This window comes from Hydractinia symbiolongicarpus, chromosome 4, assembly GCF_029227915.1.
Source record: "Hydractinia symbiolongicarpus strain clone_291-10 chromosome 4, HSymV2.1, whole genome shotgun sequence".
NCBI lineage: Eukaryota > Metazoa > Cnidaria > Hydrozoa > Anthoathecata > Hydractiniidae > Hydractinia > Hydractinia symbiolongicarpus.
Window position 1 is genome coordinate 12,958,269 of NC_079878.1, and position 50,792 is coordinate 13,009,060.

General features: G+C 33.0%; 2 protein-coding genes and 1 long non-coding RNA gene across 3 annotated transcripts; 2 read left to right on the plus strand and 1 right to left on the minus strand.

Annotated features, from left to right (window-relative positions):
• The first annotated feature begins 1,874 nt into the window (after positions 1-1,874).
• On the plus strand, positions 1,875-20,234 carry LOC130641372 (histone-lysine N-methyltransferase EZH2-like). Its single transcript, XM_057448146.1, has 23 exons — positions 1,875-2,098; positions 5,698-5,889; positions 7,176-7,307; positions 8,393-8,509; positions 10,266-10,392; positions 10,644-10,754; positions 11,024-11,147; positions 11,402-11,467; positions 11,701-11,795; positions 12,071-12,105; positions 12,190-12,246; positions 12,660-12,806; positions 13,169-13,318; positions 13,787-13,884; positions 14,010-14,050; positions 14,448-14,573; positions 14,888-15,001; positions 15,120-15,187; positions 15,261-15,356; positions 15,865-15,946; positions 18,880-18,960; positions 19,031-19,115; positions 19,525-20,234. The coding sequence occupies exons 2-23, from the start codon at positions 5,737-5,739 to the stop codon at positions 19,610-19,612; spliced, it is 2,193 nt and encodes a 730-aa protein (XP_057304129.1). The 5' UTR covers positions 1,875-2,098; positions 5,698-5,736; the 3' UTR covers positions 19,613-20,234.
• Positions 20,235-22,253: 2,019 nt separating this feature from the next.
• On the minus strand, positions 22,254-30,402 carry LOC130641374 (uncharacterized). The gene is made up of 2 exons (XR_008982454.1): positions 30,174-30,402; positions 22,254-24,174 (listed from the first exon to the last, which is right to left on the minus strand). It is a non-coding gene; the product is annotated as an uncharacterized LOC130641374 (long non-coding RNA).
• Positions 30,403-31,698: 1,296 nt separating this feature from the next.
• LOC130641373 (forkhead box protein A2-like) lies at positions 31,699-34,077 on the plus strand. Its single transcript, XM_057448147.1, has one exon. It carries the CDS (start codon positions 32,164-32,166, stop codon positions 33,154-33,156), a length of 993 nt encoding a protein of 330 aa, XP_057304130.1. The 5' UTR covers positions 31,699-32,163; the 3' UTR covers positions 33,157-34,077.
• Positions 34,078-50,792: the final 16,715 nt, after the last annotated feature.

Here is a 50,792-nt window from a genome sequence, read left to right on the forward strand (position 1 = left end):
GGGTACGACGAAACATGCTCTACCCAAGTACCTTGATGCAAGACTCTGTGGGAAGAAAAAGCTGATCAAGGTGACTGCACCAACATCACCCCATAACTCAGAGCTATTAGTGCAAGATGGATCGCACTTTGGCTCTTTATTGAGGTACCTGAAAATCTACGTGACAAATTCGGCGAAATGGCCGCGCTATTTGTGGTAAAAGAAATACCAGACGATCAAATCCCGAGCATATGCACGAGTACTTGAAAACTACGGGGCGCAAGCGTGTTCCAGGTATGCGTAAGCTTTTGAGGTTGCTAAAAACCGAAAAGAACCTACTCCATACACCTCTATTGAAATGGTACCTTGACCATTGGCTGAAAGTAACTGCTTTTCACAAGTCAGGCTGATGATGACCCCGATAAGCGTATTACAGAAGATACGGCGAAGCTGAAAGGAAACTCGTCCTACGGTAAGATGATTGAGGACCTAGCGAGACATGCAAATACTACGTTCACGAGGGATGAAAAGGAGGTTGATGTAGCCCTCCGAAGCCCATACCTCAAGGACCTTGAAGAGGTTGGAGATGCGTATGAGCTCAGAAGGGGCAAACACAAGTGTACTATCGATCGTGCCTACCAGTGTGGTATAGCGGTGTACCAAGTAGCCAAACTTCGTGTGTTGGAATTTTACTACGACTTCCTGGACAAATACGTAAATCGTCGAGATTTCGAATATATTTATATGGATACTGACAGTGCCTATTTTTCCATCTCTGTGGAAGAGTTGCGGGATGTCGTCCGTCCCGAACTACTTGATGACTACGATAAGGACGTTGAAAACTGGCTCGTCACTGATAAGTACTCGAGTCGAGCAGGAGGGCTATTCAAGTTAGAATTTATATGATTTCGGATGGCTGCCCTGACTGCCAAGTGCTACTTCGTTAAAGGAAAAAGGGTACGAAATTTTCGTGTAAGGGCATGTCGAAGAAACAAAATGCGGTGACTTGGTCTAGGTACACGAGCACGTTAAAGGGTGGTTTAGACATGTCCAAAAACGTAGGTTTCAGGGTGCACAACCAGGGTATGGTTACGTACGAACAAAACAAGCTCGGCCTCTGCGTTTTATGATAAGAGAGTTGTACATGATGACGGGGTACATACCTCTCCGCTTGCTGTTTAGGCCTGAATAAACATGGAAGTGTGTCTACTAATCGCTGTAATTTTGCCGTATGCCCTGATCGCGTTTTGTTTTTTCCGTTACAAAAAGCTATTAATAAAGATATCAGAGCTCGCACAAGTATTCGATTCCGAAGAATCTTTTGAACACGTTGAACAGCCCACCGATAAGCGCCAAGCTTTGAAAGAAGTCCTGCATAAGGGCAAAGGGTATCTTTTACCAAAGAAAAATACAGAAGGATTTGTAGACAAGGCCCCTGGTGAGGCCATTGAAAAGGTCCATACCGAGTATGTTCATCGAGAGCTTCAAGAGAAGGGGGAGAAGGCTGCCAAGGCCCTATGTACCCACGTGGTTAACCTGTACGCGAACTTGATTGGAAATTTCGTCAACATCGACAGTGTCGAGGATTTACGTAAGAACATTGAAGAGGACCCCATTATCCGGGACGCTATGGCAGACCTCGGCGTACTCGTGTACTGCACAATTTGCAGGTGTTTAGCACCTATCTTAGTGGCAGGGCATACAACCTGGCATATGAGCAAATCCACAAATAAGCGCCTCCTTCCTGATAGCCGTGTGATGAAACAAGCGCCCTCTGGCTATGAGGGACGGGGGAGGGGGTATTTAAGCAGGGGCGCTTATAAAAAAAAATGTCCCTTGGGGAAAGCGCTTATTCCGGCAGGGGCGGTTATTCGTCAGTGTTCGATTGTTCCGTCATTTACGGTATGCATCTTCTTATCCAAAAGAAGTGATAAGGGGCAGGGGCGGTTATTCTGGCGAGTGTTAAAGATGATCGTCTGAAACGCCACAATTTCCACGGATTCGATCTCCCAGTTCACAGGAAAAGCCGCGAAAACAAGAAGGGAAAAACGAAAGTTTAATGCTTTTTGTCTTTTATTTTTATTACATAGCTTCAACCAGCAGCTTAAGGCTATAACAGGTTAGTCCTCTTTTACCATTATTATTGCTGTTGAATGACATCCCGTCAAATGATTAGTTTGCTACATGCATTGGTTTTTGAAACACTCCATCAGAGGAGTCTGGAGGAAGTTATAATATCGGGGAAATTACAAATATAGGAATAATACTATAGTAATAATGCATACAAATAAGAAATTAGACAGACATAAATTGGCAAAAATATATTTTATAAATGAGGATTATTAACTCAGTTGTTATAAAGCGCTGGACTTTTTGTCCAAGTGGGTGTGCATTTCACCCCCACATAACTGTTGTAGCTATAGTTGGTCAAACATTCCAAGAAAGGTTTCTGTAGCTCAAATGGGAGCCTTAAAGGGGACCTCCCACCCACCCTAAAGAAACTTTTTCTCCTATCATAAACTATTACATACAGAAATTAAAAATTATTTTGCGTAATTTGTTAATATAACTTAGAAATATTGCATTCTTATTCTGCCATTGTTAAGTAATGTGGTACCTTCAGCCTTCCTCTTAGAGATTGTCAAGTTTAGCAGATGCAAGAAGAATGGCAACAAATGATGTAGTATGATCCTCTAACTTCGTACACTTTTTCAGTTTTACCTATCAAAAACCTTATCTAAGCAACTCCTAAAGATGGTTCTGCCATTTATCTTTCGTTCCAAGCTACGCTACAATATTTACAGCAAATTCTCTCCCATGCTAGCACCACAAACTGGAAAAAACGTCCACCAAAGAGCTGCACTGAGTACCCCTAACGTCGAACAACTTCCCCTAACATCGAACAGTTGAGTTTTCAATGTTTTGACCCCTCTGAGTGGTGCACCCTACGGGAGATACAATTTATGGTAACTTCAGCCTAAATACAGGCCTTACAAATATAGTCAGCTGTAACAAATACATTCTCACACACTTCGTGGAACCGCTTCTCACATTTTACTTCTCCCTTTCACCAGAGTGTTTTCTCTACGACAACTAAAGCATTGCTTTTCTTCATCATAGGATTCGTCACTTTCTTCCTCGCTCTCGCTAGTTGTTATAATTTCCTCCTCCTTCTCCACCTCACTGCTGATATCTTCATAAAATGCGTTTTTTATGCTTGCTTCACGATGGTCCATGAAAAGCAACATTGTGGCTTAAAATATTGCATGTCCTCTGCTTTTTGTAAAAAAATACAAAGAAAAAGGAAAAGCAAAGAAAAAGAAAAATAGAAAAGATTGTTAAAACAACACAGACTAACATGTTTTTTTTATAAGAACCCAATCCTCAAATCATTGATTATAAAACTAAAACAACCAACAACAAGAGAAGAATATCTAAAGCTAACAATATTATATTTTAACTTATGGTAATTTTGTTCCATCTATACAACTGAAGTCATATTCACACCATTACAACACTCTTTATAAAAACATTTGTAAGAATTTTCACAAATAAAAATAAATTGTCCTTTTTTTGTACCGGGACGGAGAGACGGACATCTCTCCATTTGGACATAAAAAAGAGTAGAATAGAGGTTAAAGTTATTTTCTTCCTACTGGGCTAAAAAAATTTTCACAAATAAGAAAAACACCTAATAACAGATTTTATTGGCTTTTATTTAAAAAGAGTGCACTAGATTTTTAAGAATATTGTGGCTTAAAATTATAAATTAGAAAATCATTTATATCTTTCTTAAAAGCCTTTTTTATATGCACATTGCTATTTACTAACAAGCCATCAATCAAAAGTGAAAAGGGTTATGGGGGAGACCTCATAACCCTTTTTACTTTTGATTTTGGGACAATTGACAATGTTCTGTCTCTTACACGCTGCCTAATATCAGAAGGTGAAAATCAACCCTTGGAAGGAGGTTGACAAGCTGTTTCTTGACATTTTGTATCCTTCACTTCAATTGTTAACAATTTTTCTTAATAATGAATTCTTTACTGGACTCAACGAGATGCAATCTCAAATCACAACTGATGAAGAGTTCAGAGGTCTATCAGGATTTTCACTGAGTCTATGATTCCGCTACACTGCTATACTAAGCACGTAGAGGTGATGACCATTAGGGTAGAATAATCTAAACTGTTATGATGTCAAGAGTAAAAAATGTTTTGCTTCTGAGGTTCCTCTTGAAAAACGATGACAGGAATAACAATGTGTTGTATTATTGCGCAGAGATTGTACTCATCCCTTGTGTGTGTAATTGCTTTTGTCTGCAGAAAAAACAATGTGGTTCTCAATAATTACTATCTCACTTTGCAAGGATAATATTGCTTTGCAACTTCTAACTCTAACTAACTAAGTCCGAAATGGGTGATTTCTTTTTTTAGAAAAACTGCCTTCAGGGGGATTGGAACACACAACCTCTGCATTCATGTTGTGACGCCTAGTTAACTGAGCCATTACGCTTTAAGTAAAATGTTTAATTCGACAGCTTTTATATTAATGGTTTGTAAAACCGGATTGACGGTGAATTATGCCGCTGAAACCAAAATGATTTATGGATACAAAATACAAAAAAAATTTGATAATGTTGTCATGCAAGATAATTAATGCAGCTTCTGCAAATCGTTTTTTAAAAGCAGAAAACATTACAGTGTTGTTTGGCATATCCTTTTTTGTGTTAATCATAACTCGCATGTTTTGGCTTTTTTTTGGAGTAGATCAGAACGAAACAAATAATTATTGAATTCTTTTTCCACACCATCAATATAAGAAAAGTTTTTTTAAAATGGAAGGCCTCCTTTAAATACTCTAGAACTGCTTTTGTAGTCTCTCCCAAATAAATTAAAAGGGTTTATTGTTAGAAACTGGTGAGACTGGTCACATAAAATATTAAATTAAATATTTATATAATATTTTTACAAAATATTTCAATCATGGCTGCCCCCAAAGACCAGCCAAAAACGATCCTACCTCTCAAATTACAAAATAGGTCAAGTTGCAATTATTCCATCGAAAAATAGCTAGCTAGCTGTTATGTATATAGCATACACAGAGCTAAATATTATATTTTGATATCCTGAGTCATAATTATTTAGCTACTCATTATGCAACAAGCAAGTCTAACTACTTTGAAAAGTGCATTTTCCACACGATTTTGTCATCTGTTACTATAAATGAAAATCACTGATCTGGTCTTGCATCATGATTTGCCAAGTGTTGGTTTTGATGCCTACAACCACCTTGAAATGTATCACTAGTTTTAATCTCAGCTAGTCATACACCAGAATGCGCCATAAAAAGTTGCACGATGACGTGCACAAACAGTATACACACGTGTACCTGCGTCAAAACCAAGGTACATGCTTGTGCACTTAAGCAACCTACAAGGTGCATGGAATGATGTGTTGGTACACATCATTCCGTGCACCAGATTTTGAGTTTTTAAAGAATAAAACACACAATGCTACAGAAAAATTTTTTTATATTTCCTAATAAGTACATTGCATAAATTTGCAAATAGCCTTCATCACATAATGAATTGCTTACACATTAAATTATATGTTTTTGATTCAGCACTACCAGTTTTCCTAATAAAACTGTGATTATTAGTGTGACATGGATCGACTGTTTTGCTCAAGAATTACTAAATTGTTTTTATTGTTTTAGTTTGTTAATATATACAAGATAAAGTTTCACATTTGGAGAATGTCAGAATCTTTGATTGGTAATAAGAAGAAGGACAATGCACAAGTCACACCAGAGTATATGGATCGTATTACCAGTTTAAAAAGGCGTGTAAGATATGAATATATACGTATTTGTCGCAGTAGGAAAAGAAAGAAAGCTGAAGAGGCCAAAGTATGTGTCATGTTTTGTTTCTTTTTGATTTTTGTTGTTTTCTTTGTAAGATGCAATCAAAACTATATCAAGTTTTGGCATACCTTTTCCTCTAAAGCTTTTGCTACCTTTTTCACTAAAAATTAGAGTTTAGAGAGTTTGTGGAGTGCAATACCACTTAAATGTATGAAAAAATCATTAGATAAATCAGGTGGTAAAGATAAAAAAGGAATACAAGGAGTGTAACAATGACACAATAAACAAAAATTCACATTAAAACTTTAAATTATGACTTACTGTAACTGTGTCAAGTTTTATTTCATTGGGGGGGATTTGCGTAGCTATAATGCTGACATTGCTATGAGTCATATTTATAAAATGTGTTGCTACTAAATATACCAAAATAGTAGGGATATTTTATTTAAAACCGCACTATCCTTAAATTTTTCGTTTAGCTAGATAAATAAAAATTGAAAGGCAAATGCAGCTGCTTTTTTATAAGTGTAAAACTGCAATTAGAATAGAATAGTAAAAGTAGTTAGTAATTTTATTGAAGATTTAGCTCTTCAACATAGCATGTTCGCAGGTTGGATCTTGGCTATGCCAATTGACTTTCGCTATGTTGTTGTTTACAACTATTATAAATTAACTAGTCATGTTACTGTACAAAACAAAAGTCAAGGGAACATCAGAAATTTAACCAGCTGTAACTTATTTGTACTCACAGAAAACAACAACAACACATGCAAGCCAGCCTGCCTGTCTGCCAATCATCAATATAGTGTGCCAAATTGAAGCCAGTTTGTTAGAAGCTTGACCCGGAGCTTTGGCTACTGGGGTTCGGTCTATTCAAAACAATTCTGCCTTATTGATTCAGTTAACTGGAATAAACCAACAATAGTACGTTAATACTTTATCAAGTATTAACGTATTATGTCAAATATGTGATTAGTAGACTCTTGACAACATTTCCATAATGCAATTTCACTATCTCTGTGACTTGTGCAAAGGACTGATAAATCAAGGAATCACAGAGCTAAAAGTCCAACTTATAATTCATGATGGCAATTTATTAAAAAAAATTGGTTAAAAAAGGTGGATTTTAACAAAATCTTAGAAGTCAGAAATCCAAAAAACAAAACATCAAAGTGTTTTTACTTCCTAATTATACAATATTAATTATTGTAATGCTTCAAATAAGGGTCTCTTTTTAAGTAGATGTCCCCCTTAATCAAAAGCCCTGATTTTTTAATAGACACCAAACATCCTGTATGTTGTGTTTACTATTAATGCAGTGTTTTTTTAAGGAATTTTACAAGAAAAACCGCAAAAAGACACTGGAAACTCTGGAGAAAAAACAGCATTTACTTGAAGAAAAATCACAGAAAACTCTGACAAAAATTCCTATTGCAATACTCACAGAAGCTACCACACGTAAGGTAAAAGACCCTAATGCCGTTTTTGTAACAAATTTTGTTTAAACTACAACAAAACTTGGATTAAATGTGTGGATGAATTACAGGGTGACCAGTCCTCCTTAAATTCCTTAAATAACCTTAGAAAAAGAAAATCTCCTTGAAAATACTTAAATATGCTTAAAAAAATTGAATATATAGCTATTCTCCTTAATTTCTCATTATTTCTCATTTTTTCTGTTCGTAACTTTTTTTGAAATGTGTTTGTTCATCACCAGTAAAAAAACATATTTCTCTGAAATCCTATATTTTCTATCATTCAGGGCATTATATGTATATTTGTATAATATGTATAATTTTCTTATCATGGAACCTAGTATTAACATTAAAGACAGAGGACTAAAGTTGTTTTCCCCTTTATTTCTTTTTTTTTTATTATTCTCGTTCACAGCAAAATATCCTTAAAAAAATGTCAATTTGTCTCCTTAATTCTCCTTAATATCCTTACTTTTGTTGCCATTTTAATAATGGTCACCTTGAATTTGCTTAAACAAAGTTTAGTTCTATTGTTTTACAGAGTGACCACGCAACCTTGAAAATACTTGAATTAAAAGTTGGTACTTGATTGTACTGGAAAATTTTAAATTTTTGTCATTTTCCAGTATAGTACTAAAGGGAATAATGTATACTTTTTGTGTTTGTCATTACATTATATTTGATTTAATTTGTATTTTTCAAACATTTAGCTAAAGTTCAGGAAGACAGAAAATGTTTTTATTTTTTTAGCAAAAAGAGAAGTTACTATTACTTTTTCACATATATAATAATTTGCATAATTTAGGTTTTATAGCCCAGTATAGAAAATTGATTAAGATATAAAAATAGCTGTTAGTTTGTGGAGAAACCCACAGTGTCACACGTCATATACATATTCAAGTAATCAGATTTTTACCTTTCATACCTATCCTAAGCATCGCTATTTCATACATCACGAAGTAGCAATCTGGCTGCCTTTTTAAACATATAAAATATAGCTAATATTAATTTTTTAAAAAAAATTAAGGAGAATTTGTTTTTTTATGGAACTGTTCTTTATAATGTTTTGTTAGGCAGTGATACAAAGTGGTTTCAGTTATCCTCCTCAATGCGTAAACCTGCAAACCTTATATTCACCTCCTGCGCTGCCAACGATGATTGCTTGGGCACCATTACAACAAAACTTTATTGTAAGTCGTAAACATATTTTTTAAATATTTTTATTTTATGCTTGTTAGATATGTTAATTTTTCTGAGGTTACGGCACAACGTCAACAACACTACTCTAACGTCAATATCCTATATTAAATTAATGAAGCCATTACAGTGCACTTAAAACTTTGAGGCCAAATAACTTGGAAACGAGGCGGTGGTGTCAATGATTTTTCACTGTGTCAGTAACTAGGGACTATTTAGAGCAGATTGGGTAATTTTCCCAAACCTTGGTCCCCAAATCCGTTTCAGAATGAATGGGTTAATGACGTCATCAAAAAGCCTTTGAACCCTAATATCTCTGCAACGGTTTGTCAAAAGTACACGATCCTATACAATTTCTTGATCAGCGTTTCAAGATCTATACGATAAAAGCAACACAATTTTTGTGTTTTGACGAGCCATTGCTTACGTTAACAAAATTTTTAAACCCTTATTGAATTAAGAAATGGGTAATAACGTGGCTACTTAATTTTTATTGATATATTGTAAAAACAAGGACAATTAAGTTATATTAAAATGAAGGAATAATAATTCCACTTCTTAACTTATCATGTTAAATTGTTGTTAAGAAGGCAGTATTTTTTTAGCTGTCCAAATAGCTGCATCATTTACTTAGTGTTTTGTGTATATAAATGTTCTTTAGTATTTCTTGAAAATATGGACCTTAAACCGTATAAAAATCAAGGGCCTTTTCCTCTAAATTTTGTGAGTTTGTGAGTGTGTAATAAATAAGAAAAAATCTTGCTTTCGTGAGCTTTAACTTTTTACTACCATTTTGAAAGGGGTGGAGAGTTTTTTTATTTTTATATTTTTCAAATAATAGTTTTTTTTGAATGATTCTTGAGTAACATCCTCTGCTGCATCCAATGCTGTTTTTTTTTTTAAAAAAAAGGAATTATAACATTTCCACACACCTTTCCATAGTTGCATGATGTCTAAAAATTTAAAAAAAAAGCGATATGAGGAGTTGGAACTCGTGCAGTGGGGTACTATAAGGAGCATCATATATTTTTTTATTCTGCTGTTGTTGTTATTCAGTTTCTCTTTAAAAATTATGTAATCTATATTCAGCAACAATAATCGATTAATTATGACGTTTTGAGTTTAGGAGGAATTGTTAAAACTGAATATTTTTGGTGAAATATAATAGTATTATAGCTATCAAATCGTGTTATAATAAAAAATATATGAATATTTAGAAAATTACCTTTATATAACTAATTATGTGAAAAAACACTTTTTAGATTTCAAAAGGATGACTGCCACATAATAAGAGAAATTTGAGATAAAATATTATCAAAGGAGTAAAGTAAAATTGCACCTAAATGGACCAGATTTATTTAAAATAAAAATCACCTTTGCATGTAGCATAAATGACTAAAAATAAGCTGTAATTTCCAGATGGGTCAGCCTGGTGAATAAATGTTTGTCTTAGAAGTCAAAATATTGTTAAGTGTCCCAGCCAAATAAGCCTCAAAATATATGTAGTGTTTCAGGTACAATGCAGTTAACATTCTTAAAATCATATCCCCCCCCTCCCCTATAGTATATGTTTTTTGTTATGCAGGAAATACTGTGGGGTTTTGCTAGGGCAGGTCTGCTTATTAAAGCAAACATACTCTTAAATGTAGGAAAAATTTAGTGATCTGTTTCATTGTTCTTAAGTTCATCAGATTACCAAAGAAGATTATTGTCAGTTCTTAAATCTTTGTCTTTTTTGGACTTTTTTAGGTTGAAGATGAAACTGTTCTGCATAATATACCATATATGGGTGAAGATGTTATTGATCAGGATGGTCAGTTTATTGAGGAGTTGATAAAAAATTATGATGGAAAAGTCCACACCTCAACCAGTATTGGTAGGTTGTTTTCCATTATAATTTGAAAATAGTTACATCGCTAAAGACCGGCTAACGGTGTATGCATGGTTATAACCGAAGATTTTGCTGGAATGTTTCAGACCTTACACATCCCATTCTAGTGAAGCTTTCTACTTAAACTCCTAATTAGGAGTTAGGTTGAATCAAACTTCTAAATGTCCATCTGCTGTAAAGATGAACTTTCTTTTGTTTTTGTTTGATAAAGCACTCTCTGATCTTATTTGTTACAGACAGTATAATGGATGATGAAATGTTTTTACATTTGCTTTGTTCTGTTGTTCCGTATCAAGAAGACACGATTGATGGAAACCTTCCATCGGATTGTGAAAACTATTCAGACGGTAGGAAAATTTTTCGTTTAAGCTGAACCTAATAGCAGGGTTTTAATCAGCCTTTTGCTTTTTTAACAACATCAAAGTTAAAAAAGTTCAATAGAATTGTGCTTATTTTTTATCTTATATTTATAGTCATATGAGTTCTCTACATTCTTATTCACTTTTCTTTTCTTTTTTGGCTAAAATTTCCTTTTTTTATGTTTTCTGCAGTGGTCAATGCTATGCCCTGATTTTCAGTCAAAGTTGTTTTTGCCTTAACAATCTATTCATTTTAGCGGAATGTGCATCCAGTGAAAGATCGTGTAAACTTCCTTCCAAAGAACCAAACAAATTATTATTTGATACCATTGCACATTACTTTTCTGAACAAGGTGTTACCACTGAGGAAGTGAAACAAAGGTAATTTTCTATTTGAAATATTTTATATCTAATGAACAAATTTCATTGCAGCAAACCCTGTTTGAATACTTCACGTCTTCTACATTTCAACTTTACTTTTTTTAATCTTGTTGCTTACAATGAGGCTTTGTTTTTGTAATGAATTTCAAATGTGCGTTTAGCACGTTTAACACTCATATCATAATAATGTTTTGTACACTAATTGGTATTAAAAGAATGACTTGCTTAGTATGTGCATATGTATTTTGTTTTAGGTACACGCTACTAAAGGAGAAAGAGAGTACTGAACCACCCGCAGAGTGTACACCAAATATTGATGGGTAAGATTAAAAGATTGGAGTAGCGTTCTGTAAATAAAAAGGTTTTTAGATTCCTGTTTTAGATTTCAGCTCCACTTCAAAAAATATTATTATTGCAGAATGTTACAGTCTTTTGGAGATTTTGACTAAATTCTAGGATAACTTGGAATGTATCAAATAATTTTCTAGTATGAGTTTTACAATTGAAGTAAAATGTTGTTTATGTAATACCCTTTTACCTTTGTTCAATATAGGCCTGATGCAATATCTACAACTAAAGAAAGAACAATGCACTCTTTTCACACCTTGTTTTGTAGAAGGTGTTATAAATATGACTGCTTTCTACATGGTAAGCATTATTGGCCATGTTTCTACTCTTAAACATTTTGTTTAAATAAAAGATAACAACCTATGCTTTGCAGAGTAAGCCTAAACATATAGTTTAGCGTATAGTTTATCTGGTCACAGTGGTTGTTTTATTCTACGTGTAACCAATTGCAAATTGCTTGCCATTTTATCTGGTTAAAGGCCAATTTACACCAATATAGTTTTCCTTAAAAATGATAATTTTAAGTACTGCTTGGTTTAACCTCTAAGATAAAACTTTCAAATATTTATATTTAGCTATCAAATCAGGTCCTTTCCGCACAAAACGAAAGGTATGTAAACATGATTTCAGTCCTTGTGTCTGCTGTTGCAGCATAAACATATTGATATTAAAAATGTTGAAAAATAATTTTTAGGCTTTGTTGGATGTTCATGACACTAAACCATGTGGTGATGATTGTTATATGCATCTCGTAAGTTTTAAGTTTTTTATTTAATTGTCTGCTAAAATGGTTGCTTCTGAAATCACCTTTGTAAAGGAAGGCACAAACTAGTTATGCAAGAAATGTATAAGAACTGAATCAGTCATTGCTTCTTTCACTGGCTTATGTGTTGTGCGTAGTGAGTAAAGGCGAGTCTTTCTTAATAATTTTAAATTAGCTCATTAACTTTGTATTTTAATATTTCCAACTTTATCTAAGAGGGAAAAGGTTGGACTGTGTAACTGGGTGTAATTTTATTTGTTGCTGTTCTTTGATCGGTGATAATCTTTAGTATCTTAAACTCGCAAGCGACCAGGAGATTTGTTGGATATAGTGACCGAAAAAATGTATTCAAGCCAAGGAGTACTATTTTTTTTTTAAATAATCTTAGTCTTTCCTTTAAGGAAAAACTTCCAAGTGAATGTATAGGAAAAGACGAAGACAGTAGTTGTACAGAGGCAGAGCGGACAGAAGAAACAATTACAAAAACAAAGAAAAACAAGGGACGAAAATCTGTTGTGAAGATCGAAACAGCTCCTGAATCTCCTGCAGTAAGCTAATTTTTTTGGTTTAAAAGTTCAGATACATCAGCAACTCTTCATAATTAATAAGATTAGTATTTTACAGCAAAAAAAAATCATTTCTCTACACCATTACTGAAATGCCATTAATTTTTCAACCAAATTTCTTGAGCCCTCACCCTTTATAGTTATAACAAAGCAAAAGAAATCTCATTAACCTAACCTGGAGTCTGGAAAAACTGTAAAGAATTATGATTAGTTTTTTGCGTATCGTTCTTAATTCTACCTGATCACTAGGTCAGGGAAGTTACATTTTATGACAAACAAAACAGTAGTAGATGTTGGGACCAGGCCCCCTAAAAGCTTTTTGAAAATTTCTTTTTGCTATTTAGCCGCCCGTCTGTAACTACTCTGCTGATGATGTAGAAGAAGCAATGTGGTCTCCAGCTGATCTTTCTTTATTTCGTGTATTAAGGAGTAATTTTGGTACAAATTATTGCTCCATTACTAAGTTATTAGGCTCGGCATACACTTGTCAACAAGTAAGTGTCATATATATTATTTGTTTTGCTTTGCTAAGTTCTTTTTAGCCCCTTTTGGTAATGCTTTTAGCAGGGTCTTGTAAATGGCGTGCAAGAACGTGTGAAGCCACGAGGTGTGCAAGCATGATTTTGTACAAACAGAGAATCATCACAGGCATTACTCTTTTGGTACTTAATGCTAGGCAAACGCTTGTAATATTTACAGATGAATGAACGTACATCAGTACAAAAGTGCAATGCTTATAATGTAGATAACCCTATATTAGCTGCATAGAGCATTATTTTGCAAAGTTGAAGTTTTGCCTTAAACCCTGTTAAGAGGGATAATTCTATTTAAAATTTCACTCTCCAGTTTTATTTTGTTACGGCTAACTTTACACTAATTTAAATTAACTTAATAATGGTGCATCATAAATATATTCCTACTTGTTTTGAGTTATACCTAATTGCAAGAGTTTGTTTATACAGGTTTATAAACATTCTATTGTTGAACCAATTGGTGAGGATGATCAAATAGAGGATGAAACGACGCCACCGAAGAAAAAGAAGAAAAAACAAACTGTGAGGTAACAAAAAGAAATGTATATACATAATTTTAGGCCAGTACTTTTTTAGGCTATAGTATAGTTGTCCTGTAAGTCACACTTACAGACTTTTTGTGATATATTGAATTTTTTAAATGTTAATTTAGATCTTGGGCTAATCATTGTAAGAAAGTACAGATGAAAAAAGGTAAAGGCTTTCTTTTTGGTCTTTTCACAAGAATATAACCTGAGTCATCTAACTCAGCTTTAAAACAAATAAAACTTTAACGTCTTAGCATTTTTATTGCAAGAAGTAAGACAACCTTTTAACGAATAATTACATTTTTTATGATTTTCTGCTTTTTTTAATGGTATTTTTAAAAAAATTCTATAAGAAAACTTTATCACAAACAAGCTTAGTGTAGAATAAATTATGGATTTTTCGTGTAAGTCACTAAATTCAAGAAACAACAGCTCACTTTGTAAGTCACATTTGTCAACCTAAGGCTTTTTATAACCAAAATTTCAAATGCTATTTTTGTGAAATGACAAAATGCTTTTTATTTTGAGGCTACTTTGTTACAGACTTCTATCTTTTGTTTTAGAGAATTCATCTTCTTTCTTGCACAGTTTTGTACCATGTGATCATCCTGGTCAGCCGTGTAATGACAGTTGCCATTGTATTCAAACTCATAATTTCTGTGAGAAGTACTGTCAGTGCAGTATGGATTGTAAGTTATGGTGTATTTTAAGGGTTTGTTTGTGAAGCTGTGTGCTGGAAACGGATAGGTGCAAACACTGGTCGAATTATGTATAACCCTGGATAATATTTGTGGAAATAACCGTTCTTAGGCTATTTCTCAAAATGATCAAACAACATCACTTGGTCAGTATTAACCTTAACCCTAACAGGCTAGCTGCATAAGTTGTGACTGAAAAAACTGTGGCACTTAAATGAGGAAATACGGCTTTTGTTTTTTTGATACTTGCGTTTTTTAGAATTTGTCTAGTAAATTATTGTTAAAGCCCATTTTAAAAATTCTAGGTCAAAACAGGTTTCCTGGTTGTCGTTGCAAAGGTCAATGTACTACAAAAGTTTGTCCATGCCACCTTGCAGTAAGAGAATGTGACCCAGACCTCTGTAAATCTTGTGGTGCAGGTAGTTATTATATTTTTTTTAATAAGCTCTCCTAAATTAGATTTTAACTTGAACTTGCCAGAAACGCTGTAGAGTATACTAGCCTTAAAATACACGAAGTATGCCAATTGTGTTTTAGATAATTTTGAAGTGGAAAGTCAAAATTCATCTTGTAAAAATGTTGGTTTGCAGAGAGGATGGAGACAAGTAAGTTTCATTATTAAGACAGTTTTTAAAAAAATTTAATTTCACGGCTTCTTTTTTATTGATATTGTTTTAGTATTTATTGCTTGCACCATCGGATATTGCTGGTTGGGGAATATTTGTGAAAGAAGCAGTACCTAAAAATACGTTTATTAGTGAATATTGTGGAGAGGTAAGATTGTAGTGGAGGAGTGGGATTATGTGGCGGAGATAATGCGAAGAGGTCCGATAAAATGACAGTTGTGATTATATGCTGGAGAATCATTGTTTTTTTTTATTTTAATTTTTGACTATTCCCTATTCTCCTTTTGTTCTTTTAAGTAGTAGTTGCAGAAATTATCACGCTTTGATAACGTCAAAACATATCTTTGTCAAATTTTTAATTTTAGTTGACAAATATGTTTTTGGTACAAGGGACAATGCTCTCTTACCATGTTCGTGTTCAAAATTATGTTTGTTTTGCACCTACTTTTCGACTAAACTGCAATGGTTTTTCTTTTTTTTTTTTTTTCTTTTTTACAATAACAGCGACAAAATCTCCGTGTCGCAGTTCCGACGTTTGATTAAAAGCCTAAGGATCTTCAATATTCATCTCGTTTTGTTAAGAAAGTTTTCCGATTAAGATGTCACCAGTTTTGCGGACACTGTCTGACACTTTTGATTGTTTCCTTTGTTCTTAGTTGATATCACAAGACGAAGCTGAAAGACGCGGAAAAGTATACGATAAAACAATGTGCAGTTTTTTATTCAACTTGAATCACGGTATGGCTTTGTTTACGTTCTTGTTAGTAATGTTGCCGCTGAGGTTTATCGGTCGTCGTCTCCCTTTCTCACATCGCTTTGTTTTTTTCATTAATTTGTTTTTTCACAAGCAGTTTCTATTACTAGTTACTGTTAAAATGAGTTTTAACTGCTGTCTGTGTGCTAATTTAAGGTGCATCTTCAATGTGCAAACGACGCCCAGGAGGGCGTTATTTAAGATAACGATACAAATTTTTTCTTTGGCGTTTCAATTTTATATTGTATATGGGACGAGTCATGTATGATATATGACGAATTATTTTTTATTACTAGGCGTTTTTTGTTTTGTTTTGGCATTATTTTAAATGGAACAGTGAAAAGTGGACATTTGATCCTCAAAATTGAATCCACTGTGCCATCGTACGCCAAAAAATTAAAAGGCGTCATCAGCAAATGCTTTAGTATGGCAGATTTGAAGTTTTCTATGAACCTCGTAAATTATTTTTACCGGGTTTTTTTTGTCGATCTAAGTCCTGGAAAACTTTTTATTTATTGTTGTTGCTGTTATTGTTATTGTTTTCTTTTGTTTTCTTTTCAAGTTTAGGCCAGCTAAGCAAGGTTTAAACTATAAAACGCCACAATTCTCTAGGGAGATATTAATAATCTGTTCTCATAAGGAACCGTAGTCTCGTGTTTTTTTTCTTGTGGTTAGGTTGTTTATTATTACTGCGGTGTTAACTAAATATGTGGTTAAGGGTTTTCAATAATACGCTTGCATGTCACATGAATTTCAGTAAACATTCTTTACCCTTGTACCGTTATGTAATCAGTTTGCATACTTTCCTTTTTCCATCAAATTGTATTTATTTATGTGGTGTGTACTTGAGTGTTTTGAAGTTGACGTTGCTGGAATTTCTGTATTGCTTTTCGGTGCTTTGGTTATAAACTACGTTTTGTTTGTTTTTGTAAAGGGATAAATCCTTCTTATGAGTACATATAGTCTATACATAAGTTTATATATAGATTTATAAACAACAACAACGAATTTAATTTTAAAAGCGCTCTATATAATCAACCGTGTCCGTAATCAAGTTGAAGTAAATCTTGAAACATGTTGGGGACGTCAGCTCTGTGATCATTTTGATATTTAAATTATTTTTAAAAAGTTACGTTTCTCTGATCAGGTAAAATATCAGGCAAATTGGTTTGGTTAAAACGAGGCTAATAACCTGTTACCGAAGTTTTAACTCTATGCTATTTTGTAAAGTGAATGTCCCCTGTTTACTCGGTTTTTACGATAAGAAGCTTTTACCGACGAGAATGATTTGTGTTCACCATTTTTTTCAAATATGATTCACTCTTTCCAAAAATGTTTTGCCTATTTTTTTTCCTTTCAAATTTGTATAAACTAATTTTTTTTCCATGTGCCGCGCATTTTTCTTAATTTTTTTAATAAGAATATCTTCACCTAAAACTTATTTAAATCATGCAGCTTCAGCACATAGCAATCTTGCAATAAGACTTTAATGATTTCCTCTGCTTGAAAATAAGACTAGGTGGAGGACTTCACTGTAAAAACAATCCTATCAAAACGGTATTTTTTGTCGAGTTGAGTGGGGAATTTAATGATTTTAAAATGAAAAATAGTAAGAGTCCATCTCTATGATATACAATACCTTTTTATATTTATAATTTTGTCCAACAAATCAAGAAATTAAAACGTGTGCGCGCTTTTTTTTTTTTCAAACTTTGTAACTAATATGACTTTTTTTATTTTGAAATACAAGTTTTGATTTCGTAATTTTATTTTCAGCCAAATTAATTTATTTGATACCCTCAAAAAATAATACCCTTACCCAATTTTACGTGGGTTTTGAAATTTCTTTCACTGTCGTTCCATTATACCGATGACGCATTAGCCCTCGGTAATCAGATCTCTTCAACTAGATAGTTTACATAAGCATGATAATAACCTTGTGTTGTATTTTACCGAACATTCCTGAGACATAACTTTGTTGTTACAACGACTCGTCGTTTTAAAGTGAGGGATTCGCGGTCTTTTTGAACAGGGATTTAAAGGGATTTACAAGGCTGACACAAGTAGCTACAAGATCTTCTCGCTTGCAGTTACTAATAAGGCGACTAATTCCCGTTAAGCGTGTGATGAAATACCTTTACGTGGGTTGCGTGCGATGCGGTTTCTTACTCGTTCTAAAAGTATGAGTGCGTCATGCATCTCTCACTTGCGTTTTGATTTGTTTCCATAAAAGGAACAGCAAAAGTTAGGCAAAACATTTTTTAGGTTTTTAGCATTTTTTATGTATGGCCGTTCACGTGGATATGCTATTTTCTGTCACAGCCTTTCTAATTCAATTTATTTTACTCTAGCAGAAAATTGCGGACTAAAAAATGTCCTTGCGTCACGTCGGCAAATTTTTGATTCATGTCGACAATGTATATTTTGTTGTGCGATCGCACGCTTTAGTACACGAACAACAGTTGATTTGAGAAATAAAATAATAATTTGCATCCATCTAATGAAAAACCACGTCTGCAACATTTGCCGTTATAAATTAAGTACTTTTTAAAAACGTCGGCAATTGCCTTTTGCCGATGTAAAAAGAAAGGCTGCACCATTTGACTATGTGATCGATTAATTTGTCTTTCAATTTTCTACTAGACATTTCTAGTATTCTATACTACTTTCCTTTTCTACCCCCTTGTTTTTATTTTATCCTGTTGTACTATCCCCGGTTCAGTTCAAATTAAAGTACAAATAAAAACTAAGCTAGCGTGCATAGTACTGTTGTGTCTTGTAGTGATCGAGACAGGAGGCTTATTTCTCAGACTTGAAACGCGCGGCTTCTTCATTATTTTCTGATACGTTTTTTACGAACATTTAGAAGCTATCACGGAAGTTTCCGAAGAAAATAAAGAAGTTTTGTTTTTTATAGAACATGTTGTAGATGCTACAAGAAAAGGGAATAAAATCCGATTTGCTAACCACTCAATTAATCCGAATTGCTATGCGAAAGGTATGTCCACACTTGTAAGAAATGTTGCTTTTGAAAATAAAGATTTTCTAACTTTGTATCTCTGTTGTAGTTATGATGGTTAATGGAGATCATAGAATTGGGATATTTGCTAAAAGAAACATACCTGCTGGGGCGGAACTATTTTTCGATTACAGGTGCTTTTTTTTTAACTCAAGCTCCAAAAAGGTATTAAGTGTTGCTTTTTTATGTTCCTTCTCCGCTTTACGCTTCGACCGGTGGCCTTGTGATAGAGCGTTCTTCTCCAGTGTGTAAGATTGTGGGCTCAATGCTCAGCCAAGTCATGCCAGAGACTATAAAATCAATCCTTTCTGCTTAACGCTCAGCATGAGAATAGGATTGATATCTTAGACGGTTGTCTATTAGAGCGGCTGTTGTGCTTGCACACCTCCTGTAGCTCAAATGGGAACTTTAAATGCACTAGGACTCCCTTCGAAAAACCTTGATTTATAACATTACCATTAGGAACTGCAAAGGCTATTCTGGTAAGGAATAGTAATAATAGTTTCAGAAAAGTGTATTTTTTGGGGGGATTTGTTTCTTCAGATACGGACCGACCGATTCATTACGTTACGTAGGCATTGAAAAGGATACGGACACCAGTGTTGGCGTTGCGAAGAAATGGTCAGCGTGAGAAGCAAACAAGTTGCGTCTGTTTTACGCTGGTATGATTTCGTGGAGAAGTATATTGAAGTATTAGAGTATGCTGTAAATACAAATTCGAAGTGAAGAAAAATGTTGCGGTTTTTTTATCTGCATTGACTTTACTAATAAACATGCAAGCTACCGGGGAACTTGTTAAACTTCTGTACCATTCTTTCTTGACGCATGTTTGGAATATGTATGATATTGCTCAATTTTTTTCAAAGAAAATACATGTGAACTTTTAATAGCTGGTACGTAGCAACTATTAGAACGTAAGAAGCTAACTACGGTAAATTTCACATCTTACTGTACTAATCCGCGAAAGTGAACACATTGTGATGTTTCAAAGATCAACGAAAAATGTGTACCAACCAGCAGTTTGTAAAGAGAAAAGAACAAAAAAAACAAAAAAATTAATATTTAATTAACAAATTTATCTTACTCTGCTAATCCGCAATGGCCTTGCAGGCTTTTTTTAAATTAGCTGCGGGGTAGCCTTTTTTCGCAACTATTAAATAGGGTGAGAGCGAACACTGGCGACTATATTGATACTCTGTTTAAAAAGGTATCCATTGTAAGACTTATTTAAAGAAAAACAAGTTTTTATAACAGAGGTAAACGTGATATTTCTCTCTGATCGGATAACTTTCTCAGTCTTCAATGTTAACTATCTTGTTCTTTCTTATTAACGCTAGATTGTATCTAAATAATTTACGTATTCCGCTTTTATGGAAACTCTTGATAAGAATCTCACTGAATTGTAAGTATTTGAAGGTTCAAGCTAAGATTAAAAGTTTTCAGAAGTTATTAGATTTCAACGCAGAAAACGAAAGCATTCAAGTTTGATAGAGTCGGTTAAAACTGGAACTAGAGTTTTTTTGTCTAAATTTATTCATGAAAATCGATATAAAAATGTTTCAACATGTTTCCAAATAATTAAGAAACATTCAAAAAAATAAATGCTTAAATAGATATGATCATTTATATTTATAGAGTATATGTGAAAATCTTACTTTTTCATATAAGGTTGCGCAAAATTTTTTAACAACTTTTCAAAGTCTCAGATAAAAATCTATGGAAAGCATCAATTTTTTTATTAAATCAAATGGATTTCAGTTTTATGCACAACATCAAATCATTTTAATACCAACATTTACTGTTTTTAATTGTTTTGTGGTACAATAATCCTATATTTCCATAACCACGCAGATACTGTCTTTACATCCTAACCTAATGTGTATGCGACTTTTTATCTGAGACATTTCAAGTTCCAATTCAATATTTTGTTCTTAGTAATAGACCTGTGTTGTTGACAAAATATTTACTTATTTAATTTTTAATTTTTTCTACTAATGAACACACTTGTTTTCACAAGCTTCGATGAAAAAATAGAAATTCTCGTCTCCGTCTTTCCACCCAAATACAAGCATTTTTTTCATAGCCAGTACTTTAAAAACAGAAAGTTTCGCGATTTTTGAATTTCGCGAAAGTTTGATTTGGATAAATTTAATTAAAAAAAATTGCGAAAGTTTTCTCGCGAAATTTTAGAACTTTAATCTCAACTCGCAAAAAATTAAACCACCCTTTATTTTTTCTCTCGCACCCGAAAACGCAATGATTTTCACAAATAACCCGCCCCATCACGATGACAGTAGGATCAAGGTACTAAAAGCAATGGATTGACTCTTAAATTGTGTTGGATCTGCTTATAAAAATTAAAAATCTAAAAATGCAGTAAAAATTTTTCGTGGAATTAGGGTTCTTCCTTTCCTCATGAACCTTTTTGCTCCTAAGGTAGCTCTCTTGTTTTTATCTTGGAGAAAGGAAAGAGACAAGACATTCTTTTTTTTTTCATTTAAGCTTGTGAAAACAAGTGTGCTCATTAGTAGATAAAGTTGTAAATAAATAAGTAAATTTCAGTCAACATCCCAGGTCGATTATTAAAAACAAAATAGTAACAATTAAATGCCTAAAATGCCTCAAAACAAAAAACTGCGAAGTCTAATTATTTAAAAAAACATTTACCCCATAGTTTTATAACTTTATTTATCTGTACACAGCTGCCATGTTGCGTTCTTGTAAATTTCATTTCGCGCGTAAGAAAATCATAGCTCAATGGAAATTGACTTAAGGTTAAGAGCAGAGAACACACGAAAGCTTTTTGCGTCATAGTGGAAAATGCAGCCGAATGTAAATGAACATAAAGACTTCGTAGCGGGAGAAAAAATAATTTGCGCTCGTGACGTAGAAACTGTAAAAAATTTGCGTGACAAGAGGTTTTTTAGAAAGTCTCACATGTATTGTTCCACAGACCCCATATGTGGATACTTATTTCCAACATGTGTTTTTTTACTAATGGATAGTCTGGATGTCTATATTATGACGGGATCTCTCGTCTTGATGGTGAGACTTTCGCTTTATTCAGATTGATCAAAACAGAGTTATGACGTCACAACTGCATCGCTAATTCTTTTATGTATCTCTCCGACACTTATATTTACTGGTACAGCGGTTGTAATATTAAGTTGCACTTCGTAGGGTCGTTTGATTGCTTGAAAACTGGCCAGTAGCCATACTAATCTTTCATTTAAAGTTATATTTCTTTGTTTCTTTTGTACTCTCTTTGTTAAAGTTAATCACTTGTTTACGTTTTCTGCTTTGATAAATAATTAATCAGATCGCCTTCCAAACCAAGACAATGGTACGACACCAAAAACAAAAGATGTGATTTCGAGACATTGTGAGAAAAAGATTAGCGAAGCGCCTGTAACCGCTGCCCGTTTCGATATAATTTGATTAAGTGTTGATTATATGATAGGATACAAAGAAATTAAATTCGCGTCTTTTAAAAATAAAAGGGATAAATAATAATGGAGTCGTTCTCTTTTCTCTGCCCTTTTTTTTAATACACCGCTATTCTTTTACACGGTAGAAACTAATTTATTTGTGGATGGAACCAAATTTTACCACTTCCTTGTTCTCTCCACCCAACGCCGAATTGTATACCTTTAGGTCTTCTCTTTTTTTCGTTCTAGTTTCTACTTACTTTCTCAAGACAAACAAGCTACTTAATTTTTTTTTCAAATAAGAAACTGGCTTATAAGAAAATTTTCACTAAGTTATCCAAGTTTAAAGAACTTGAAACAAAACACAAGAGATATTTTCCTTATAAGAAACTTAACAAAAAAGAGAGTTTTTCTAATTTAAGGCTGCTAATTTCTTTGTAATTTCTACAAAGTACAATCTAAAATAAATAAAAAATATTTCGAAACAGTTTTTCCTAAATATTGAAGACTTGCCTTATTTAGACAGATATACTTACCCCCTCCACCTCTCCTTCCTTTCTTCAAAAGTTAATTTAATTGAGAAACTCAAGATGGCGGTCGAAGAAACTTTATGAAGCCAGAAGCAATAGCCCCGAGCATCTTTTTTATACAAGATCATTCGAGTGTAAATGCTTAGTTTTTTCATTCTAAAAGAGTGTTCTTGCAAGCGAAATTCTTTAAAATAACAATCTGAAGAACGATGAGTGGGAAACAGTAAAATGATTTATCTAATAAAATGGAAATCTTAGAGATATCTAACTATATTTTTCCTTAACTATAAAGCCCCACCTAATTGCTTTGTAGATAATCGTACTGTTAATTAATAAATTAATTTTTTTAATTTCTTTAATATTCCACGAGCTTATGGCAACTTAGTAGTGAGGGCTGAGGCTGAGATTTACCCTACAGACTAAACAACCGTTAAACAACTCACCAGGCTGGCAAGCAAACTACAAAAGAACATTAAAACGCAGAACTGCTAGTACAAAGCTGAAACCTTGAAATATGTACGCTTAGCCATTCCTTAAGAATTTCGAGTTTGAAATCAAAATTGTCGCCAAACTAAAATTTAAAGGCTGACATGAAAAGTGGATTTGCTTTTAAAAAAATGAAGCTGTAAACTGAATAAAAGACTTTTTTGTAACCATGTTTCTGTAGAAAGAAAGTCAGGAATAAATAAATGAATGACTAAATGAATGAACAAAGGAAAGCAATGGAATGGTACTAGTGGTGGTATGCAAGTAAATTCTCAGTAGTTAATACAGTGGTTGGTTTCCCGTTCATATTTTGACAGTTCAGTTGGATCCAATTTCCAAGTTAATATAAAAAATTCTAAATATATTCACTGAAGAGTAATTATATCTTTTAAAATTAGCAAATTAACAAGCAAGAATACCAAACTCAATTACCAGTGTTGCATTGTGGTTTTTGTTAACTCCCCCGCTTTAATGTTAGCTAGCTAAAATTAAATGTCTTATGACCAAACTACGTAATTTCTTTGTTCATCATATGATCTTTCAAGAAGATCTTGCCACCGTGCTTTCCATTCATCATCGTTCTTCGTGAGAAAGTATTGTTAATTAAATTGGTATCTCCCAAACACAGGAAATATGACTCAATTCAAAGTGTATTTTTCTTCCATATACAAACATTGCACTTTCAAGTTTCCAGCCAAAGTAGAATAAATAATTATTTTATCAAATTTTCTCAATCATTTCCAGTTATCCTAAATGATAAAAAGAAGAACATCCATTTAAAAAATATAACTTTTCTTGTTTCTCTATCAATTTTTTTTAAAATAGCACTCGTTCGTTACGTCTTGTTTATAGCTGAATGATTTACTGTTGACCTTGATAGCCGAAGAAAAGCTTTTAACATTTATGTAAAATGAAATACCCGAGGGACGAAGAATTTTGTCAACAATATTGTTTACTAACAAATATTATCTACAAATATTTTTTTTAAGTTTTCATTTTTATATCCTAAGCAAGTTTTATTATTTACTTTTGTGTATTTATATTTCATTATATTTATTATAACTTTTTATGCCTCGAAATTTTCAAACAACCTTAGCACTGTCAAAAGCTAAAGTAGTTGTGAAAAAAACTTTGTTGATTCAAATATAAAATGAATACTTTAATGTTTCCATTGAACGCACTTTAACTTAACTTTAACTTAAACGGCTATTGCTTCAATTAAACGCCCTTTTTGACTGGGCGGTAAAACTAGGGCGTGTATATTAAATTTTTAATTTTAGAATGAGAAGGGACTGTATAATTGTAGTATTGCCACATAGAAAAACGTGAAGGGAAAAATTCATTAAAAAATATTTTTTCATTGTGAAAAGCCTAATTTGAGTTACTTAAGGCCTCATGGCAGCGCCAGCAGTTGACATGCCATGGTTTGTCCAACATCGATGACGTTGACGATAAAATTGGCACCATGTGCTCAATTTACGAAATATTTCGTAATGCAATTGAAAACAATGATTTATCTGGGTGTGTTCGTCCACATGAGTAGTGCGAGGGTTGAGATTACCAAAATGTCGAAATGTAATCTCCACGTATCCTTCTGTCGCCGTTATGACGGCGTTTCGTGACGTCAAGGGATTTTAGCGAGGAAACAAAATAACTGTTGCAAAATAACACAAAGGTGGTAAATTTGTAATCGAGATGAAATTCAGCAGTGGACTTGAAGATTTCAATTTAAACATCTCGACTCGAAATAAAAAAAAACCCATTGTCTCTATGTTTACATAACAAATCCAGAATAATTATTTCAACTCCATAACAAGACTGGTGTTATGTCAAAGAAAACGTGCGAAATGTTCGCTCCTTTTTTTGCTAAACAAATCGGAGGTAGTGCAAAGATACGCGTTGCATATACTCTGCTATAAGGCCAGCTGACATTTCTCACCATATGGTCCTGATAATTGACATCCAATTAATACATTTAATTTGAAGATAAAAAACAAAACAAAAAAGCTTAATATGGGTATTGCTAATTTGGAATAAGTTAGATCCGAACTAATATAACAATTTCATCTTGTGTTAAATTAGGGGTTGTCCCCAAAAATGAGTTTAAAGGTATATTTACAGTAAGTTCGTAGGACCCATGTGAAATAGTTTCACGGAAACTTTGTTGATTTTTATTGTATGCTTTTGAAATATTTACAAAACTAAAAACCCTCTTGTGGGTAGCAGAACTTTTCGTAAAACACGAAAATAATTAGCAAACCTTTTAAATTCAAAAAAGTAAATTATGATTATATGACGTTTCATGTGTACGATTGAAACAAAGCTTTTGAAAATTATCTGAAACACAGTGTGATTGTCCAGTTATATTTATTTTTGTAATATTTATTTACTTACGTATTTATAAAAGTATTGTCCACTCAAGAAATGCAAGGCGAACAAACGAAACTAAATTATCACTTTTGAGCTATTGTTGAAATTGTGGCTTGACGAATTTATAATTATAAACATGTGCAAAAAAGAGAAAGCAAAAACAATAAAACAAGTTGTTCCTAAAAACAACTATTGTTAGAAATTCATTAGCTTGGTATATATTGACATTCGCGATACAGGAATAGTTTTCCCGCCATTGTTCGGCTTTTATTCCTTTTTCTCTATTTTTCGTCTCAAATAAACAAACAAACAAACAAATTTCACATGGTGATCAAGCGAGCGCCACCGGAAAAATTCTCTTTTACTTCGGTGTGTATTTAGTTAGCTGAAAACAGAAATGCTGTCGACCCGATTGTCAAAACCTTTCCACGCGCGCCATCTTTGAATTTCTTTCTAAAGCTTTGTTTACATTATAACTCTTTGTTGTTAAGGCGCATCTTGTTTATTATTTCGATAAGGCAATGTACGTTTTTTGTCCATTTTTAGAAATGCAAATATTGAATTCTCTTCAAATCTTTCGGGTCAATTCACCGTTGTTTCTTTCTTAGGTCATATTTTTTTCAAAACCCTTAATTTTACCTGATTTACTTTTCCCTTTTATTTTTCTTCTTCTCTAAAATACTTTTATTCTTCATAATTGAGGTACTAATATGCCCTAAAAAGCCTGAAAAAAAGCCCATTCAATGAAATAGAGTAGAGGGTACTACGTTAACTTAAACAGAAAGTAAAATTTATAATTAGTAGTCAACTGCGATTTGTTCCCCTTTAGTTTTTCTAATATTTTAAGAGAAGGTTAAGAAAGAAGAAAGAAAAAAAATTAGATTGCGTTTGGTAGTTTTAATAAGATGTGAAAAGCTAGTTTCATTCAGCAAAAATGGTGATAAATTATACCATATCCGTTATGTGTTTTGGGTAAGAGAATTTGACAGAGTGGTATAGCTGATTGACATTTAAGATCTGCCAAAAACATTTTTTTTTCTCACCATAATCGCCTGGTTATTTATAGTAATAAATTCTTGGAAGAAGAGATTTTCGTGAGATTTTGTGAGGGTATAACAAAAAAATCTTGTTTATTTGTTTATTTACTTATGTTGAATAATTGAAAAATAAACTGTTTATTTTAACCCTATTCCTACCGGCATTACATTTAGCTTAAAAATATTTAACTATAATATGGGTCGTACCAGTCCTTTTTTCTTAAGTCGTGCATGCATTGCATTTGAAACGTAGTATTAGTACTGTATGAGATTTTATGAGTGAGGAGAAATCTCATTTTATTACAACTTTGAAATATCTTTTGCGAAATCTTAATCATGTACAAATGTTGATATACGCCCTAAAAATGAGTTTTTTTGTCAACAGTAGCTGATTAAAAAGTAGTTACTAGAAAAAATAAAAAACAAATATATAAATAAATAAACAGATAAATAAAAATACTTAGATAGAAAGTGTAAAAAGTGTGAATATATGAATGCTTAGAATAAATATAAAGAGTTGTAAAAATTACGGCGACGAAAAGTAAACATTGTCTGCAAAGTTTTAATTAAATCTTGCCTGACATTCAGATGACAGTTGTAACAAACGAACGCAAAATAAACATCATGAATCTGTGTAAACAGAACACCAATCTTATTTTGATTAGATACAAGTAGTGAAAGTGTTTAAAAAATTTTAAGTTAGAACAGTTAGGTCTTTGAAAGCAATTAGGGAACGTTTTATAAATCTCCTTGCTATGGACACCCTGTGGCGGTAATTCGTTCTGATGATGTCAGCATAAATCCTTAGGTAAACATGTCACTCAAGGAGGATTAAACCATCCAAAACACGTAAATTAAATAACGAAAACAATTCTGAATCATCCATATTTTAGGTTTTGTTGTTGTTATTATTGTTGTTTTAAAAGATTATGTAACTGGTCATGTTCTATAATAACTTGTAATTCCTAGATTAAAAGACACACTCCCTTAGGCTTTTAAAAATCCCTCTACTGCAGGAATATGAACCGATTATCACTTGGTTGGGCTAATTTGGAGGATAATAAGCTTTATGGGAGCTTAAAATAAGAGAAACCTCCTTGCTTCGGTACTCAAGGTGCAGAGTTCATCACTTATTTCGTATATTTGTCACGAGCTTTTCGCATGGTATCCAGCTATGTGCAAGTAGCCACCAACCAGTGTGTTACATTTATTTAGAACAAAAAGTTATTTGTTTTCTGGAATGTTTATTTACTAGTATAAGCTAATCCTTACCATTCTAACCCCCTATCTACATGTCAATATTTGTGAACAAGAATATCTTGAAATAACGCAAGATAAATAGACTACAGTGATATATTAGTAATTTCTGTAATCATTAGAATCTATCTGTCAAAAAATTACTTTTAAGGTTTTCGGTGCCAATTTTTTTTCAGACGAGAAGAATCTTATTGACTCTGTGTCGCATTTTACTGAATTTTTGATTCTCAACAAATAAATAAAAAAAATAAAAAAATAAAGAAGATTTGTCTTGTGTATTCATGTTGCTGGAAGTTGTTAAATGCATTTTTTAAATGTTACAAAACTTCATTTGCATTTTCGCACTTTGATGTCATCATTTATTGTATAAAAAAAGACTTGCCCTTCTTGTTAAGAACAGTTAGGTTATTCAGCTTTGAGCCTCAGTTGCTGAACTTCCCAAACATTAAGCCTGAACAGTTTGATTAGCGGTTTCTTAGTTTTTGAGCGGGCTATATTTTTGCCCTTAGGAACTCGGTTGCTCATAAGAAAATAGGTATTTTATATTTAACTACCATTTTGCGTGACAGACAGACGGACGGACGGACGGACGGACAGACGTATACGGGCATTATAATATAGATACATTATAGCAAGGTTTGACGTAATCAGATCCACGTGAAGTATATCAAGTGAAAAGCTTCAAAACGTTATTAGGAAAGTAGCACATCATTTCACCATTAGTCAATTGTCCACACGATAATTTTTCAGTCACATATAGATTATATTTTTATACTTTTTATTTTCCAACTATTATTATTTTGAGTGCTCAAAAAAATTGGGTAAATTCCCCCTTATGGTATATACCCGTATTTGGTAAATCGATTTGATTATTTTTTATTGTTTCTAAGATATTTCATTAGTTTTTGTGAACTATTTCTTTTTATACATTTGAAGAGAAACGTTGAGCGAGTACATATTTGCATAGCTCTGTCTCCGTCTCTTCACTTTCACATGTGTATTGATAGAAATGCTAGCAAAAACTGTTGTCAAAAAAGCAAATGAAAAAAAAAAATACACTTAAGATAATAATAAAAACTAATTTCTTCGTTAAACACGAAAATGTAAATAAAAATAATAAAGAAATAGAACATGTAGAAATTACAATCGGATATTGATTCAGTTGACTGGCTGTGTTTACCTAGAGTAGTGATGAAAGTTTTTTGCTTTATTGAAAAACACTTCGCAAAAGACATCTGTTTTCAATCAAAAAAGCACATGCTATGGTTAAAACTGAATTCAGAAATACGTATTTACCTTTCCCCTCGTTTTTACTTGAAATGTAAAAAACAGTATGTTTATTTATTTCGTAATCATCATAATTTAACAATAATTTTTCAAACCTTTCTGAAGGGATAAGTCACCGCATTTCACTGTATTGCTGTTTACATCTGCAAATTGCTCAATGTTGAAATGACGTAAGGTGTCTTCCCCTATTCTAAATGTGGGTGGTGCCTTTCCCTGTACGTTTCTAATTATAATCGGAGTTTCTAAAATTAGCTTTTTGTTTTTGTTACTAAGATTTTTAGATCCATCTGTGATTTTTCCTGGTAGCTGGTAAAGATGGATCAAACAAAACACAATCTAGCACACAAACAAGTAAGAAATCGCTTGCAAACAAAACGCTATTTAATTTCCATAGTTTTTTCTGCTAAAAGATCCTAGTTCTTACGATTTTTAGTTTCATTTTTATTTAACTTTCTTTAATTCTTTTATATATTGTTAAAAAAGAACTCGAGGGAGGGAAAATAGCTTTTAGGCGTTGACACGAATTATTATAAAGGCAAATTTGATTCGCTGAGAAAAACTAAACTAAAGAAACATGGTTTTTTTGTTTCACAAAATATAAGTGACCTGTAAAATTACTAAACAGAATTTGTAGCTTATTGCATCTTAAAAAAGCAAAGGTTGCAAAATATTTGATCGGAAATATAGAACAAAACTCTATCTATCGGGTGTTCGTGTAAGGTCAAAATATAAATCGAAATATTCGCTTAGAAAAATATAAAAATGGCCTCATGTGACAGTGTAACGAAATAACTTACCTTTTTTAGTATTTATTCAATTCCTGTCCAATTCCCCTACGTTTAAGATTACTTTAAAAATGGTGTATATTTAATGTATGTAGAAATAAGTATAATAAAGATTTAAGCATGTTTATATGTTTGTTTACTTCAAAATAATTTTACACTTAAAATAACTTGTAACATTCACAAATCTTTATTTCTTTCTGTCTCGTATTTACAAAGTTCAAGTTGTATTATTTGTTTTCGTTTTTACCTTGTATGAACTTTCTTTTTTTGCTAATCACTTTGTAGATGTCTTAAAGAAAAGAACAGGTTTTGACCAAATATATACTTAACATTAAGTAGAGAATGTCAATTTTAAGATGAATTAATATATACTATTTCATGTTGCTCTGTTCAGTGTACTATTTGTCAAATCACTTTGGACGCAAACGAAAGATAAAACAATAAATCGCCAAGTGTACACATTGGCTTGGTATTTAGTTAGTTTTTCGTATATTTTTTATTTAAGTGTTATATATGTATATTTTTTCACAATGTAGTTTTTATTTACTTGCATATTTTTATTTATTTTAAGCTGTTTAAATTGCTGTGGAGAAATTTTTGGATGTTAGATAACGAAAACAAGGAGTGTTTACAGGCGCGGGCTGCCATGTTGAATTTCAGTGCATTGCTCTTTTCCGATTTATGTGTTTTTTTATTTTTAGTTTAAACTTTTTTTTAATATGATATTTGTATTAAAGTTGCAAATAAAAAAGATTTAAAAGAAGAAAAAAACATGTAGTACTGAAAGTGAAAAAATACAAGGACAAAAATAAGGCAAAATTCAAAAGGGAAAAACATAGATAAGTAAAAATAAACAAAAAAATAATATATTAAACTATAAATTTCTTTTACAAATTATGTTCATGTATGTTCATTTGGCGTTGTGTTGGCGCCTATTTTAGTTGTTTGGCGTGTGTGTGTAATCAGTTTCAAGCAAACTTCTTCCAATTGAAATCGAAGACAGCGCTTATAAAATGGAGACTAGGTTGTTTGAGGGTAAAGAAGTAAAAAAGGTAATTATCCCTCATCTAACTGTTTCGGCTGCTTTAACTTTTGTTAGAGTACCTTGACAAAATCGACATAACGGTCAGCACACAAAATAAATATTATTTGAGGAAGATAATCTTGAAGTTTGCTCCTTTGATCTAACCGAGTTCTCAAATTATACCACTTCACCCAAACAGTGGAAAATAAAATAAATAAATAAATAAATGATAAAAAACAAAAAAACAACAACGCTTGAAAGTTTTCGCGACATACCATAGTCGAGACAGTTATTACAAAATAGGATTAATCATTTTTTGTTTCGTAACCACCTAAAAAAAATTCTTTCTCTCAAACCAAGTAGGACTTTAAACCATAATATTTAAGTATTTCTTGGAATAGTCATCACTTCAGGGAACCTAAAATTTGGGCTAATTGAAAAGTAGCTTATTTTGTTGAAATAGACGTAGTTTTTAAACTCGGGGTTATTTACTGTGGGTGGATCTGTTACGTTAACTGAATAGTGCTTTAGATTCAGTAAAACACACAGGAGTACTTCTCTCCTCGGTCATTCTTTATGTGGTTGTACTTCAAACAAATTCCCGCTAAAAAACTAATGACGCCACAAATTTATCTTATTTGCAATTTTATTTTTTGACAACTTTTAATTTTTTTTGTGTGTAACATCAGCAATTGTTTTTTTGAGCGCGAAACAAAAGATTTTCGAATTATCTGCAACGCAGTGCATATTTACAAATACGCTACGTTAGTTCAATATACTTAGTTGAATCGAAGTGTTATTCGAGGAAGGTCAACAAATAAGAGTACATAAAAACTCAAAAAACAAAAATACATACAAAGAAAGAATTAGTGTTTTTTAACTAAATAAATATCAGAGAAAACAAACTTTTATAGTGCTGTTAAGAATAAAACATATATACACATCAAATTTCAAGTGAATCTCAAGAAGACGTTATATATGTTAGAAAACTATTACACAGCTACTACCAAGATGATGGATACGGTTATTCCAAGCAACACGACGCCACTAAGTCACGACATGATGGTTCATCACGGCGGAGTACGTCATACGACACCTGGGGAGTATGACATAAAACCTATCGTAACGGCGCCGCCGACTATTGGGGAATACACGTCAGTAAACCATATGACGAGTAACCAACAACCACAACAGACAAATATTGATTCAGTTCCAGACGATTCACCAAAGCAAGCAAACTCACCTATGAAACCTCGAAGTTACCAACATGCTAAACCTCCATACAGTTACATTTCCTTAATAACTATGTCGATACAAAATTCACCGACCAAAATGGTAACGTTAAGCGAAATATATCAATTTATTATGGACTTGTTTCCTTATTATCGTCAAAACCAACAACGCTGGCAAAACTCTATACGTCATAGTCTGTCATTCAACGATTGTTTTATTAAAGTTCCAAGATCACCCGACAAGCCTGGTAAAGGTAGTTTTTGGACTCTTCATCCCGACGCTGGAAACATGTTCGAAAATGGATGCTATTTGAGAAGACAGAAAAGGTTTAAATCCGATCGTAAAGCAAACTTAAACGTTTTACATCACTCGAGAGCGAATGATATGTATAACCCCAATAACATGCAAAAACTTCAAATGAACTCTTCTCCACGAGGGGCAGCGCCCGTGGGCGTGCCTGCGTTTTTACCTAGCCCCTACGGACCTTACAGAGGCTTGCACTCCTTTAACCATCCTTTTGCTATTAAAAACATTATTGCTCCTGAACATGAAGCAGATTTCCGGTATGCTGACCCGATGCATTTTCCATACCACCCATCAACTTTTACACCACCGCCCATGTATGGAAAAGACGGTTTACCGCCCGCCACGAGTGGGGATAATTTTATGAGTAGTTCTTTAGCTTTGAATCAATATTATCAAAATTCTTGTTTAATGCAATCAACGGGTATGGCATAACTTATATTATTTTATCATATCTATATTATTATTATTTCAGAATTTTTTTATGGGACCAAGCAGTTATACAATCAAGTCTGGAAACGTTTTAGGATTTTCTTTTGTCTTTTCTTTTTCTCTTGATGAGTTTTAGATTTTAAAGTTTACTGAGATGTTAGAAAAAAGGAAAGTGAACGATTTTTAAACCTCTTTGCACTGCGGGACAAACAGCGTCTTAGAAAAGATAATTACCCTGAGTTATCTCTGAATCATTCACAAACTTTTCTCAAGGAAAAAATTAAAATTCACAGTTTCAATAAAATTCTGTTTTCAAATGATTTACAACATAATGAAAATTTTTTTTTTGAAAACAAAAATTTTTTTGAAACAATTTTTAATGCTTACGTCAATTTTTCTCATTTAACCAAAACAACCTTGTAACCATACCTCTTAAATTATAATTAGAGGTTTTTAAATACACGTGTTCAGTTTAACGGTTTGTAGATATGTAGTGTAAAATTTATTTATTGATTAGAGAAGATCACGTGATCACATTTCTAAGATAACACATCAAACTCAAACAACTCGATTTTTCAAACGATTTCCATATTCTTTTTCTTATATGCTTTTACTTTATAATCAGACAATTTTTCGGAGTTGAGTTGTTTGAAAATATTTATAGCTGATTTTATGTCTTCGGTTTATTCGAAGAAAATTTTATGGAGAATTTACTTGGTTGTTTTTATAAATATGATGAAGAAGCCAAGCTTGTACCTAGTGGTTTTTATTTTGTAGAATTATTAGGGTACATAAAAACTGGGTACGAGTTTGGTATATATAAACAAATATTTTATTATAAACTGAAGAGAAAATGAAACGCTGTAAATAATTTATAAACTCAGAAATATTTTATCTTTTAAAAATACAAACTTGAAACAAAAATTATTAGTTTTGTGCTGGATAGTCATAATGTCGCCCATTGCTTATTATGATCTGCCTATGAGACATGGTAGGCCTGAGTGACAGGATCACATAATTGTATATTTCCCTATGCGCATGAGTGAATATTTTACACTGCAAACTTTCTTTGTGGTTAATTAAAGAAATCAGAAAATCGAAAATAGCGAAACGAAACTAAAACCTTCAGGTGAAAAAACGCACGAAAAATATCTTTTAAAAAATCTTGAAACGAATAGAAAAGATCTCACAAAAAAAAAATCAAAAGTTGACTGGAGACATTTTTCCCAGCGGTTAAGGGATTAACACGTTACAAAAGAAAACCGCGAGCGTAACGAATATGACAAAACTACCTGGATACAGGTAGTTCTTGACAAAAATATATATTTTCAACCATGTTCCCAGAGTGTAAATCCTTTTTTCTTTGCAAGTTTAAATGTACAAAAAAGCTTGGAGACGAGTTGGATCTTTGTTTCTACAGAGAAAAATTCAATCAGATCTTTCGTGCGTTCAAAAGGAAAAATATGCTGACTCAGTAACTGATTATCTTTCGCACAAAAAAGTTTGATTTTTTTATTGTCAATTTTAACCTTCATCAAACCATAAGACACGAAGGAACCCCGCATGAATCAACTGACATTTTATCAAGTTTAAAAACAATTCTACAATGCATAATTTCTTCAAAAATTTTATGTTTTTTTATAGCTAATTGTTCTATTATCCACTTTGTTTCAAGATCAAATTTTTTAAATTTTTATTAGTCTGAAGGTTAAAAAAACGTAAAATGTAAAAAAATTATTTTGCTAGTAAAATCGTCTGGTTTTGATTTCATTATGCTTCTATTTTCTTCATTTCGAAACAGTAGTAAAAAGAAGATTACGTCGAAAGTCTTGCTTTTTTTCTTCGTTCTTTTCTTTTCTTTCATTAACAAAAAAATGATCTTTCCAAAAGGTCAAAAACCCTAGGAGTGACGTATAATTTTTTTTCGTTTTAAAAATATTTTTGAATGTTCTTTTGAATGAAAAAATCATTTTGATGAGCAGTATAAGAACCGACTCTTTGACGGATCACAAAGATTAATATATAACAATAGCTTCAGAGAGGAAGTGCAAAGGCTCTTCATCGTTTGAGGAAGTAAGTGTTGTAAGTGTAGAAACCGATCCCGAGTGAATCTGAAACTTTCCCGCCTACTTTTAATATTTTCTTTTTTTTCTTTTGACTTTGCTGTTTACATAAACTTTCGTTCTTGTTTTATAACGAGTTTTTCGTTTCGCTCTCTTATACTCTTTGTCGCAAGGATTCACTCTCGAATCAAAAGAATATTTTCTTTAGCTTCAAAAAAGAATACAGAAGACGAAAGAGAACACAAAAGAATCTGATAACCCCAGTTTCATAATCCTACCACTTTCGCTTCTGTCAGCTTTCTTTTTGGTCAAAATAATATTTCAAAGTTTAAATAATGTGTGACATGATTTTTTTTGGTACAAAGTTCTTTATAGAATGTCTCCTATATGCATTTTGAAAGTGAAGTTCTTAAAGAAAGCAAATTCCCAAAAAAGAGACTGTTACGTAACATATTTGATGTAATCAGCACCCCATAAAATTTAGGTTAGGAAGGCGCTTAATTGGTTATAGTCCTTATAAAACATTTGACCCGGCGTTTTTTGTTAACCGGACGCTTTGTGCGTATCGGAAGAATTGCAGTATTCCAAGCATACATAAGATAAAAATAAAAAAGCGCATCTTTGCGTCTGGATTTTTGTTTGTTGTGCTGGAATTTTAACATTTGGGTGGTTTTAACATAATGTCAGTATTGCAAAAGTGACAAGAGACGTAATGTGAGCTTTTATATGATGAATGTTCGATAGATGTGAAAACAGGAATAAAAATGTTCTAGGTTAATGAATTGTGTTGACATTAGCATTGCCATGACTACATATTTACATTTATTTTCTCACTAAATTCTTCATATTTTTTTTGCAGGTAAGTGGAAAAAATAGGTTCGGACTATTTTTGTTAAGATCTCGGAATCATATCTTTAGATCCTATGCGCAGTTTTTTAGACGATGAAAGATTTTTCAAAAGATCATTTGTACTTTGGTATTTGGTGTGAAATTGGTACTTGGACCAAATTTGAGGACAGTAGCTAGGTTAAATAGTATATATACAAAGTGCATGTTTTATATCATAGGAAACCTGGAAAAAAGCCTAGTTACAAATATCATTTTATGGATTTTATTGGGTTTTTTAAATAAATTAATTTTTTGGTGGGAAAAGTTGATGTATTAGACGAACTTAGCTTGTATAATTTACAGCCAACTTACGAAAGCGATTTTTCTTATCTGCGTAGGTACTTATCAAAAATTGTTTTCCTGGTTCCAAATATCTCTTAAATTTAGGTGGTCTAGTACCAAGTTTCTTGTGAATTGATTTCTTATAGGAGTATCGACAATATTGCGATGCAAAAGAATCTATAACCCTTCGATTTGATTAGAAACATACGCTATCAGAAAAACAATCGAGACAAATGTAAACATTAAAATTATATATACGTATGGTTAAACGAGACGTTTTGAGTGGACGGTATTGTTTAAAACCCAAAGTAAAGTGATAAAAAAATAAACAAAATAAAGCCACAAGAAATGTTTGAAAATTAAAAGTCAAATAAATATAAAAAATAAATACTGGTTATAAGCAGATGTAAAAATTATGTTAAATTATATTATATATATTTTGCATCTATATTTATAGTACTAATTTAATTTTAAATAGATTGCAATTAATGCCCTATAATTGAAGGGCGGTTTTATTATGTGGGCGGATCTCAGGGTGTAGTGTAGGTCACCTACAAATAAAATATTAAAAAAGGTCATTTTCAAAAACGATAAGGTAGTTAAGGTCCGCTTTTGAAAAGTAAATAAATGGTAATTTGAATATAAGCAAACAAACAAGCGATTAAATAAAAAAACAAATAAATAAACAAATTAAACATATGATATATCATAGGTAGGTAGGCATGAGTCATGTATGAGTGGGAGAAGGCCGTGTATTTCGCCATCGGCTTATCTTGTGGGGGAGAGACAGGCGTTTGTCACGATCTTCCCAACCAGTACGTAAAAGCAAAATGGTGGCACGTCTTTCTGTAAAACTGGATCGTGAAAAGCTCACAGTCATCTTTTTTTTAAAAGAGACGAGGCTGGCTGACAGTCTTTTTGTTGCAAAGATTTTAGTTAATCACTGTTTTGTTAAGCTCCCACTTTGAATCTACTGAAACTAGAAACAAAATATTTGTGTTTGTTATTGTATGTATTTGCTTATTGTTTGTTTTGTTTACATTTGTCCTAAAGGAGGTTTAGAGCGCGCCATTATGTCTAGTTGTATTGTCACGAATCGAGATGAAAATGGGCACAACGATCAAAATCGTGGGAAATGGCGGAATAATCAGAGAAATATTTAAAATTTTCCCAAAATAGTTTTTGAATGAAGTTTTGGCAACACTGGCCCTGACTAGCTGTTCACGAATTTATTTTTTAGAATTTTATCACGCTGATTTGTTTCCTTTGACGGGTGTCACGTGTGTTGATAGCGGTATTTTATTTATCTAATGCATTCACTCTCTTTAATCAATAATAAGCTGGGTCGGATCTTTTGTGTTTTTTATAGTATTTCTTTTATCTTTGAGTTTAGAGTAATACATGTTGCCGTAGAGGCACGGTATCTATTAGAAGAGCGCATGCATTGCTGGATATCACGATGTAAAAGAGTGCCAGACTCAGATGCATTTCAACTTCTTCCCCAGGGTTTTTAGGTTCTGTTTCAACACAAAGAACTTAAGGAGCCCTGGAGACAAGGTTGATGTATATCCACGACAGTTTGACTATGGAAAATAAATAAAAAGGCTAATATAGGTCAGCACAAGGACCAAGAAGATTTTGGGTTTGTATTTTACAGATTTTACGTGTCCCCTTGATGTTACTATGTTAGAATATCTAACTTCTGTTATTTCGAATCAGAAATTACAATTCTTAGTCCTTTGGTGCTACACAAAGTTTTAATACATCGCAAGATACGTAGATCGATAAACTTGATGAGATATTATGGCATTTAAACGATTAGTGAATTTTAACAATCCTTGAAAAAAAACGAGCTGGTCTTACTGGTGAGATAATCTCAGTTTATCTCTCTTGAAAACTTGACATCATTAAGGCCGATAACCACCGTGATCTTCCGCCCTAAGGATTGCTCACACGGAAAAAAATTTAAGTGCGCTTACATGGGAAAAGTTTCTCGTATCCTCTTGTGATATACATTTCACATTCTTTTTCCATTACAGAAAGTGAAATCGACAAGTGTGGATTAATCAGTCATCCATGATTATCAAAGAATTGACATTGTGGATGATTTTCTATTCTGTTGTTGCATTAAAAGTTTGTTGTTATTGTTGTTGGTTTTTGTTGTCCTTCATGTCGGTGTCGTTGTTGTCAACAAGTTCTGACTAATGAAATAATTGTGTCCTTAGCGCAAACATACAGTTATCTCGTTTCTAGGTTTGTTTCTTAGGCCCAAAACCTGGGAAAGATACTCTACTGTTTTTATATGTATAGACTAGTCAATAACCCATGAAAAAAACATCTTATTTTTTCTGTCTGTCCCCGAAAACCACGTCCTGTTACAGAAACACGAAATGCGATATATAAAGGACGGGCGACCCCGTGGATTTTTCCACGGGTTAACGGCTATCTTTTTAATAATAGCCGTATTTTGTCTGTCTGTCCGTGATAGGCGAGTCCCGTGGATTTTTCCACGGGTTAACGGCTATCTATATTATAATACCCGTAAAAGTCTGTCCGTCTGTCAAGCAAAATGGTAACCACAGTAGGGAGACGCACGCTATGCGGTTTAAAAAAAACGGGCAAACCTGTGGATTTTCCACGGGCCACCGACTAGTTTGACATGTTTTGTTCATCAGATTTTTGCCCGTTGTGGAGACCCTTACCACAAAGTACTGATTTGGGTATTTTTTTAAAGAGAATGTGAAAAATTGTTGTTGTTGTTGTTATTATTTTTTTGTGTGGAGCAATGTATTTGTTCTTAATCAAGTTAAAATTTTCCATACCAGTTAAATGGCCTACGAAAAAATCCACTTGCTTAGGGAGATAATCAACTTCTTGGATATATTGTGATAACGTCACTAATGGCTCAGATAGTATGCAAATTTCTCACTGTGTAGAGAGTGGAATAATAACCAAAATTATGTATAGGATCGTGGGCACATTCAGGAAGAAGTAATTTGTACAAATTGTGTTGTTTGGAACTTGTTGTAAGAGTAAATAAACAAATAGTCGAATCCAGCCACACACTTATGTTAAAATGTGTTTATTTGCTCGTCTCGATTGTTTCGTTATATCAACCTTGGAAGAAGAGATGAAGTTTACCTAATCAAACCACGGCGCGAGACATTATTTATCTTTGCAAATATCTTGTGTAAAATGTGAAACATCTCAGGAGTTATCGTTCCTTCTGTTCAGTGTGTGGAAGTGATACATGTTTTAGCTCTTTTGCAAAACTACTTGGAATCATGGTGGAACTGGTAACGATAAAGGATTGGCATCTTAAAATTTCAAATTCGCTAAATTCTTTTTCATTTCTAATTAAATATACTATATTATGATTTTTGGGAAAATGAATGATTCTTATTGACTAGTAAAAAAGATTGTATCATTAAAAGTAAAATATATTTTTATTAAGATTGACTGTTTATCAGCTAATTAAAATGCTTCATAATCGTCTCATCCACACATTTTTACCCAATGTTGAGCATTCTCCTGATGAGTGACCAATCGTTTAAGCCAAATATTTCACTTTCAAATTTGTACCACAACACAAAGCTCTCGTACGACGGATAATAGTTCAACATTGATTGACAGATATTGATTAGACTTTCAATCAAATTTTTTATAACAGTAGATAACTGTGTCATTTTTTGTCTAAGAAAATAGAAATTTTGATGAAAGTGTAAGAATAATATGTCTTGGAAGTATTTCAGAAGATAGATGTTAATGCCACACGAGTAGAAATATTTTTTTAACCAGACATAGTGTGATGTTTCATACAATGGCTGCATTTTCAGGTAGAAATAGAGCTCCAATGAGACACTTATGTGGAAAAGACAATAGTAAGCCTATCATGCGTTAAGCTGAACTTGATGAGCATTTAGCAAAAAAAGAAAATGACCAATTTTTTTGCGTTATGTCAAAGAGAGCGGTTTTTTCTATCTTTGAAGTGATTTAAAGAGAAAAAATTTTGCGGTTTGAATTTAAAACCATTTTTGTAATTCGACTCAAGCTTCATTTGTTTGAAAAAACTACAAGAAGTCACGACACACATTTTTTTGAAGTGGATAAAAAAAACTTCATTCAAATGAATTTATTTCTTTTTACTGGTAAGATGATTATTTTACAGAACAAAAATGCATTACGACGATAACTTTTTAATTATGCCAGACGTTATAGAAAACGGTTTGAATAAATTCGTTCCTAATAATTTACCGTAAAAGTTTGATCGTCAATGAAGGCATAACTTCCACCCTTAACCGTAGAAAGAACAAGCAAAAAAACAAAAACTAGTTAGGAAAAGATATTGCAAAGAACTTAGTGTTGTGTGAGGACCTTTAAGTATCACCTCTAATAAACACCGCCCCTCTAACAAGCGCCGCCTCTCTAACAAATGCCGTGGAGTTTAAAGAGGAAATACGCAACATCATTTATCAAAATAACACTTGTCATCACCTAGAAATCAAAAATTCATTTGTAGATGCTTCTCATATGGTTACAATTAGGACCTGGGAACTATGTTGTTGTTCTTCAAATATAACAAGAAGCTGACAGGTAAATGACAACAGAAGATAATTTGGGGTAGATTATTGTGTCCATCTGGTCACATTACACATGTGTTACATAAGAGTTTATGAAACTTGACACATAGTTACATAAGTAAGCAAGGACTTCGTTTATTTATAGGTTCTAATGCGTTCAACACGCAGACTCCGCCTCTTAGCTTACGGTGGCATCAGTACCCCATATTAGGCTTTAGTAACTGAAAAATATAACAGGTTATTAATGTAATGGAGGAGAGAAGCGATTCTTTTCTATCACAGGAAGGTTTATAAGGTTACTCATGACAACCAAATACACCTCCTTAAAGCGGATATCCTCTGAAGCAGACAACTCCTTAAGACGGACAAATTCCTAATAAACACTTATAATAAAACATCTCAAAGAGGCCAGTCTAAAGCGGACATCTCCTTAAAGCGGCCAGTTCTTCCAGTTCCCGCACGGTTATTTGTTCCAGAATTTACCTCGACAAAGAAATATATTGACCAACTGTATAAATTTGCAATTATTTTTAGTATTTTTATATTTTTCTACCCTACTACCTAAAATGTCCAAACAAGTCTCTGTTTGGTAAAATGTTATTTTTTGGCCAAATTGTCTTTTAAAAATCTTCTTTGCCTAACTGTCGAGGGGAAAAGAATAATATGGGCATGCCTAATTTGATTTTCCACTTTGAAGTAGAATGTTTCCGCGTTTTTTTTTTACAAAAAAGGAAAACCTCTCCAAGGAGAACACCTCTCTAAAGCTACTTCGAAAAACAAACAAGAATATTAAATAGACAGAATTTTTAGAAAATCAAACAGTCGATTTATTTTATCATTTTTAATTAATTCTATCAAGGTTTTACTGGTTTCTTAACTTTACCAAGTACTTTCATACTTGGGGCTATGGACACACCAGATAGCAAATACGACATATTTTTGTTTACTTTGTTTAGGCGGGTGAATTTCGGCGGAATTTAAAGGATGGGTGACCACGTGAAAGGAAGGAAAGGAAAACAATTAGCCTTTAAAATGTGTATGTGCGCGCATGGAGAAAAGAGTCGTGTTACGGACACACGGAACAGCAATGTAATATATTTTATTAACTTCGCTACTACGGGCTAATTTCATAGTTTGTTTTGTTATAGTGATTTGCATAATGAAATGTAAAAAGAAATAAAAATATGTAAATTATGCGCGTTTATTTACATAAATTAATAAAACAAAGTTAACCACATTTTTTAACTGAAGTCACCAGTTATTAAAAAGATGCGAAAAGTGTTTCTAGCTTTATTAAATTCTGCATAAAACAAAGACGCAAGGTTTAGCAACTTTTCTAGAAGTAATTACAACACGTTTTGACGCCATCACACGCACCTATCAATACTTTATACTTTATTTCACATATTCTTACTAATCATGATGCAGTGCTTAAACACCCAGCGCCCTCTCTTTTTCACATAAGCATCTAGCATAAAGTTAAAGGCTTAAGAATTTCTTACTGGCGAAAATCGAGAGCGAAAATTATGAAATGGTGTTGCACAATGTAAGGAAAAAATTGTAACAGGGTGATTCTTTAGAGTGCAACATTTACGCATGTGATAATAAAATACGTTGAAATATTATCGTTATGCTGCGCATGCTTAATTCAGTTGCTTACGTAATTATATTCTATATTATTAATAGCTGCATTTTCCTCTTCGCAGTTTGTAGATGTGCTGCAAATAAAGGACGGGCAAACCCATTGACTTATCCACGGAGTACCGACAAAGACTACTTTTAAAATTTATTTGCTCCCTTTGGTGTCATGCTTGTCCCCAAAAATAGTTAAATTAACAAACACCTATGGCGCAAAGTTGTTAGACGCCCGACCATCTTTCTTTACGCTGAATCAACTAAATCGTAAAGGAAAGATATAGACTAGTCGTGAGCCTGTAAAAAAAAACACCCATCATGAAAAGCCGTTGTCGCAGCTACCATCTTGACGTAGAGATAAACAATGGGTGTTGGAGGACGATGCGTTGTCAGTGGAGTCAGCAGTCAGACTGCTTAAAGGTGGTATCTTTGATTAAAAATAAGCGGCTACCTTGAAAGAAATTAAATCTACATAAGTTCTTTATCAGAGTAAACAAAGCTTTACCAAATATATGATGACTGTACACTTTATAACGAGACCTACATTAAAATGTTGGACTTTCATAGCACTGAAGTATATAGAGCTTATTTTTCGTTATAAATCAGCCTGTCCGATTTTTTTAAAAAATTTTCCTTTCGGTAATATCTTTGTTTTGGATTTTATTCAAGTGATAAGAAACATTTTTGCAATACAAACGAGGCGTTATTATGTCGGTATTTATTTCAGCTGTCATTGTAATGAATGTTCTACAGCTCGTGTTTGTAGAAAGATTAATATTCAAGCATAGTCTCTTTGACACGTCGGGTGATTATTTATGTATCAAAGTCTACTCATAAAAATTAAGCTTTCAAAACAGGCTAGACCGAACTGTTATTGTTGCTTTGCACGGTACACCTAAACAAACTTCAAATAAGGGCAGTAGACTTACCGCGAAAGATAATTTTCACAGATTCCTCATTCCAGCTTAAGCCGGTTTCCTGATGGTTCAGCAAAGGTTTATTCTCGTCCCCAGGAATTCTTGTTTTTTGGACTTCGAGCCGCCAAGTAAGCGCTAGTGGCTTTGACATCAGGCAACAAAACCTGGCCACGAGGATTGAAAATGTTAATGGCGTTAGAACATGTTTTTATCGCAGCCGAGTTTCAAATCTATTTTTGCTCTACAACAGAATTGCCTCGAAGGGATATTTATATAATCGGACCTTATTTAATGTGCATTTTAAGCGGGTCTATATTTTGCGAATGAAAGAATGTGCTGGAATAGTGCGCACTTTTAACCTTGGCCATTTTTAAAAGTTGAGATTTTGTAGCCTGCCGAGTGCGTTGTATTGGTCGATGCGTAAAAACGATACGTAAGAATTTGTTATTGTATGTTTCTTCAAGGCTATTCCTATTCAAAATTTATATTTTTATCGTGTGTCATATTGATTTGACATCACTGCCACCAGTAACACAGGGAGCTCCAAAATTTAGGCTATTTTAAAAGTTGCCCACACACCTCCCTGCTCAAATAAACTCACGAATACAACAAAATATATTTTTATAAAATCCTTGATAAAACACACCACTTTTTAAAGTGGGAGGAAGGAACAGATTCGGCTGAAAACACGACCAAAAAAAAATGGCGCGTCAAGATCTGCTTTTTTACGTGTATTTTTTGGAGTTTTAGGTAAATTTGCAAAATAAGTTCACTCATAACGTCAGGGAAATGATGATTCGCAAAAACAAAACAACGCAAAATCTCAACACAAGGAATTTGATTTATTTATTACGTTTACAATAATTTATTTTGGTATTTAACGTAGTTTTTATTTCAATATCTATATTTTGACGACTCGAATAAAAAATCTACCATCTTTTTGATTTGAACTCGCAAAAATAAATTTACGCATTTTTTTTTGTGAATAACTGACTCACAAAAATAAATCCACGCAAAACTTTTTCCTTGAAAATGTTCCAATAAATCATAATTTTTATATTTTTATATTCGCAGGCGGAAACAGCCAAAAAGTTGAAGTTTTCTCAATTTCTCATTCTTATTCTATTCCGAACGACAAATTTGATCATGTAATTTTTAAAAAAGTCAACAAGAGTAACAGTAAAGAAAGGGCGCATTCAAGGGAAAATATTTCTGCCTTATACGATTAATCTAACTTTTTGGAAATTTTCTAAAACAGCAAGTTTCTTTCGCAAACACTTTCTTCCCTTTTAAACTATGAATTATCAAGGGAAATTCGGTTAACCATTCTAATAGCAACAACGACAATATGCCAGGTAAGGCTTTTGCTCCACCCCAAATACGTGTCATATTCCTAAGCGCATAGTGGACGCTGCTATAAAGAACATCACAACAGGATTAAACGCTCAAAGAACTCGCAGCAGTGCCTACGTATGGGTATTAAGGACTTTACAATAAATTTGACATCAGTCGGCCGTGACAGTGGTGCTTTTGCAGGTATATGGCGCCAAAAGATGCGTATTTTTTTACCACGGTGGTGTTAAAATTCAAAATGTTCGGCCAACAACCAGCATTACTAGAATGACAGTCAAAAGAGAATTGTAATGATGCTTCTAAGACGCAATCAAATGAAATTATTCGTTTATTGACAGTTAATGTTCATTTTCATTTGCCTATGGCAGAAAAACTAAATTGTCGGACGAGCCACATACAAGTCACCACGAACCATTATAAAAGTGACACGAGGAACCACGAGCCACAAACCTTTTTATATAGTTTAGTACTCTTGAAATATAAAACTTGTTTAGAAAAATTTGAAGCACAGCGGGAATTAATTTCTGCTCATGAGCAAAAAGAGATTTTGAGTTTTTTGTGTTATAGCGAAAATGCAACAAAAGGTAAAAAAAATAAGGTCCAAATTAGTCTAAAAATGAAAACTGTTGTGTTTATGACAAAACTTGTATTGACAAAATGTTGATCACGATGACTTCATTTCCACACCTAATTTTAAATGAAAGCAGATCAGGAATGAAAATTTAGTTTCTAAACTATTTCGCAATTTAAGGTGTTTTTGCTAGTTACGTTTTCCAATGTAATCGAAACATAGAGTTTAGAAGATTGCATTTGTTCCACTATGAGCAAAATAACAACAGTAAGCGTGTTATACAACAACAAAACCACATAAACTACGAAATACTACATAGTTAATAATACAGTTTCGTATAATAAAAAGGAAAATTAATTGTACCTTCAAAATATGTATACAAAAAAAATACCAAAACTCTCATTAATAGCTTCAAAATAAATCATGCGTAAAGTTACATAGATGTCAATATATAAATAAATGATCTAATTAACTAAAAAGAGGTACAGGTTTGAAATCTTAAAACAGTCACAGATGTTTTTAGTCTTAGGTCAAAGGGGTAGGAAAACGTTTTCTTGGTAATTCATTGAAAGTTATTCTGCACGATGTAACAAAAAAAACAGGATTCAGAAAAACGACTTTCATTCTTTCTCTCTTTCAAAGATAAGATTGGGTTGAAAAGTCAAATAGACTGTTAATAAATTCGAGTTGCGAACTCCTTACAAGTCAAGGGTGCGACAAATTGCACTTAAGTGCAGTAAATACATACACTGTGAAAGAAAGTAGAAAAAGAATGTTGGCTGTAATTTTTATTAAAATATTTAATTTTATGTTTCTGAATTTTCTTTTTTCTGATACTATAATATATTTATATTTCTTCGTAATTTTTGTAGGGTTCTTTTTGTAGGGTTTAAAACTTTACAGGAAAAGTAAAATGGTGTGTTAATCTTTTGTAACAAAACCCTTTTTTTACTGTAAAAGTTTCGCTACAAGCTTCGGAATGTTGCTGTGACTTTTTAGCTCGCTAGTGAACACTTGTATGAATCTAAAAACCCAAAACGCTGCGATAACATAGCTGAGCAAACTTTTGCTGGAATTTTTTACATTATTGTAATCGCGATGATGTGAAGAATCTGGATGTTCCCATTGTACAGTGTTTTATTTTTCTCCGTATATTCATACACAGCCTTTCGAAACGATATTATAAAAACAAGTTAAAATATACAACGTGTCTATACACATGAATGTGTAAAAACGGCGCATTAGATGAAATTTAGATAAAAACAAAACGTAAACAGAATATAATGCGAAACATATTAATGCCTCAAGGTTGTGCCACGACAAAGGAACAAGAGGCAAAGATCTTTTGAAGAAGTATCCACAGTTTTTAAAGGCGTCAATATATAGACATGGACGCAAATTCATCGAGGACAATGCGCAACAGGCTAATTAATACCCGTGACCGTGTTGGGATACCGAGAAAATTAAACAAACGCTTTGTGGAAATACTGAAATTTAGGGAAGACGTTGGATCGTTTACAATCAACAGGTTGCATGAAGTATCTGGCATCAGAAAAAGCATGTACTACGAGACAGTGGAGAGGTTTCTACGCTTAATGAGGTACCACTACTTCCGGTTAAAAGGGTTTTTTTACCAGGAAACGATTTGTGCCTACATTGAAGTTTGCAAAGAAGGTAAAACACATGCCAATATCCAACTAGTTCCTGCTATTTTGATGCTGTCGGTTTTTAACATAAATACAACGACACGCTTGATAAAAACAGTGGCGTGAAGGACGATAGCAGTCATTTCGAGTCAAGTGAAAAATGTTTACACTTCATGGTCACCATAGCGTATGGAGAAGCCGTCAGACTTAGTAAGCAGTTTGGAAAATTAAAAAAGAAATGTTTGTAAACTTTGTTAAGGTAACATTCACCTTCAACCTTTCGAAACAGTGACAATCCGACGGCAAACCTTTTCCTTCAAGGCGGAGACCCGAGTCAGAACAACAAAAAAGGCTTTATTGCATTTAAGAATGTTGGTGCAACAATATTTGCCATACCGAAGAGAAGTCCAGATATGAATCCCGCCAAAAACGTCTTCAATTACATAAAAAACGAGCAGCCACTGGAGCAGAACATAACCTTCGAAACTTAAACAATTTTGGAGTCACGTAAAACAGGTGGATGTGCGAAATAATAAAAGCTGGTGGGAAAAGGATAACGTATTAAACTTTAGTTGGAATTTAGATAGTATGATAAATACGATAAGATTGTGAAGAAAAAAAATGACAAAGAAAGATTACACGACTTCTTCAAACAGTATACAGTGATAGAGAAATTTAAAAAAAAAATTGTATCTGGAAAGTCATAAAAGTTTAGTCCAAATAGGATTTCGATCTTTACTTCAGAAGAAGTACCCTGAAGTTTCAAATGATGAAAACGTACCCTGCAGTTGCGAATAATGAAGTGCTGTGACGTTGCAAATGATAAAAATGTACCCTGAAATTGCAAGTGCTTCACTTCACTCACTTAACGCTGTTTTCAATGGTATTTTATACGTCCAAAGCCTCATCTAAGCCCCTTTGCTCCCTATACCAAAGTTGGGGCTCTGCGACGGCTGAAATTGTAATAAAACTGAATTTAAGACGGCAAGGGGTGCTAAATAAATTTATTTATTGCTTTTATTGGAGAATTGTCTGAATTCTGTGAGTATATTAGCTACGCTCTTCTTATGATGATAACATGATCTGACCTGAATACAGGGACAGATACTGGAAGTATCGAACGTGTTAATAAAATAATATGTAAATGACATAAGCATATACTTAACTGAATTTTATTCCACATTGGAAAGAATATGCTGGATCACATATCTGTTCAGTATAGAAACCTGTGAATGATGCGTTCGTTCTATACGGCTGATTATTACGATGTATGTTGTCATGGTGTCTCAAAGACTGGTTCGACTCCAAGGAAAACATGACGCTGCTTCAAGATGTACTTTTATATATAAAAAAATTTATAAATCTGTTATTGATGATTCAGATAGTGAAGATTGACTGTGATGAGCTGTTTTAAATATAATATAGTCAGACAGAATAATATACTTTGGTGATTTTCTGAAATATTAAAGTAGGTTTCTAGGTTAGTACACATTTTAAAGTAAACACCAGAAAGTTGCGAGTAGGCTTAAACTAGACTTAGCGATGCTTTCTGTCATGTTTTTTCCAAAATTTATTTATATTTATTAAATTATAATTATTTATATGTTAAATTTTGTTGAGTGTTTTTTATGAGAATTATTTATTTATTTGTTTGAGCTTCTGAGCTTAGAGTTTGGACCTAGCCCTCGCCCAGTGTATTTTGCAGAACTGTTGGCACCACCCCTTTTTAAAAGATGGCTACCTTAGTGTCAATCAGTTGACAAATGACTCAAGAAAAAGACAGATATATTTGTTAGTTTATATTGATAATACAACGCCGAAACATAAAAGCTGTCTTTTTGTTGGACAAACACACATTTGGTGGCCAGTGTGGGGCTACTCTTGAGTCAGAAGACAGAAATTTGAACAATAAAATTGCTGCGCATTGGAACGAACAGCTCGGGCCGTTGAAGTTAGGATGGATAGAATCTTTGTGGTGGAAAGATCTCAAGAATGGTATGAGAGAGAAACGACATCAACACTGACAGAGATAGAACACCAAGATTTGGCTTAAAGACTGAAGGTAATACCCATCTTTTGCTACGCCGCGTCCTAAAAGGAACAGGAAGAAAGTCCGGACGGAGGACACTATGTGATAAAAAGTCTTTATGAGCCACTAGTCAGATGTTTTAAAATCCAGGAAAGTCTTCATGACAGTCGTGCTTCCTTTGTGAACCCGGTTGAGGAAACAAGACCTAGGAGACAAACAAATTTTGCAAGTTTCGATGTAATAGGAAAACCTTTGACCAACGCCTTAAAAAAGGTATGAGACAACCTACAATTGCCACGCTCAGAAATTCCCTAAACTTTGAAAATCCAGAATAACAAGAGAAAATTGTTGATACACTATCCAATCCTGCTTACAGCCGAATGCGCTGTGTTAACAGATTGCTGGATGGACACTTCGAATTCGGAAACTTAAACAATCAGTTCAGCGGAAGAAACTAAGAAGGAACGAAAGATGGGGACAAGTCTCTCAGTGTGGTAAGCTATTTCTTAGTTATCTTACAGTCCTTTAATCTCGGACAAAAAAAAAGTAGACAACTTTTTTGCAAAGAATTTTATCAAAAATCTTTTACTTATTTGTCTTTTTTTTATTTCTATGCATATTTTTTCTTCTGTGCATTTTTTGTTTCAACTTGTTAAAGACCTATCAGTTTCTTTAAAATGAAAAATTGCAATTTATCAGACTCTCCAAAAAGAAATTCAAATATAATAAAATAAATAAAAAAAAGGATAATAAACAATTAAATTTGTTGAATTCAATAAATCGATTTCGACAAAATATCATGTATCGCCCGCTTAATGGGTTCCTTGTTTAACAAAGATATCAAAAGTCAGCTTGACTGAATTTATATACATATATTTATATACATATATATAATATACTTGTGCATCACATGACATTGATTTGTATCTTTTTAATAAATGCCCTCTTCAAATCAAAGAGACCAAGAGAGGTTAAAGAGACAATAATTGAACAACCTGGTGTTAATTCAGTTTAGGGTAAAATTGAATTCTTGTTTCTCATTTTTAAAACACACTTCTTTTTCAGATCAGCTGTTATCAAACCATGCACCATCGGCATTTTCAAAAAATCTTTAACAAGAGAGTAAATTTTGAAAGCCTAAAAACTGAAACATTCAAATGCTAATATGTATTTATTACTGAATTAATAAACAATGAACTACTTCATTCATTTTAAATTGAGCTTGTTCAGAAGTTATTATATTCGTTAGGGTTCTGTTCTGTTCTGAATGGCGGTGTCTTTGATCGCTAAACGCGAAGAACAAAATTTTTTGATATTCGCGTTTAGTAAATTTTGGCGTTTAAGTGCGTGTAAGTGTGTATAAGTGCGTTTAGTCGGTGTCCCCACTGGGCGTATAAGTGTGTTTAAGATCATAAACGCACTTATAAGCACTTAAACACGCAGTGGGTACCAAGCCTAACTCTCCGTTTTCAAGGTCTAATTTAAATTTTAAAATTTTCCAGACTGATGACGGAAATCATCAAGCCGCAAAGAGAGTTTGGCTTAATGTGTTATATTTTCAGATATAAAATATTAAATACCAAAAAATGAGAAGGGATCATGCTGTGCAGATTAAATTCTTGCACAAGACAAAGGAATCAATGTGCACAATATACTGAAGATCTATCTACAGTAA

Excerpts from the sequence above, each read along its gene's own strand:
- LOC130641372 (XM_057448146.1), top strand. The coding sequence starts at position 5,737 with ATGTCAGAATCTTTGATTGGTAATAAGAAGAAGGACAATGCACAAGTC. Across the intron at positions 7,308-8,392 it reads CAGAAGCTACCACACGTAAG|GCAGTGATACAAAGTGGTTT; the intron begins GTAAAAGACCCT and ends ATGTTTTGTTAG. Across the intron at positions 10,755-11,023 it reads TTGTGAAAACTATTCAGACG|CGGAATGTGCATCCAGTGAA; the intron begins GTAGGAAAATTT and ends TATTCATTTTAG.
- LOC130641373 (XM_057448147.1), top strand. The coding sequence starts at position 32,164 with ATGTTAGAAAACTATTACACAGCTACTACCAAGATGATGGATACGGTT.